Consider the following 72,089-nt stretch of genomic DNA (forward strand, 5'->3'; position numbering starts at 1 on the left):
GTATTAATTTAAACACATGAAGCATGGTTGAAAGAACCAGTTCGCAGACTTGAATTAATGTAGCCCACACGCCGAGCTTTAAGCCCAGACGTACAGAGATAGATGAGGGTTTGGGTAGTGCGTGAAGAGCTCAGAAGGAGATTATCTGCCAGTCACATTCGACTGATTTCAGACTGAACTGTTAATGTTTTACACTCAGTTTAGTTGTTATGAAGAGTGAAATTAGCCCCAACATTTTTTAACAGAGCTGTAAGATGATTTCTGATGTAAATTTGAGCTTCTTAACATAAGTGTATAGATGTTGACTCCATTTAGCTCTTATGATGCCTGACAGAGAGCACCCACCTGCCATTCAAAGATGCCATACTTTTAATTATGCATATTCAAGCCCTCACACAATTTAAACAGGTGAGTTAAAAATTTACACAACAAAGCAACATTTTTATACCAGACTTTAAATGTGATTATTTCTGCTCTGTGCGGTTCAGACAGGTTATGGCAGTACACTTGGTTTTGGCGATTCTGTGTTCAGTTTCATTACAAACAAACATGTGTAACATAGTATTGTGGTGTATGTGAATAACAAATCCCAATGCAAAGAAAATAGCACTCAGTGAAAAAGCGCTGCTCTTGTGTAAGATGTGTGTTCAGAACGAGCAGGATCACAGGAGCCGCTTTAAAGCAGGCACAACTTTACCTGGATGATCGTCTTTCTCTGCAGTGCAAACTGTTGCCTGTTGTGATCAAAGGCATCATTTGTGCCAATAATTGAGGAGCTCTTATGCGTATGCACAGTGAGTGTCCAGATTCCTCTGTTAGGTTATTTGGTGGCTTTCTGCACAGTAAAGGTCTTTGAAAGCAGAATTGCCCAATCATCAGCTCCCAGGATGCTGTTCAAGAGGCTGTTTCAAGTGCTCACAGTCTTTTTACTCATGCAGTGTTTGCCAGCGTGTGTATATACTTTTACCCTGTTTCACATTCATATAGTCTTCAGCATGGCCCAGTTGAACCACCTGACCAAATGTCAGTCATTTTCAAGCATCTACTTCCAGCAAGTGTCTCAGAGTTGTTTATATTCAGCTCCTTACTGCCAGTTTTCATTTAGCAAGCCAGCTTCAATGAAATTAGACTAGCAGCATAGGCTTTAAACTCTTGACCTTGCAATCATATGCTGTATATAAAATTGTTGTTTCTACATTAATGTTTCTGCCTCAGAGGGATATCAGATAATGCAAGCAAGCCTGGTTAGCCACAAACTTGATTAGTGTGACCCAGTGGTGATCAGTGCGGACAAGCAAGGCAAGCACTGCTTGTCCAATCAAATCTAAACATCAATGAAAATCAAATGAAGGCGATCCATCTCACCTCACAGGGTGATAAGAGCCATAAGCTTTTCTTATTGGCTGCTATTGCATCCACACTTCAAACTACCGTCTTGTGTCTGCAGTTTGCTATTGTATCAGGAAGCAGCCTCTGATTTCACTGAAATATGGAGCTTCTCTTGATTGCGTTGACACATCCTGAGAGGCTTTATCTGACTGTCACAAATGTATTGTGAATAAAGATCTTGTCTTTGATTAATGGGAGACTTGCATGCTAGACAGGCTACTACTGGCTCTGCCTTCACTGCTCTGAATCAGTTATTCTATTCAATTTTATTTATATAGCGCCAAATCACAACAACAGTCGCATCAAGGTGTTTCATATTGTAAGGTCGACCCTACAATAACACATACAGAGAAAAACCCAACAATCATATGACCCCCTATGAGCAGCACTTTGGCGACAGTGGGAAGGAAAAACTCCCTTTTAACAGGAAGAAACCTCCAGCAGAACCAGGCTCAGGGAGGGGCGGGGCCATCTGCTGTGATTGGTTGGGGTGAGAGAAGGAAGACAGGATAAAGACATGCTGTGGAAGAGAGACAGAGGTTAATAACAGATATGATTCAATACAGAGAGGTCTGTTAACACATAGTGAGTGAAGAAGAAACACCCAGTGCATCATGGGAATCCCCGGCAGCCTACATCTATTGCAGCATAACTAAGGGAGGATTCAGGGTCACCTGGTCCAGCCCTAACTATATGCTTTAGCAAAAGGTTTGAAACCTAATCTTGAAAGTAGAGACAGTGTCTGTCAAAGCAGACAGCAGTACGAGTAAGCTGCTGTAGGAGTTTGGCAAAGAGAAATGTGGCAAAGTCAAGAGACTCTAAGTACAGCTCGGTAAAGAGACTGAGCTGGATAAGCAGCAGACTGAGATAGAAATATGCTAACGAGCAGTGTTGGGTAAGTTACTTTAAAAAAGTAATTAATTACTAATTACTTAATCAATATTGTATTTAAAGTACTTATCTAATTACTGTGTCTGAAAAGTAACTTAATTACTCAATAAGTAATTTAACTAAATACTTCTTAAAATCCCTATAAACCTTGAGTGGACAAACAATAGAAATTAAATTCTTTAAATAATAAATATTTTTTTTAAAGACGGAGCCTCTACAGCAGCAGCAGCATCTCTTCCACAGTGTCGCCTGCAATCATTCTTTAAGCTCACCTTCAGACGCTTTCTGTGCTGCTGAAGTAAAATCAGGTTTTGCTGCTTAGCAGGAGTTGCTGCGGTGATATCCATGGATGATGAACAAGGATCACTCAGAAGTGTTCGTCTATGCTCTGTGTCAGGCGCTTCAGTAGATTACTCCTGCTATTAACAGCAGCCGATAGTTTTTACATATTACTGTAACGTTCTTGTCTGCTTGTTTCAGAAAAGTGAAGAGACGGGAACATGTCCATGTCATAAAACAGCCACTCGCTTCAGCCGAGTCCGACGACTGTGCAGCAAACTGTCGCGCAGCTGCACTACAGCGATGTTAAAGAGCAGAGTTTACTTTTACGTTTAGAAGATAAATGATTGAAATTAAATAATGACATTCAGCGAGTTTAATTATTTTACAATGTAACACAAGGACATTGTAAGTAACTGTAATTAAAATACCTAAAACTGAACAGTAATCAGTTACTCTACTTTTTCAGTGGAAAAGTAATTTAATTACAGCAACGCGTTATTTAGTAACGCGTTAAACTCAACACTGCTAACGAGTGAAGAGAGCATGCTGAGAAGATGGAAGATGTACTCTGAGAAGCTGATGAATGAAGAAAATGAGAGAGGAAAGATGGAGGAAATGAGGACAACTATGAAGAGTGTAAAGAAGGCCGCTGGTCCATATCTCCATACCTGTGGAGATAAGGAGATATCTAAGAGTGAGGGCAGTGGACTGTTGACCTGAATGTTTAACACATTTATTAAAAGTGAGAAGAGAAGTGTACTGGTTCCAGTTTTTAAGAACAAGGGTGATGTGCAGAGCTGCAGTAACTACAGGGGGATAAAACCATGTGATGAGTCATAGTTATGCTGTGGGAAAGGTGACGATTAGTGAGCATCAGTACAGAGGAGGCCAGAAGAAACTGTTTCTCTATGGATCCAGAGAAATGCGTTTGTGCCGAGAGTGGTACTGCATTGAGTCAGGAGTGGCGGCGAAGCATGCGACGGTGGTGCAGAACATGTTTGAGAACAGTGAGAGGTGAGGTTCATGACCTGACCCTGACAATCCAGGACTGTCACACAAGAGAAGGTGAAATGGAAACATAATAACTCAGTTTTAAAAAAAAGACCACATCAAAAGAAAAATTAACAAGAGTGAAATTAAAGCAAACACAGCAAAGCTTCAAGTGTGGTACTGGTGAAATTAAACCAAACACTCTTTCAGATGAACTGGAAAGCAAAGCTTCAACTCATCTGTTTTGTACTGATGATTTTTATATCTGTCATAAAGGTGCTGTGCTCAGTGGTGTCATCTTCTCTGCGCCCTCAAGGGACCATAAGTGGTGCTTTACACTTTAATCTTTTCGAATATCCCAGACAAGATATACTGCGACGAGGTCTTCTTTGTGCTTGATAGCACAGTGATGAATATTTCCTGTAGTTTAAGCAAAGAATTGAGTCGCACATTTTTCAGATCAGTTCCAGTTCAATTCTTAAAGCTTCGTGATTTTGAGGAATGAGCTGCAAAGCTCCATTTCTCTTTGTGTCTGAGTTTCTTAAGAGTCAAAGAACCTTTGATCCCTGAACAGCAGACAGGCTCTAAGTACTCCCACACAAAGGCGCTGTAGAGACATGGCTGCTTTAAAACAGAACCTATACGAGAAGGACGACTTCTGAGGGGCAGCTATGTTTGCAAGGACTAAGTTTAGAAGCTGCAGATTTACAAGTGCAGACAGCTGCAGGCTGAATAATATCAGCCATAGGATTAGTTGAAGGGGATATATCCTAGTCATTCCTGCTCCATATTATTATTATTCTAATACTAGAGTAGCTTTGCATGATTTACTGTTAAAAGTCGCTGTTATTTCACTTTTACTGGGCTTTGGTGCAGCCCTGCAGTTTATCCTTTGGCTGAAATAAGCTGATTAATCATGGTTATTGACATATGTACTACTACTGACAATAGTAGCATTCAAATCTACAGAGGAGGGAAAAGAAGGATAAACGCTCAATTTTTTGTATTTATTTATTATTTCTCCCGATAAATTGAAGCTACAGCAACATAAATGAAGGACTTCTTAAGGTCATGTGACCCAGCCCTATCAGTCTCATGTCTCCAGTGTCCTGAACCCAAGCTGAACATAACATAACAACATAGTTGTGGCTAACATTGAGTTTCAAGGCTCATGTCAAACTCAAACTGTAGTAAATGTTATATAAAAACAGTCAAACATCAGAGGACCCAAATGCAGAGCACAGGCAAGTTAAACAATGAAAAGCAAACTGTTATTGGGTGACCAAAGAATACAATGTACAGAAAATTCAAAGAGTAAAATGAGCAAAAGAAGCCCTTTAACTGAGAGGTTTGTGGGTCCAGATTGTCTGGACCCACAAACCAGACAATCTGACAAAGACAAAGACTGGACTACGTATACACATTAGAGTGTGACTGAGAGGCAGCTGAAACTACAGTGCTTAACAACCAACTTTCATAAAAACAAAAAAACATTATTTTAGAAATCCTTCAAAATCTGTTTAAAACTGAAAAGCAAAAACTAAACCTTAAAGTGAGACATGAGAAAACGAACCTTCACAGTAACACAGAAGCTAAACAAAATCATCACAAAACGCACAGGAAGAAGACAAACTGAAGGACATCCCGGGTACCATGTTGTTGTTGGTTTATCAATTTTTAGCTGAATACAAGTTTCATTTCATTCCTAACTGCAGGAATGTCTTAAAGACATAAAGACCTTGATGGCCACTAACTTTCTGCTTCTTAACTCAGATCAAACTGAGGTCATTGTACTCGGCGCTAAAAAGCTTGATTATATATCATCTTTATTTTCTCATCGTAGATGATCTGTTTATATTATTTGTAGAATTTGTAAATGAGCAGCCAAAATGGTTTTCACATAAGCAGCAAAACGGTTTCTCCCCACAACATGCCTTCATAGGTATATCTAAGCCATATGCTTACCATGTAGACACCTGCTAATGGTTAAGCTTACCTTGTAATTTCTCAAATGTATGTTTTTTGATATGTCCCTTCAGATTTTCCACAACATGACTGTAAGGACGAGGATGGGTTCACAAATCAGCAGGTCTGTAACCAGGAGAAGAACTCCAGTCTACACCAGGAGGATCCGTCACAGATTAAAGAGGAACAGCTGGAACTCCGTACCACTGAAATGGAAAAAACGGTTGTTCTAAAGCAGGAGACTGAAACTTTTGCTGCTCGTGAAGAAAGTGACCACAGTGAACCAGAACCAAGCAGTGACCAGCTCCATTCTCACAAATCTCCTGACACAGATCAGGATGAAATCAAGGATGGTAACTCGCACAGAAATGAGTTGGAGCAAATCGTATCAGGCCTGAGTGTTCAAAATTCCGAGACAGCACATTTATGTAGCACCTGTGGGAAAAGATTTTTTTGGAAGTCAAACTTGACTAGACACATGCGAATTCACACAGGTGAGAAACCATATTCTTGTAGCACCTGTGGGAAAAGATTTCCTACGACGGGTCCGTTGAAGATACACATGCGAATTCACACAGGTGATAAGCCACATTGTTGTTGCACCTGTGGGAAAAGATTTACTCAGAGGGGTCAGTTGAAGATACACATGCGAATTCACACAGGTGAGAAGCCACATTCTTGTAGCACCTGTGGGAAAAGATTTGCTCAGAAGAGTAATTTGAAGACTCACATGCGAATTCACACAGGTGAGAAGCCACATTCTTTTAGCACCTCTGGAAAAGATTCAGGCAGAAGGAAACTTGAAATAACACATGCCAGTTCACAAAAGTGAGAAACCACACTGTTGCAGCACCTGTGTGAAACATTTTAGTTCTCCACTACAGTTGCAAATGCAATTAGGAAAACATGCTACATGCTAAGTTTCATTCTTAGAAAATGGTGATGGTAGAACACATAAACAGTGTTTGGGTCATTGAAAACTGAAAATTTAAAAAGGCTTTCGGAAGCTCAGTTTCTGTTTTGACACATGGACAAGACAGTTTGTCTTGCACCATAAAATGTGTGCACCTTTATCACCTTTTTCTGACATCATTGTTTTATAGTTTATAGGCTTTGTCTTTGCTGAAGTTTCTTCATTTTCTTTGGCATGGCCTTGACAGTGCTTGAGATATTTTTAGTGGCCTGATGTAAAAAGAACTATTTCTCCAAAACACACTTGGTAATATCTGTTGAAAAAACAACTACACGTGTGAGGTAGCCTTTATTGAAATCAGTTTTTTCTCCGAAGTTCACAGTTTGAAGGTGTTTGACGCAGAAGACGGTTGATTAACTTTGCACTGTTTGCTAACTTGTACACTGCCTGAACTCCTATTGGGATTTTTTTTTGGTGGTGGTTTTTTTTTTTTTTTTTTTCTTTAAATGAAATTTATACACTGGATTGACCTCATTGTTTTATTGTTTATGGGCTTTGTCTTTACTGAAGTTTCTTCATTTTCTTTGGAATGGCCTCAACAGTGCTTGAGATATTTTTGGGTCTTGATATAAAGGAACTATTTCTCAGAATCACACTTGGAAATATCAGTTTAAAAAAACTACCCATGTAGTAGTTGGATTGACATTAATGGGAAGTGCTTTTCAGATGGAAAGGGAATATTTTAGGGAATGACAATGTTGACAAGTTGATCCATGTTCCCGTATTGTTTGTGATCCATATTTTAAGCTCATTTATTATTTATATTTATAACATAACTTATGGACTAATGTGTCATTTTAACAGTGTTGTGTTCCATTTTGACATTAAACAAATCCAGTTTAAGATTGTAGATAATTCAGTTTAAAGATAAAATATTTATAATTATATAATAAAGGAGGAGGAGCTGGTGACTCATCTCCCATAAAGGAGCTCAGAAGTTCCCCGGGAGTCTTCATCTTTATTTATCTTTGTTTGCTTTTAGCCTCCATGTGCTCATGTCGAACATACTAGAGAGCTTTTTTTTTTTTTTTTTTATCTTATATGTTCAATAAAAACTGTTGGCATCAAACTTTACATGTCCTGTAAATTTTGTGTTTTGGTTTAAATTGTGTTCCAAAACCCTGAATCAACATCTTTCCAGCCTGTAGAAATTCTGAAAAGCTTTTAAAGTATGCGACTGCACAGTCCTGCTGCTCTTTGAAAAACTAACAGTACTTCCAAATGAGCTGTTAAACAGGGCTTTGTGTGATCTGCCTTTTGGTGAAGCAACTGGCCAGGAAGATTCAACACATTCAAGGGGCTTAATCATACTAAGTTCATTGATTCTCGTCCTCACTTTCCAGGTGCTCAACCGTACTCCATCAATGTCTTTTGAAGTTGTGTGTTTCAGAACAAAAGTGGAGCACATAATAGCAAACACTGAACACACAACTCCCCTGTCTGCTAAGAGCATGTCTTCCTTTTTTATACCACCATCAGTGACATGAAAAAAGATTATTCAAACAAATCTGCAATGGTATTTTCAGATTAACTTAGCCAATTAAACATTACAGTGGATTTAATTAATGCGGTCAACAATTCCTTAGGAGGTACCCAACATGAATTTAAAATAGCATGCAATTTGAGAACACACCCCTCCCTTTCGGAGCTACCGTAACACCAATTTGTATCAAAATCTTTATTAACTTCTTTATTAACCTATTAGGACCTGGCGTCCACATCACATCACATTTTGGGTGTCTAGACCAAAATACAAAACTTTGCTCTTCAAGGGCCTGATATCCACTTCCAAGCACTGTTCTATCAAAAGGCCCAGGATCCTCCAACAGCCACCAGGCCCAGTATCCTCCAGCAGGCACCAACAACTGAGCAGCGTTTTTGGTGAGTCGAAATTAACTACTACTTCAGAAATGGGGCCTAAGAGAACACCAACAGCTGAGGAAATTGAGGACATTAAAAAGTCACTGGACTTTTTAACTGAAGAAACATCAGCTATCAAATTACAACAGAAATATATCCTCGACATTGTCAGGGAGATGAGGTCACTTTGCAATCAGAATGCAGAGAAGGAGAAATGGATTGTCTATCTGGAGAGCAGGGTCACGGACCTGGAGCAATACACGAGAATGAATGATGTGATCATCATAGGGCTAAACATAAAACCTCATATGCTCGGGCCGTGACTGCTGACAGCAAAGAAGAGCATGGAGAACTGGATGTTAGCTCTGCAGAGCAACAGGTGGCTGTTTTTTTGCAGTCAAAAGGGATCGACCTGGACTCTAATAACATTGAGGCATGCCACCTTCTGCCCAGGAGAAACGTTAGTGATAGACCAGCTGTCATCATAAGATTTGTAAACCGGAAACACTGGGATGCACTGCTGAAGCAAGGGAGAAAACTAAAGGGATTGAGCGACTACATGAATGACCATCTAACCAAATACAACGCTGAGATAGCTAAGAAAGCACGGCACCTAAAGAAACCTAAATTCAAAATACCTGGACTCCAAACTGTAAAATATTTATTAAACTCAACGGAACTGGTCATTGAACACATCCAGGATCTGGAAAAATATTAACAAGCCACATGGGCCACAAATGCAAGGAGCTGAAGAGATCTACACTCATCAAACCATGAAGGTAACAACAGAAACTAAAGCACAACATATGAAATTATAGCACAATCGACTAATTTAACATCTGGGAATTATATATAGATTAATTATATAATATACTATTATAATATATAATTATATATAGATTATATATTATATATATATAATTATATATAGAACACCAGGTTCTAACATTGAAATATTTAAGGAGTGGGTAGATAAAACATTTATTAATACAAATCAAAAAGGTATGTTCATTTGTGGGGATTTCAACATAGACCTATTAATTCCAAACAAGCATAGTATGACAGATGAGTTTATTAATACAATGTATAGCATGGTCCAGTGATCACTAAGCCCAGCAGGATTACAGTACAGTCGGCAACCTTAATAGACAATATATTTACTTATGAAATAGAAAACATATCTATAAGCGGTCTCTTAATTAATGAGATTAGTGATCATCTACCTGTTCTTGCAGTGTATGACAGCAATAACAGGAAGGTCAAACAGGAAAATACAACAAAATACAAATGAGTGAGAACAGAGGAGTCCATAAATGCATTTAAAAGTGGTTTGCTTAAGCAAGAATGGGAGATGCTGTATAAGGAAAAAAATATTGATAAAGCGATGTGCCAGGACTTTGCTGTTCTCGCTGGTTCAGATATTTGAAGTTTACACAGCTACATTCTCGCCTGAAAATATGTTAAAAGTTTATTTTACGACCCAGAAAGAGTAATAAGAGTAATATTAAAACTAAGTAGCTGCAGTAGTAGTAGCCATTGTTGCAAACTGGAATTGGCTGGGCCAATCTGGGATATGGTTTTTCAATTTTGTTGTCTGGGTGGAAAATCGGAAGAATCGGAGAATGGTGGCTCAGGGAGATTTTTGGGAGGGGCACTGAAATTCGGGATTCTCCTGGAAAAATCGGGCATGTGGCATGTATGCACAAAAGGATTACAAAATGCATGTAAAAAGAAAAATATCTTAAATAGAGAATTTATAAAGAACAGAAGTATAGAAGCTGAAAATAAATACAAAAAATATAAAAATAAATTAACTAGTGTTTTGAGGTCATGTAAAAAGGAATATCATGAGAAATTATTAAATATGAATAAAAATAACATTAAAGGGATTTGGAAAACATTAAATGCCATCATTAAAAATGGTTCTAGGCAGTTAAATTATCCTTTGTATTTCACTAATAATGATAGAAATATTAGTAACATGAGTGATGTGGTTAATGAGTTCAATAAATTCTTTGTAAGTGTTGGGCTGATAGAATTCCTGATACAAGAAATTGTGCAGAGAAAGAAACTAAACTCATTCAACGTAATCCTCATTCAATGTTTTTAACGGCGGTAGAAGAAAAGAAAATCATTGATATTGTCGGGAAATCACAAACAAAAAATTCTACAGACTTTGATGACATTGATATGGAAATCATTAAGAAAGTTATCGATGGCATCTCCAAACCCTTAACACACATTTGCAATTTGTCTCTACAAACTGGTCAATTCCCAACACAAGTAAAAACAGCGAAAGTAATACCACTGTTTAAAAATGGAGAAAGACACCAATTCACAAATTACAGGCCTGTTTCTCTACTTTCACAATTTTCAAAAATACTGGAAAAAGTTTTCATTAATAGACTTGGCAAATTTATAGATAAATATAAAATAATAATGGACAGTCAGTATGGTTTCAGACCAAACAGGTCAACATCCATGGCATTAATGGAACTTATTGAAAATATCACCAATAATATAGACAATACACAGTTGATGTTTTCATTGACCTAAAAAAAAGCTTTTGACATAATTAATCATGAAATATTACTTGATAAACTGGAGTACTGTGGCATTAGAGGAGTGGTGCTAGAGTGAGTCAGGAGTTATTTGAGAGACAGGCAACAGTTTGTGAAGCTTGGTGAATATCAATCAGAGTGCCTGGACATTGTTTGTGGAGTTCCACAGAGATCAGTATTGGGACCAAAACTGTTTATCCTGTACATCAATGATATATGTAAAACATCTGATATATTACAGTTTATTTTATTTGCAGATGATACAAATATTTTTTGTGCTGGAGAGAATTCACAGCAGCTTTTGGAAATTGTCACACCAGAAATGATTAAACTGAAAACATGGTTTGACAGAAACAAGTTATCACTAAATTTGAATAAAACTACATTTATATTATTTGGACATTGTAAAAAAGATGCTGGAGCAAAATTGTTGATAAATTATGTTGAAGTAGAGCAAGTTTCTTATACAAAATTTCTGGATTTGATAATAGACAACAAAATCTGCTGGAAACCTCACATAAAGCATATACAAGCTAAACTGTCAAGAAACAACTCTGTACTGAGTAAAGCTAAACATTTTTTGCATTTTTCCAAAACTCCGGGTACTTTACTGTTCACTCATACTGCCATATTTGTAATACTGTGTGGAAATCCGGGGAAATACATACAAAACTTCACTTCAACCGTTATGTAAAATTCAGAAAAAAGCTACCAGGACGATTACTAAAGCAGGATTTAGAGATCACACTAACATTATGTTCTTGAAATTAAAAATTCTGAAGTTTATGGATCTTGAAAGACCAATGAAAATCAAACCTTTTTCAGAGTTATCAAACATTATTACATTTATCAGTTATTTATTTGTAAAAAAATGTTTGGAATCGTGTATGATTTTCATTCCACTTCTCACGTGTACACCACTTTGTATTGGTCTTTCACGTGGAATTCCAATAAAACTGATTCATGTTTGTGGCTGTAATGTGACAAAATGTGGAAAAGTTCAAGGGGGCCGAATACTTTTGCAAGCCACTGTATGTCCACTGTGAGCGACCATTTTGCACAGAGGCGGTGGCTTACGACACCAACTGTCGGCCATCTATAATCCAGTTTTTCCCAGACGCCTTAACGCCATCTGACCTCAAGAAATCATATGATAGGGTAGGGCTAGGTAAATCTGGGTCTCTCCACCATTTGACTCTACAACTGAATAAGCTTCTCAGGGGAGAGGTGAAACGTCTTCAAGCAACTTAAGAACAACTTAAGAAGTCCAGACCAGTGGCGGAGCGGGGGGGTGGCTTACTGTGCTTAAGCCCAGGTTGTTTTTTCAGAAGCCCGGGGTCTTTTGGAGTGTAATTTTTTCATAGTTAGATGCCTTGCTGACAACTGTATAAAACAAAAACTACACACAATACTCGAAGCACATAGTGCACACTGTGGGAATTTACGACTGTGCATAAATCCCCCCTAATATTGGTATGATCCGAGCTCAGACACTAAGCGATTCTTGTACTGATATACAAGAATGGACATAAGGGGCTTCTTTCAAAGAAAAAACTCTGGTAGTATTTTATATATTATGCTTTGTATGTTGTTCAGTATATTTCTGTGCAAAACAAGAGGAACTTGAATACACAGCAGTATATTCACAGTTTAAACCAGATATTTATATACACTTTATGGAAAACACAAGAACATTTTTTTACTGTACAACATCAATTTAGAGTAAACTTGTTTTGTTTTGGTTAAATAAATATTGAAATATATTTTGAATTAGTTAAATGTCAGAATAAAGAGAGACAGAGCTGTCTATTTTTTATCACTTTCATCAAATTTAGGAGTACATGTACACTAAGTTTATTGTTAATTAATAAGAAAACTGCAGACGATTCCATTCTGAGCTGAAGAAGCTTCTGATAGGTTAGTAGAGTCCATGTGAGTAAATTGGTGGCACAGCTGTGGATGCATATAAGGCAAAACACAGAGCCTGTTTCTTTAACATGGGAAAATCAAAAGATGTCAACCAAAACACCTGGAAAAGAAATGTGGAGCTCCATAAGTGTGGCTCAATTTTGAATACAATTTGGTGCCATTTGCAATTAAGAAATACAGATAGTTTCTCTCTTTACTCTTAAAGTTAACAAATATGTTTTTTATATTTATCAATCTAAAAAAAATAAACATTTAGTCTGATTTGATGTTACAATTAAAAAAGTGTTTTTATCTGAAGAGTTTGTAACTATCTGGTTTCAACTGTATATTTGATGATTGTCAGCACAGAGAGGGAGAGAGAGGAACAGAGAGGAGAATGAGGACAGAACAGAGATGGAACAAGAGCAGGTGAGACACACATGTTAGTCAAATGGTTGTTTACCAAAAGTATCACCGTGTCATAGGTACTCATGTATCTCCCCATATGGAAAAGAAATAGTAAAAACTTATATGATTTACTCATGAAAGTGGCCACTTTCTCATTACTTTCATATATTGTTTTAGTAAGAATCCAAAACATACAAGTTTCATTATATAATTCTTCAAGGGATCTTATATCTGTTTTCACTCTTGTATGCTTTTCATACAAGTTTCATACAAAACAGATACAAACTTTATAAGATTTATATATATCTTTTCCATATGTGTCGTACCTAGTGTTTCTTTTTAGGTTTGTTATTTTTCAAATTCTATCTTTATTAAGTTATGCAGGCTTGTTTGCACAACAAGGCTAAATAATTATATAAACTTTTCTCAATCTAAACAGTGTACTTTGGTAGAATTAAAAAATAAGTGTAGTGCAGGTCTATGATGATTTTTAGTGCTACTACCATCTAGTTCTGATTCTTGCTCTGTCTTGGTTAAGTCCTCAGTAGTCCTGATTTTGAACTCTTGTAGTCCTGTTTTAATTCCGGATCAGTTCTGGGTCTGGTTGAATTGGGGTTTAGTCCCTGTGTCTTGATACAGCCCTGATTTTGTTCTGCCTCGCTGCTTAATTAAAAAACTAGTTTAAGGTGTCTGCATATGTGATATATTTTTTTCCTATATGAAGTCATTCTTTTTTGAACAAAACTCAAAACAGAGCCTATTAATCTTTCAGTCATTTCTACCCCCCCCCCCCAAAAAAAAAAAAAAAAAATCCTACATGCATACTACCCTTTAGGGCTAAGCCCCGGGTGTTTCAAATGTCTGGCTCCGCCTCTGGTCCAGACGCTTTTCTTTCCAAGCTTCTTAGACCATAAAAACGCAACTTTCAATTTTAGACAGTGGACTTCTTTTGCCTGAGTACAAAATATTATCTCAGTGCAGCAGTGGCTTGTGGATTTTTAATTGTGGGATGTTTGATTTGTCAAACTAAATGAATTTTCACTACACAGCTGATATTATCAGAAGGGAAGAGAAAGGCGACCACAATTAAAACAACAGCCTCATCCTAATTGTCCGTGATCATAAATTTCTCTGTGCTCTAAATGTCTGTAGTATATTTATATTAATGTATTTGTATATTTTTATTTTATTCCACTTCATGGACGTACCAGATAAATTAGGAGACCTGGTGAGGGCAGTATTACGCCTTTGATATCTCCAGTCTACCGTAAATTCAGTAGAAAAAGAAGAGCGGCAACGGCGCCACTGAGAGATCCCGTCGCGATCCCGAGTTAAGTTTGAAGATGGTGTTTTGGCGGCATCGGTTTTCGTTGCAATAATGTCTTCAGTTCAGCATCTGAGAGAGTTTATCAAGGAGAGATTAACTTCTGCTGCAGAAGAAATCTTCTCAGAGTTTGAAAAAACGATCGTCCGGTATGAGGAAGAGATCCGTCAGCTAAAACTGCTTAATATCAGACCCGGGATAAAGTCACACAATGCAGGTGTGTAAATTTGTAGAGGTGTGGGGGTTGCGGGATTATCGTGTGATTCACGTGGGCATGATCTAAACCATTGATCTAAACTTGTAATACACCCCAGTAAAGTGTATGCAGTTATATCTGTGCAGTGTTGAGAAGGTTACTTTTAAAATGTTTTCCACTAAAGATTACATGGGTCAAATGTAGTTTATAACGTATTCCGTTAAGTTACTCAATGTGAATAACGTATTCTAAATACTTTGGTCCGGATTATTTGGTATATTTTCATGCTTTTTAGGTAGGTAATTAGGTAAGGCTGCAGTTTTTGCAGCGATCTCGTATAGAAAATAATTTCTGTATCAGTAATAGGTTTTCTTTCTGTTTGCTTTTAGAACTGCACATGATTATTTGCAGCTAGCAGGTTGTAATGCAGCCTTCAGTAATAGTAGTGAGTCACACAGCAATAGTACATCGAAGATTCCGAAGTGGGACATAACCTAGATAGCTACAACAACTAAAACAAGGTAGTTGTAGTAGGCTAATGTTAGGGCTGTGCAAAATGACGAAATATATCAGATGAAATGAAAACATCTATTGTTTAAAATTATATACTGTTGTTTGTTTTGTGGTGTCACAAAATACCTTCTTAACAGCATACAACAACATTTTTTCATTGATTTCATCTTCACTGGCTATCAATAAAGATGAGGCAGAACCTGGTAGCTCCAAAAAGAAGGACCAGTCAAAACAAATTGAGGATGTTAATCCTAAAAATTACACCGGTATTACCGTGAACGGTATGATATAGCCCAGCCCTAGCTGGGCCATATCATACTGTTCACGGTAATACCGGTATAGTGTTAGGCAACGATAAGAAAATGAAATATGGCGATAGAATATTGGTAAAACGCGCATGCGCAGTGCCTTTGTTTTCATACGCACATGACGGAAAAAGCATTTCAACGACGGAGAATGAGAAGGGTGAAGGTAGGGCTGTGCGATATGACCAAAATCTCAAATCCCAATATAAGAATTCTATCGTCCCGATAACGATATAAGTCACAAAATTGTAACATTTTCTGTAAATTCTGTGAATCTCGGGCAGCTCGTCTTGCGGGAAGTGTTTCCAGCTGCGCGTCATGTAGCTGGAATCGAGTGTTTTAACTGATGCATGAAACTATACATTTTTAGACATAAGTTGTAACAGCCGCCTTTTCTTTGTGAGTATTTATTACACGGCGTGCTGCGGGGAAAAGCCTGTTCTAACGTTTGAGTCTAAGGTTTATTTTTTAGCACCTGGCGTCTTTTTTGTACTTCTCATCCGTAAATAATCTGCTCTTTTACGTGATTCAGTTTATTTTTAAAAGTCTCAACAGGATCTTGAGCTTTATTGTGAAAGGTTTGTGTGGAACATAAACAAGCGGACACGCCGTCGTTGTTGCTAACCATAACGCATAAAAACAGGCGCTTGTCCGTCCGTAGTGTGGTTATATTAAATATAAGAGAAACAGAGAACTTTAAGAAATTAATATAGCCACTACAGTGACCATCAAAACGATGAAAAAATATTGCCGTAAACAGTTTATTTTGCGACACCACGAAACAAACAATAGCGTAAAATGAAATGATAGGCGTTTTTATATCGTCATCCGATATATATCATTATATTGAACAGCCCTAGGCGAAAGCGGATCGTTGAATGAAACGGATGAACCAGAATTGGATTGTAAAAATGCTGCAACTTCAGTGGTGTGGAACTGTTTAGTTTTCGTCCGTCAGATACAAAACAAAGCACTATATTTGGTAGCGCATGCTAGCGGGCAGTCGTTATTACCGTGTTTTTTGGAAAATACGGCACACTTAAAATCGATCCTTTGATTTTTCTGAAAATCGACAGTGCCCCTTATAATCCCGTGTGCCTTATGTATGAATTCTGGTTGTGTTTACTGACCTCGAAGCAATTTTATGTACACGGCGCTCGAAAATCTGTCAAATGTTTTAGTACGGCTTTGCTAAGCTACGAACCCGCACCGCTTGATGGATTGTCGGAGCAATGTGGCTATCGTAGGCAGGAGCCTCGCGGAGTGATACGTACTGTGCTTCAACATAATATTACCGTATTGTGTGTGTGTATAAGCTCTTTTTAAGTTTTGTGGATATTATACATGGTTATGCTGAGGATATGTCGGCCAATTTCCACCGGAAATGCCTTTTGGTTAAACTGTCAGCAAGGAATTTGCATTTGCACTGTTAAATTTTTATATAACTTTAATGCACATAAAAACACAGCTGATTGTTTAAGTGAAAATACATTGATGGATTTTTTTGGGGGTTTTTTGCACTAATAAAGTTGTGGAGTTAATAAAGTAAAATAAAGTATTCTGTCTAGTGTCAATTATATTGTCAGTTACATCGTTATCGCAAATTTTCAAATGTATATCGTGATAAGTATTTTTGGTCATATCGCCCTGCTCTATAGCATATCTTACTTGCCATTGTAAAATACTTTAAGCTTTCATGTCATCATATTCAGATAATGCTGCTGTTCATTTGTTTGTTTGTTTATTCACATTGTGTGATGATCACTGGCAGTCAAATCTAGGAATTAGACCCCAGACAGCTGTAAGGTTATCAGCATCACCCAGTGAACAAATGACTATGAGTGAATGTTTCTGTGGCAACATCTGCAAGAATGCAAGAGCCCGTGAAACCATAAGCTAAATTCTCAATAGGTGACCCCTTTTCATCCTTCTTGATCTTTCTTATCATCACATTAGTCACTATTTTCTTGTCTCTTTGTTGAACACGAAGGTCTGGATGATCAGCAGGTCTGTGACCAGGAGAGGAGTCTCAACCAGGAGGACCCAGAGCCTCCAAAGATTAAAGAGGAACAGGAGGAAACCCGCAGCAGTGAGGAAGGAGAGCAGCTTGAACTGAAGCAGGAGGATGAAGGGATTAATGTCTGGACCGGAGAACAGCTGGATTTGTTGTGGAAACCTGGAGTAAAGCTGACCAGAATAGGTATGTAGAAGTGTAATATACAGATTTCATAATATAGAAATGAATATGACTCATAACAAAATGTCACAAAGACACATGGCGTGCATTACCACCTGGGATACTGCCTCACTGAAGACATGTTTTCTGTTAGCATAGTAAAATAAAAACTGGGTTTCAAATCTTCTGTTGTTTAATAAAAACTAATATTTCCACCAGATCTAAGTCATGTTAGCCCAGAACTGTACACAGTATGTAGAAAAACGTTGAGACAATGAAAACTGTGGATTATTGGCCACAAGGACCAAGTTGGAGTAGCGAGCTGTACGCCTCATAAATGATGACTTTCTGCATGTAAACAGAATTCTTCTCTGTTCACTGCATGAGAGAGAATATTTAAATATCGCTCACATATCTGAGAGACCTGCTCACAGTGTAACTTTTTTCTTGTGTGTTGTGTCCACCAAGACCTCCCACAGCAACGTGATTGTAAGGAAAACTGTAGCCAGGAGAGGAACTCCAGTCTGGACCAGCAGGACACAGATCCTCCACAGATTAAAGATGAACAAGAGGAAATCTCCACCAATCAGGAAGGAGAGCAGCTTTCACTGAAGCAGGAAACCAAGGGCATCATCATCTGGACCGGGCAGGAGCTGGGCATCATGTGGAACCCTGAAGTAAAGTTGCACAGAATAGGTATGCAAAACTTGGATAAGATAAATAGATTGTTTTGTATTAAGAAATCTAACTCATGTTGGATCCTAATCAGACCTCCGATATCCTTATAGAGGCACATGAAGAATTTAAAGACCGACTGCAATAAGGAAACTGACGTAATATTTTAAGAGACAAAGTGTCTACCCCTCCCAGTGTCGCCCGTGTCAGGACTGTCTTATGTTGAAAATAATTGAGTACAAGAGAGAGGAAGACACCCTACAATGAGTTGAAACATCAGCTTGTTATTTGTTCCTCCATATTCATATTTGTCATTCATATTGTCACTTTGTTTGTCCTTCCAAATTGCAGTCGTCACTCCTTCGCCTGTGCTGCGCCCCTGCACCTGCAGGCACACTTACAGTGAATATCAAATTTAATAACAGGAAATTAACTAGGCATGTAATACTTTTCTTTCTTTTTTTGGCCACATTTTTCAAGTGACCTATATTTGACAACAGCATGTAAAAAAAAAAAAAAAAAAAAACAAACAAAAAAAAGAACTTTAAATTATGCTTTTGGTTTGCCATCTCAATGTTTTCAGTAGCACCGATATGGCCACCCATATGAAAAATTCTGGAGCCGCCCCTGTACATTATGACTGATTACATCCACTAAACCTTTTGTGGATAACATAATAATCCCCATTAGGACTGAACGATCAATTTAAAAATAAAATCTATAGATTTGAAACTAAGCTTTTATCAAACCACACAACACTATGATAGGTGTGTCCTTGTGCATTGTTTTTCTGGGTCTTTCTTTCTTCTTCTGTCCCTTTGGATTCCAGCACAAGGCCTGTGTAGTGATGTTATTGGTGGACTTCCTGATTGTGTGGCCAATCCAGCACCACTTTCTCTCAGAACTGGTATTGCTGTTTGTTTCTGGTTTGTACTTGTCCACAGTTTGTAATCCTCTCTGGCCACTGGATACGGAGGATTTGTTTTAAGCAGCTGCTGATGAATGTCTGCAAAATACAGAGCGCTGTCTTTGCTTCATGTTTACGAGCTATAGAGAAGTATAGGTGTGACCCTGATTTTAAAAATGCTCAGCTTGGTGGAATTTCTGACCTTGAGTTTCAAACATTTTTTAAAATGATGTTGTTTCTTTTTTTCTTTATTTTTTTAACACTAAATTTACTAACCCAAGGTGTTATTCACCCCTGCTGAGATTTTCAAAGGTCGTCAGCTCGATTCTCCTGCTTTTGTTGTGCAAACCACCCATTATCTTTGAGGCCTGGCACATTTGCATTTGTTTACTCAGAGTAGCTCAGATCCAAGGCAGGCCAAACCTCTGTGTTACAACCTTCAGAAAAAAAATTCTGTCCTTCAGTTCCAGGTTGGTTCATCTCTTCATCTTTCTGCCTTTTGTCTTAGGTTACTCTCCCACACAGTCTGTTTGTCTCATAGTCTGTTTGCAGCATTCAGCAATGGAGTTCCTTGACTCTCAGCACAGATCTTCCATTGTTCCATTGTGACTGTGTATGTGAGGGAGTGGCATTGCATGACTACAGCACAGTGCTGTGTAGGGATGGGTATCGTTTAGGTTTTATCCGATACCGGTGCCAAACCGGTACTTTTGAAACGGTGCCGGTGCTTAAACGGTGCTCAAACCGGTGCTTAAAGAATGGAGAACACAAAATTGGTCCAAAAACCTCTCATGTTTAGCTGTTTTTTTGTAAAAAGAAAACAATGTTAGCCTTTTCTGCAGCTATGGGGCATATATGGTATCACTCTTGGCTGGAAGCAGTGCTTAAACAATGGAAAAAACACAAACTTTGTCCAAAAACCTCTCATGTTTAACTGTTTTCCACTTTTTCTTTGGTCATTTTAACCTTTTTGGCCAGGGTGAAGGGAGTATCTGCCATCAAACAAGAAGACAGCCGCATGTAACTACAACGGTGTTTGCTAGTTCACCTTACATGCATTAATGTAATAACGTGGTTAGCCTACTCAACGTAAATTACAAACGCACAACATTAAGCTACTCACGCAGAGAAGAACGGCTGCTGCTGCCATCATCCGTCATCATTTCTGCTACACTGGCAGGGCTCCGGGTCCGATAACAGGCACCACACGCGTAGTAGATGTGCTCGGTGTGAGGTCTTGCAGCAAGCTATCAAATACGGCGCATTTCTCGGCTTTAAAAAAAAACCGCTATGCGTCGCCAGGTGTTTCATCGGATTTGAGGTGTTACCTCCTTTGACAGTATCACAGTATCACCTTAAAGCACTTGTTGCAGGCTGCTGAGTTTGCATATTTTGCTGTGAAGTACAGCCAGACTTTTGACCGCTTCGCCTTGGGCATTTTTAATCTGTAGCTCTGCTCTAAAAGAACGTATGCACCTGGCCCCGCCTACTTATGGAGGACCACAAGAGCCACGCGCATCGAAATAAAAAATCCTGTGCTTAATTAATGAATTGTAGAATAAAATCTGCATTTGTAAATTCATTTTTGAATTCCAATTTAATAAACTGATTTTTAAAATGCTTTTTAAGTCTTCATTTCAAAAAACATTTTCGAATTGCACTTTAATAAACTTCATTTCAAAAAACATTTTCGAATTGCACTTTAATAAACTTCATTTCAAAAACCTTTTTCGAATTGCACTTTAATAAACTTCATTTCAAAAACCTTTTTCGAATTGCACTTTAATAAACTTCATTTCAAAAAACATTTTCGAATTGCACTTTAATAAACTTCATTTCAAAAACCTTTTTCGAATTGCACTTTAATAAACTTCATTTCAAAAACCTTTTTCGAATTGCACTTTAATAAACTGCATTTCAAAAACCTTTTTCGAATTGCACTTTAATAAACTTCATTTCAAAAACCTTTTTCGAATTGCACTTTAATAAACTGAATTTCAAAAACCTTTTTCGAATTGCACTTTAATAAACTGCATTTCAAAAACCTTTTTCGAATTGCACTTTAATAAACTGCATTTCAAAAATCTTTTTTGAATTGCACTTTAATAAACTGCATTTCAAAATCCATTTCCCTTTCCTGTTCGCTCAGGGATTAACATGTGGATTAGCATTTGGATTAGCAGTTGGATTAACAACTTCATTTTAAAAATCCTGCTGCTATTCAAATGAGCCACACCGTGGGATGTAAGGAGCTCTCTGATTGGTTGGTCAGACACAGGCTGTCTGCCAGCCTGGATGTTTCTAGCTCATAGCTTCGCCCTGCTAAGAAGCCTGTGTGCTTGTACAAAGGCCGTTCGGCCTCGGAATTTACACTCGGCTCGACACGGATATGTGAAGAATGAAGGGACCCTGCAGCGAAAGGGCTCAACCTCTGGCTGAGTGCCTGTTTACAAAGTCTGACCACCTGTGAAGGTAACGTGCTAATGTGGCTAACGCTAGCATCACCACGTAGCCCCGTTATTTTAAGGTCATTTTAGCTTATGAAAGTTTTACGTCGCAGCTGTACGAGCTAGCTACGTGTTTTGTAAGCTGCTGTGCTCTTCACAAATAAAGCTGGAAGCAGCTCAAACTATTAGAACCAGCACTGAGGCCTGTTACATTTATACAGTGTTAGAGCAACGGCTGCAGCCTATAGCCTTTAAACTAGCGATTAAAATGCTGACAGTAAACTCGTCAGTCCAGATGTTACCACATTACTTTGTGATACTTGTGAGTTAAAACAACTGAAACAGGCTGATTAAAATAACAGCTTTCAGTTCTCTCATTCAGCATATAAAGACTGGAGATCACACTACTGATTTCAGCTCATTTAATATGTGAGTGCACAGATTCATTCTCAACTGGACATAAACGATGATCAAAGGTTGTTTAAATGATGAAGTCATCAAACCCCAGCCTGTAACACAGTGCGCTGAATCTTAGCTTTGAATGTCCAGTATATTCTAATCAGTGCAATCTAAGCATTCACTGAACCTACAGTATCTACACCTGTGTGGCAAATGTGTGGTAAAGCTACAGATAATGAAATTTAATTATTAATACAATATACGTCATGAGAAACGAAAGCTGAAATTGATTCAGTTTAGTACTTTTCTCTGTATGCTCTGTGATCATAAAGGCCTTAAATTCTGTGATATATACTGTAAATGATTTTCACAGAGGTCTTAAAGTACTTAAATCACTGCTGATAGTCTGGTTGTTTATATTTTCACATTTTTGTGTCTGTAGGGCTGTTTGATGACAATTTGGACTCCTCTGGGAGATGAGGACACACCCACACCTGTTCCATACTGCAGCCATTGATGGTGTTACAGCTCTGAGTCAGCTTTGGGCCATCAGACGCACACACTGGAAAACCAGCACCTGGACTTCATGCAGGAGAGACAGCCTCAGTGATTTAGGTTCATAAGCAAGTTCAAACATTTCTGGCCTATTATCACTTAGATTTCTTAATCTTAAAAGTGAATGCATTTAAAGCAGGAACTGCACACCTAGCCATCAGAGGTGTGGCAGCATGAGTACTGTAAAGTTTTGTAGGGTCCTTGTTAAAAATTCCACAAGCACCACACATTTGTCATATAAAGTTCCATTTTTTACAGTACAATGTTGAAATTATAAACTATATATTCTAGTTGTCCACTTGTCAGTAATTTTTGAGTAAATGGATGTCAGTGATAAATCAGTGGTGATTCACCTGCAAATGTTTTTAACAAACTTTGTTTTTTGTAGAATTCATCAGCAGCTGTGGAGAGATGCATTTGAATATCTTCTGGTTCCACTTCTCCTTACCTGGAAGCTGAGCATTGCTCATTTCTGACAAGGACATACACCTCAGCGCTTATCATGGGTGTTACATCCTTCGTGCAGCAATTCCAGAGAAAACAAGAGAGCAACGACCACTCATTAAGACCAGCCAGAAATCTGTCCCTTTCTGGCAGCTGTGGAAACTTCCAATAAGAAAGTTTGCATTCTTAGAACAATGCTGGATCATGTGTGATGTGTCATCATATGAGGATATTACATTTTGACCTAATTCTGCTCAATCTGTTTTGATCGTTGATCCAGTATTTCAGCTTTGTGTTGTGCTGCAAGTTTAAAACCCATTGTCCTCAAGAGCACAGCATCTAACAACTCTCCTTGAAAAAGTCGATTGACTTTAACTGGACACAATGGTTTCCAGTGGGAGATATTTTCATCACTCATCCGTGACACTGGAGAAGTCACCTGAGTGAGTGATAAAACAATTTTCCATGGAAAATCCAGAGGGACTAAACTTTGTTGTTTCTTTGGGCTCTATTTCAGCTCTAGCAGCATCTCTCAGAAGAAAACTGTTTTCCCAATAATCAGATGAAAAGATTGAACCAGGTGGTATTCTCTGGAGTTTAAGACCAAGACTGAACTCAAACAGTGAATTGACATTAGACTGGAATTCATAAGATGAATAGAAATACTGCTGAAGCTGAATGATTCATTCATATATGATTTTTTTTTTCTCCAATTCACCAGGTCTGTATAGTTCAGTATGACTGTGGTACATGATACAAAAGAATAAATACAGAAGAATAAAAACTTTGTGAATAACTTTACTCTTCTTAAAAATAACTAATAAAACAAGTAAAAGTACAAATGTGTACAAGTTAGAGACTTCCTCACTAAGATTTTAATTGTGTGTTAAAGAGAAAGAGATTAGGAGGTAAAATAGACGATGCAGAGTCCATCATCACTGAGGCCGTCTCTCCTGCATGAAGTCCAGGTGCTGGTTTTCCAGTGTGTGCGTCTGATGGCCCAAAGCTGACTCAGAGCTGTAACACCATCAATGGCTGCAGTATGGAACAGGTGTGGGTGTGTCCTCATCTCCCAGAGGAGTCCAAATTGTCATCAAACAGCCCTACAGACACAAAAATGTGAAAATATAAACAACCAGACTATCAGCAGTGATTTAAGTACTTTAAGACCTCTGTGAAAATCATTTACAGTATATATCACAGAATTTAAGGCCTTTATGATCACAGAGCATACAGAGAAAAGTACTAAACTGAATCAATTTCAGCTTTCGTTTCTCATGACGTATATTGTATTAATAATTACATTTCATTATCTGTAGCTTTACCACACATTTGCCACACAGGTGTAGATACTGTAGGTTCAGTGAATGCTTAGATTGCACTGATTAGAATATACTGGACATTCAAAGCTAAGATTCAGCGCACTGTGTTAGAGGCTGGGATTTGATGAATTCATCATATATACAACCTTTGATCATCGTTTATGTCCAGTTGAATGAATCTGTGCACTCACATATTAAATGAGCTGAAATCAGTAGTGTGATCTCCAGTCTTTATATGCTGAATGAGAGAACTGAAAGCTGTTATTTTAATCAGCCTGTCTCAGTTGTTTTAACTCACAAGTATCACAAAGTAATGTGGTAACATCTGGACTGACGAGTTTACTGTCAGCATTTTAATCGCTAGTTTAAAGGCTATAGGCTGCAGCCGTTGCTCTAACACTGTATAAATGTAACAGGCCTCAGTGCTGGTTCTAATAGTTTGAGCTGCTTCCAGCTTTATTTGTGAAGAGCACAGCAGCTTACAAAACACGTAGCTAGCTCGTACAGCTGCGACGTAAAACTTTCATAAGCTAAGATGACCTTAAAATAACGGGGCTACGTGCGGTGATGCTAGCGTTAGCCACGTTAGCACGTTACCTTCACAGGTGGTCAGACTTTGTAAACAGGCACTCAGCCAGAGGTTGAGCTCTCCCTTTCGCTGCAGGGTCCCTTCATTCTTCACATATCCGTGTCGAGCCGAGTGTAAATCCCGAGGCCAAACGGCCTTTGTACAAGCACACAGGCTTCTTAGCAGGGCGAAGCTATGAGCTAGAAACATCCAGGCTGGCAGACAGCCTGTGTCTGACCAACCAATCAGAGAGCTCCTTACATCCCACGGTGTGGCTCATTTGAATAGCAGCAGGTTTTTTAAAATGAAGTTGTTAATCCAACTGCTAATCCAAATGCTAATCCACATGTTAATCCCTGAGCGAACAGGAAAGGGAAATGGATTTTGAAATGCAGTTTATTAAAGTGCAATTCGAAAAAGGTTTTTGAAATGCAGTTTATTAAAGTGCAATTCAAAAAAGATTTTTGAAATGCAGTTTATTAAAGTGCAATTCGAAAAAGGTTTTTAAAATGCAGTTTATTAAAGTGCAATTCGAAAAAGGTTTTTGAAATGCAGTTTATTAAAGTGCAATTCGAAAAAGTTTTTGAAATGAAGTTTATTAAAGTGCAATTCGAAAAAAGTTTTTGAAATGCAGTTTATTAAAGTGCAATTCGAAAAAGGTTTTTGAAATGAAGTTTATTAAAGTGCAATTCGAAAATGTTTTTTGAAATGAAGTTTATTAAAGTGCAATTCGAAAATGTTTTTTGAAATGAAGACTTAAAAAGCATTTTAAAAATCAGTTTATTAAATGGGAATTCAAAAATGAATTTACAAATGCAGATTTTATTCTACAATTCATTAATTAAGCACAGGATTTTTTATTTCGATGCGCGTGGCTCTTGTGGTCCTCCATACCTACTATCCTCGGAAATGTAAAATGATTGGCTAGAATGTAAAGTGTATCACAGCTCAGAAAAAAAAAAAAGCACCGAAATAAAGCACCGAAATGTGCGCTGCTTTTCGGTCTGGTTACTACCGTTTATGTCAGAACCGGTGCCATCATGGCACCGGACACCGGTACCCATCCCTAGTGCTGTGCATAAAAGCAGACCGACCCAGGCGGGAGAATTATTTCTTCGCATTTCTGACAACGCACATCAGGATGGCCTCTGTATCACTGCCTCACAGGAAGAACCTCTGCACGCAACAGGCTTTGGTCTTGCTTCAGGAAATGGATGAAGCAGACTCTGATGGAGGAGAGGTTTCATTTGTCCAGCAGGCCACTAATACCTCCTCAGAAGAATCTGAAAAGGAGGCGGAACAAGAACCCAACATGCCTCCATGGAAGAGGCACCGTGGTACTGGGAAGCCCTGTCTGAGCCACACGGCAAAAGACGGCACTGTGTGGGTTGAAGAGGACATTGGTATGCCCAGTGCAGTAGCAAATCGCTCTTGCTTCACTGTGCAAGCTGGACCCACAGAGTCTGCTAAGGTCTGTCATTGCCATAGTACGTATGATATTTATATAAAGCCATTTAAAGTGAGGTTCATGTAAATTTACCAATCTCTATTTGTTTATCTTTCGACAGCGTAAAATGACAAGTGTGCTCCAAAGCTTCCTTTAGATGTGGGAATGCAGCAGACCATCAGAGAGTGTACGGTCCATCAAGCCCACAGAACAGAGCCGGACTGGAATTTGTCAATTCAGGAACTGATGGCATTTCAATTCTGTTTGTAAGAGAAATCATGCGTCCCGTTGGTGCCATTGTGGATTGCTGGTCAGAAAGATTTCTGGTGCTATCAAAGAGACAATGCCCCGAGATAGATTCATTTCAATTATGCAACACCTTTTATTTGATGACAAGGACACGCGGGCAGAACGGGTGAAAACAGACAAATTTGCAGCGATCTCCGACATCTGGACACGCTTCAACGAGGACTGTGCTAAGAGTTTCACTCCAGGAGAACACATGACCATAGATGAACAGCTGTTCCCTACCGTGGTTCATTGTCCATCCACACAGTATATCGCAACCGAGCCAGACAAATTTGGGAGCAAGTTCTGGATGGCCACGGATTTGGAGACCAAACATGTCTCCAATGCATCTCCTTACTTGGGAAAGGACCCCAGTCATCAGAAGGGAGAGAGGCTGGCAGAGAACGTGGTCATGAAACTGATGGAGCCATTTTTGGATGATGGGAGAAATGTCAGAACTGAGTTTTTTTACTTCCCCGTGACTGTCGCACAGACTGCTGCAGCGCAAAATAACGTTAACTGGGCACGGTGAATAAAGTCTGGTGCGAACTTCCTCAACTTGCAAAAGACACTGCACAGCAAGAAGTATTCTTCACTTCAGTGCTTGGAAGTGGCAGTGTCTGCTTGACAATTTATGCACCTAAAAAAAAAAAACACAAGACTGTGTGTTCAAGTTCAAGGCACCAAGACATGACGATCAGTGACGACAGAAAGAGGAAACCCAACATGATAACTGACTATACCCACATGAAGGTATGTGAATGTGTGTATAATTTTACACCAGTGCTGCAATGTTTTCTCATGTGTGCTACAGGCCTATAGGAAAAAAAGCACATATTTTATTTTATTTTATTTATTTATTTCAAACATGTAAACAATATACAGGTACATTTAGAAAAGAAAATAAGAGAGAAAAAAATACTATACGAAAATCAATACATTTCAATATTGCTACCATTCTGATTCATTTACATGTTGAAAGGGAGTGGGAAGAAGTAAACACTTATTTGCCTTTGCCATAAATTATCAGTTAATATTTAGCTTCCTTATTGATATAATTTGTAATAAAAATAGTGTACAGATTTTTGATATACTATATCCTATACCAGGGGTCTGCAACCTTTAACACCCAAAGAGCCACGTGGACCCGGTTTCCAAGCAAAAGAAAACACTGGGAGCCGCAAATACTTTTTGACATCTAAAATGAAGATAACACTGTATATATTGTTTTTTTACCCTCATGCTTTGTGTGAACAATGTGTTTTTCTTATGAAGTGCTACAGAGAAAATTACATTTTATTTATGTAAATAAGAAAGAAATATAACAAAAGGAAAGACACCCAGCTGAACTAAAATGATCCATGTAGCAAACAAAAACTGTTGTGAGCCGCTACCCTTATATCGTCTTTGGGCTTTTGGAGCCTTGACCTGACTTTTAAAAAACAATTGGAAAAAAAGCACTATGCTGCTAAAAAAAGAAAAATACGCAGAATTTTGCAAATATCTAAATATGTATTTTACCTGGTTAATGTGTGTGGCGGGGCGTGGTCTGCAGTGCTGCTGCAGGGGAGGCGGACGCACCTAATCGGCACCCGCAATCATGCCTCTCCGCCTTAAAGTCTGTGCTCTCTCTGCTGTTGTGTTGTCGGGCTGTGAGCTGAAAAGCTACAGCCGGCTGTATGCGTACAGCAACCGTGTGTGAAAAGTGGTCAATAAAGAGGTGCTGAAAAGCAGCGGGTCTGCCGTGGTATGTTTACAATGAGACTTCTGCTCCTGAACCTCTGCGCACAGCATCTGCAAATCGGGGCTGTATGAAGTCACTTTCATCTTTACGCAGGACTGTAAGCTGTCGTCTGTGAGGCGTGAGCGGTGTTTGTTTTTAACATAGTTCATGGTGGAGAATAGTTGCTGACATAATGAGGATCCGAAGATCCATAATTGGCCTATCTGGGGTTGAAAGTCTTGATAAATGCACAGCGTTTCAGCGGGTAAACCGGCTTCTGCGAGTGTGACGCTTATTTTGAGCGATGAACAATAATAAAATATAATATTATTTTTATATATTTTCAATATCACAATAATCTTCCAATTTAGAACTACAAGTTAAAAAAAAATAACTAAACACCAATAAAATACACTTCAGCTAAATACTTCTAATTTATTTACCCAAACCACGCGGAGCTGCATTATAAGGACTAAAGAGCCGCAGGTTGCCGACCCCTGTCCTATACTATCACACCATGATTTCTTTGTTTTTTTTGTTTTTTTTTAAATAGGCAGATTCACATAATTTCAATATTTTCCCTTTCTTTATAGTTCGAGAAGATCATATTTTCATAACTCTTTTTTTTAAACTGTTTTATGTTTGGACATTGCTTTAATTCCATATTCAGACTGTTCCACAGTTTCACTACATGAACAGAAACACAAAAGCTCTTTCTTGTAGTATGTACCTTCCCTGTTTTGAAGTTACAAAAACCCCTTAAATTATAACTTCCTTCTTTCAAGCAAACATACTCTGAATATTACCTGGCAGTTCTTTATTTTTTGCTTTGCTTAATTTTCACTGACTCTTCAACACCATTTACAGTGGGGCAAAAAAGTATTTAGTCAGCCACCGATTGTGCAAGTTCCCCCACTTAAAATGATGACAGAGGTCAGTAATTTGCACCAGAGGTACACTTCAACTGTGAGAGACAGAATGTGAAAAAAAAATCCATGAATTCACATGGTAGGATTTGTAAAGAATTTATTCGTAAATCAGGGTGGAAAATAAGTATTTGGTCAATAACAAAAATATAACTCAATACTTTGTAACATAACCTTTGTTGGCAATAACAGAGGTCAAACGTTTACTATAGGTCTTTACCAGGTTTGCACACACAGTAGCTGGTATTTTGGCCCATTCCTCCATGCAGATCTTCTCAAGAGCAGTGATGTTTTGGGGCTGTCGCCGAGCAACACAGACTTTCAACTCCCGCCACAGATTTTCTATGGGGTTGAGGTCTGGAGACTGGCTAGGCCACTCCAGGACTTTCAAATGCTTCTTACGGAGCCACTCCTTTGTTGCCCGGGCGGTGTGTTTTGGATCATTGTCATGTTGGAAGACCCAGCCTCGTTTCATCTTCAAAGTTCTCACTGATGGAAGGAGGTTTTGGCTCAAAATCTCACGATACTTGGCCCCATTCATTCTGTCCTTAACACGGATCAGTCGTCCTGTCCCCCTGGCAGAAAAACAGCCCCATAGCATGATGTTTCCACCCCCATGCTTCACAGTAGGTATGGTGTTCTTGGGATGCAACTCAGTATTCTTCTTCCTCCAAACACGACGAGTTGAGTTTATACCAAAAAGTTCTACTTTGGTTTCATCTGACCACATGACATTCTCCCAATCCTCTGCTGTATCATCCATGTGCTCTCTGGCAAACTTCAGACGGGCCTGGACATGCACTGGCTTCAGCAGCGGAACACGTCTGGCACTGCGGGATTTGATTCCCTGCCGTTGTAGTGTGTTACTGATGGTGACCTTTGTTACTTTGGTCCCAGCTCTCTGCAGGTCATTCACCAGGTCCCCCCGTGTGGTTCTGGGATCTTTGCTCACCGTTCTCATGATCATTTTGACCCCACGGGATGAGATCTTGCGTGGAGCCCCAGATCGAGGGAGATTATCAGTGGTCTTGTATGTCTTCCATTTTCTGATGATTGCTCCCACAGTTGATTTTTTCACACCAAGCTGCTTGCCTATTGTAGATTCACTCTTCCCAGTCTGGTGCAGGTCTACAATTCTTTTCCTGGTGTCCTTCGAAAGCTCTTTGGTCTTGGCCATGGCGGAGTTTGGAGTCTGACTGGTTGAGGCTGTGGACAGGTGTCTTTTATACAGATGATGAGGTCAAACAGGTGCCATTCATACAGGTAACGAGTGGGGGACAGAAAAGCTTCTTACAGAAGACGTTACAGGTCTGTGAGAGCCAGGGATTTTCCTTGTTTGAGGTGACCAAATACTTATTTTCCACCCTGATTTACGAATAAATTCTTTACAAATCCTACCATGTGAATTCATGGATTTTTTTTTCACATTCTGTCTCTCACAGTTGAAGTGTACCTCTGGTGCAAATTACTGACCTCTGTCATCATTTTAAGTGGGGGAACTTGCACAATCGGTAGCTGACTAAATACTTTTTTGCCCCACTGTATATATATATATATATATATATTTGTGTTTACACTCACTCTTTCAAATAGATGCAAGTAAAACACACAGGAAAATAAATAAAGTCAAAGACTAGCAGTCCTTTTGCTCTATTTTCACCTGTAAAGCAGGAGTTGGGTAGGCGGAGGTTTACCCTGGTGCAGGTGTGCAGCAGCGGTCAGTGGAAGAATCCGCGAGTTTCTCTGTGAGTTTCCCATTACGTCGTAGCTACTCGGTGCTTGCTTGGAAGTTTAGGGGTTTTTTTCGCTGTAAAAAGAAGTTTTCTTCCCACGCACAACGGACACTAATGTTTTTGTCAGTAAGTAAGGTCAGTACTTCCACGCTTTAAACGCTGCACGCTCATACTCTCTCTGCACTCGATATATGATCCATTGTTGATCTGCACACAGCTGTTGTCACGAACGTCGCACTCGCTTACGTCACTGTCATGAGACATTCTCGCAAAAAAAAAATCACGGTTTTAGTAACGCAGTAACGCAGCGTTCCTACGGGAAAGTAACGGTAATCTAATTACCGTTTTTGCAATAGTAATCCCTTACTTTACTCGTTACTTGAAAAAAGTAATCGGATTACAGTAACGCATTACAAGTAACGCGTTACCGCCCATCTCTGCTAGCGACTGACTCTCCTTTGGATCCAGCCTCAGGCAGCCACGAGAAGAACTGTGGGGTTGTCTTATTGTTGCTGCTCAAGTGCATTATCACTTTTTATCACTTTGGTATGACTGCTCATCTGTCTTCATGTAAAAAAATCATAGTTTGTACTGCAAACACTTTTTTGACATAATTAAGTTGGATGACAAAGACTTGCGTGCACCTATCCAGCACCAATCCCCTCCAGTTATTCACTAATTTGTTCTTTGCTACATGCACATGCTCTCTAAAATCTGCTCACCTGTTTTGCAAAGCTCAAGCTGCACAACACCATCGTGTAGATCTGCTCATGTAAAACTTTAGAGGTAGATTAAGCAGACAGTTTGTCACATTGCAACTTGGATAACCTCTATTTAAATCAAGTGGAAAGTCTACTACTTCATTCACAAATGGGTGTGAGTTAATGAAGGGCTTTTTGGACTAGCGAGGGTGTGTTTTTGTGTCTATATCAGAGGATGTCAAGTGAAAGATGATGAAAAACGTGAAAATGGCAGCAAGTGTGGGAAGACGCGAGAGCTCAGTGGACACGACGCAAAGAAAAACAGTTATTAACTTCTTTTTTTGTCTGAAAATAAACGGTCCCATTAGCTGTGATGATGCAGGTCATTAAAACACCTCCAGCCTCCACCTGCCTTCAGAAGCACAGGACTCACATCATTACGTTCACATCCCATCTCACAGCTCTCATTCATATCATCCCACCACTTAATGGCATCACACGCCTAATATAACTGAAAGGTGGAAGGTTAATGCACAATAGTTTAGTGTGCACTCTTCATTATTCTAATGACTTTTAGTTTGCTTTGCAGTGCCCTCCAGAATCAGCAGTCACTTGGGGTAAAAATTAGGAAAATAAGCAATAAAATTACCCACAAAGAAGTCAGAAAAGTTGCATATTTAATCTGACTCTAGCTTCATTAATATTACTAAGAAATATCTCAGTTTAATGGTGAAATTGACACCACTTTTATTTGCATGGAGCACAACTAATTTCATATGATTCTCTGTAATTTGCAGCCATGTTCAGCTCATAATATTGGTTTTTAAAAAGTAATTTTTCATTTCAGGAAGCCTTAAAAGTGAAAAATGGCATGTAATAAAACTGCAGACTAGTTTAATGTTGATCCATAATAGTTATAGTTTTAACAGGAATTCATTAATAGCTTATGAACAGTATAATTGCTGCTGCTGCTCATATTTCAGTGTTTATGTGAATGTATTCCAACAAGAAATGCTACAAAATAAAAACTCTCAAATGGTACTTGTGCATCAGATAAATGGGAATAAATGGGGTCACTGGTTTGGGGACCAACAGGGATCAGCAGGTGATCTATTATGGTGTTTTTTTTTCCTGAAGCCAAACTCCAAAAACAAAACAAGTGGAAGTTGTAGTGGAGATGGAGTAGAGAGGAAAGGGCTGCATATAAAAAGTAAGGTGTGAGAGCTTTACAGAGGATTGTGCATTTTAAAATCCATGTTGGAATCTGCCAGTAACCTGCCTCAGTACCACAAGCTCCTGTCAGGCATCCCCACTCTCCAAAATTGGGTACCAAGCCCCAAAAACAACTTGTTACGGTCGATGCCGGTGTGTTGTGGACCCAAAAGCACAGGAGGGAAAACTGAATCAAACAAAAAATGAGCCGTTACTGTGGCCAATGAAACACATGAAAATAAGTAATAACAGTTTAAGAATTAAACTTCACCCTAAACAAGATCCACATGCTGACGGGGTATAGCTCTACCATTTTGGAAACGATTAATAACTGCAGTTACTGAAGACTCCCCCAAATGGCATGTGTGTGAGGGATATTGTAGATATATGTTACCATGAGCGATAATAGCCACTAAAAGTGGAAATATCATTATATCCACCAGCAGCCCAGATTATAGGATTGACAAAGAAAAAAAAGGTTAAGGGGGAAAACAGCTCATTTACTATCCATCCATCCGTTTTCTTCCACTTATCCAAATTAGGGTCACAGGAGCTTATCCCAGCTGTCATGGGGCAACAGGTGAGGTACACACTGGACAGGTCAGCAGTCTGTCACAGGACTAACACACAGAGAGAGAGAGAAGCATTCACACTGATTTTCACACCTAATTTAGAATCACCATTTCAACTAACAAGCATGTCTGGACTGTGGGAGGAACCCAGAGCACCTGAAGAGAAGAACCACACAGACACAGGGAGCTCATGTGGATCTTCTTCAGGTGAGGCAACAGTGGTCACGACTGCACCGCTGTTACATCCCCACATATATGTATATAATGATATATAAGCAGCAACTTTTTCACCATCTCCCAGATAGACAGGACCTGTCTAACCTGTCAAACTAAACATTTGACAGAACACATTTGTGCCAGTTTTCCTTAAGTGTATATGGTAAGTCTGCACATTTTCCACTACACTGCGCAGCTGTGATGGCCGAGTGGTTAAGGCGTTGGACTTGAAATCCAATAGGGTCTCCCTGCGCAGGTTCAAACCCTGCTCACAGCAGCTCAATGATACCATGTGGTACTCAAATATAACAACGGTTTTTGCAAAATAACAGAGAGACTGGATGTGCTGGTGATTTTGACCCTCAGTCTTAAAGCAGCTAATTGTCTGCACAGTCTAATGGCCTTCGCTCTGAAGGTGATAAAGTCTGCGTGTGAGGAAGGAGGTGGCAGCTGACACTACAGTTGGAAATCCACACAGCAGAATTTTTTGTGCGGTCAGTTTTAATTAAGCTGTGTAAGTTTCAGATCACATAAAATTACCAGGTTTGGGTTAGAAAGCTTAATTTCTTTATGCATGCAAAGAAATTAAGCTTTTTAAGTTAAGCCTTCTTCAGTCTCAGCTGACTGCAGGTTTCTCAACCTTATAAACAGCACATTTGCATAATGACTGAAACGAGGCCACTGAATGAACAATGGGCTGTGAGGTCCGTTGTTTGTGAGGTGACCGAAGAAGTCGCTGGGATGTGTGTTGAAACATTTCTGAAAACACTACGTGCAGATTAACAGAATCACATTTTTGGGAAAAGCTTCATTCCTGTGGTTGGTTTCTTGATAATATTGTCCCATACAACCAGCAGTGACAAGGACAGAAGCAAAAATAAAAACAGCCGAAAATCCTTCAGGAGGAAGAATGCACCCGTTGTTACTTTGATTTGCACAAAAGCTCGTGAAACCGATGGTTAGAGTGGTTTTTGCTTCCTGTGCACATGGATATGCCTGAAGTTTAACTGACTCTGTGATATACTGCGATGGTCAAGTGTTCCCTTCATTTTTTGTGAGCAGTGTAGTGCAGGAGACATGTTCTAAGTTTTCTCTTATTTGTTTCTTTATTTAATTGTAACCAACCATATATTTTTAAGGTGCAAGAGTTTAGAATAGTGTGGCTGCTTCTATGACTGCAGTGCTACACTAGCAGCATTAAAGTCGCCTCTGTGTGATAAGGATTAGAAAAGTCTGTAAAGTTTGGTAAGTCTTACTCAAGTAAATTACAGTTTTCTCATATTCCATCACTTTAAAAGATTTTTTACGGTGGCCCTGAGAGGCCAAACGGACTGCAACTTAAGAAAACACCAGCAATAAGAAAAACGCTGCAAAAGCACACAAAACACAACGGAAATAGGAAAAAAGAAAACAGAAATCCGATTATTAAGTGATGACTTTTGTGTTGTTAACATGTTTAATGTTTTGTATTTTCTTCTATTTAATCTCAAAAAGCTCCTAAAACAGTCAGTGATCACTGTTGACCTCCCTCGGCTTTTATTACCGCTAATCATTTATTTAAGCTCAGTTTTTAAAACCTTAGGATGTAACTACAGCCCAGCCCATGCAGCAGTGTATGAATGACTAACCTCGTATTGTGGATGGATTATCTCAGTTGTTCTCCTGGCTGAAGTTTGGTCCTTTTACAGCATCCTGCCATGCGATTACATTTGTTCCTGACCACCGAGAACACTCACGTTAACTTTTATCGAGAGGAAAAAAAGTTAGCTTGTTTATATTATGCTAACATAGCTGTGTCGCTAGCGGTCAGGTAGCACATCATTATATACCAGCTAGCCAAACTTCAGTAACCCTACAAACGTCACTGCTGTTTAGTTTTCTGTCTTCATTTATGTTGGAAGTGATAACAGAGCCGTACATTTTAATTTGTTTCCAAAACCCCACAGTCAGGACATGCTATATTGTATTTAGATAGAAGCTAGCGAGCTAACTTCCTGCTAACTTCTAACTCCGTTAAATGTCATAAATTCCGTTTTCATGGATGCCTGGATGTTAAACTCAGTTGTTACACCTGGTAGAGCAGAACGCTGATCATTTTATTAAAGATGAAAGACTTTAGACAGTGTTTTAACTCTCAGTAATGCCACAGTGATCGTTTGATATATGGACCTGCAGCGGAGTTTAGGCCCAGACACGGCTAGTGACGTCAGACTGAACGATCGGATAGGAAAAAACTGATTTTCAAAAGCACTAGGGAAGTGTTTCTGGGGAGACAATAACTCGACGGACCAGTTGCAGGAACCAAAATATGCTAAGATTTGCGCTGGGAGACACTTAGAAGAAGTGGAGGATCTATCGGTTTTGTGAGGAAACAAAAGATGTGTTAGCCTAACTATTTGCCTAAAGATCTGTCATCAGTGTTATATGAATCATGATAAAACACGCCTACCATGTTTTGGGTGCCTTCAACTGGTCCGTCGGGTTATTGTCTGCCCGGAAACACTTCCCTTGTGTTTTTTCCCATTTCCGTTGTGTTTTGTGTGATTTTGCATCAATTTTCTTATTGTTGGCGTTTTCTTAAGTTGCAGTCCATTTGTCCTCTAAGGGCCACCGTAATTTTTTATCACCTTTTTCTTACTAGTTTCTTTATTTTCAAATCATCTTGAAAAAAGTAAGTGATTTCCAGGAAATGTTACTTTCAATATACCCTTATAAGTAAGAAAGCTTGCCGTAATCTTATTCATTTTTACATAGTAATATAATTAATTTGGGAAAACTGTCGTAGGGTAGAGGCTGGGTAAAACCTGGACACACGTGGGCAGCCTGTCAGTCGATCACACTTTGAGCCACTCGCCAATGCCTTTGGAAAAGATTTTGTGCTCAGTTTAAAATCTCTGTGACTGGGTTAATAATACAAAGCTGTTCATTGAGTTTAAAGCCCATGATGCTTCTTGTGTGAAAGCCTCCATCCTTATCACAGACACCTTTCAATTACCCCGGCTGGCTCTGAGCCACCTTTCTGTTTGTTTTCATTCAGTGGGAACTCTAATGGCGTTCATGGCTTCCTGCAGCAGATTTTCGCTATCACCGTATATGTGTTTACCTCAGTCCATTTAATTTCTTCTGCAGTTCAGGGCGAATATAAAACTAAGCATCAGAATCATTCAGAATCACAACACTGACTCGCTTCACAAACACAAAATGTCAGAGGACACATTGTATATTTCCATTTAGATGAAAATTTATATAAGATGAAAATGACCTCAAGTCTTTTTCATTGTGTTTTTCAGGATGCAGCAGCACGCCGTCAACCTTCATAAGCCCCATAAAACACTGGGATACTGAAGCATCATCAGCTGAGGATGCAGACAGTTCAAGTAAATGCCGTCCCTCCTCTTACTGCACACAACTTGCTCTACATCCATTATTTCAATGTGCTACATATCTAACATTTGAAGTGCAGACAGTTTATGTGGCTATTTTACAAACACATGTTGTATCAGCCTACATCACACTCTCAGCCATGTTAGCAGCATGCTGGCTTCATGGACTGCAGCATAAGCCTGTCAGTCAGTGATATAAATGCATTGCTCCAAATTTCTCTTTATGAAATGTTCTGATATTAAAATGTTTGCAGACTTTGTTGGATGGATGAATCATTCTGTTGCCCTGACTTTTTAGCACAAATGCTCATCCAAAGTAGACCAGTGCAACCATTATCTACAGCCACAGGAATCCCAGTGACTCTTTTCCTGCCAAAAAATAATTGTGTGCCTCAGCAGCCATTACTGTGAGTGCTACAAATATACTACGATTAGTATGAATTATAATAATTTAAAGGGGCCTACTATGCCCATTGCCACATCTCCATTTCCTTTGTCTCTAATAGAATAGCTTTGAATTAACAATAGAAATTAATAATTATTTGTACTTTCTCGCTGGCCCCTCAGTTCATCTTCTGTCTAAGCTGGTTTTATGTTGATTGGCTGCCCCTCATAACCACAAGATTTGAACAGCAGATAGGAGAGAGTTGAGAGCTGTGTTTCCAGAGATGCCTGTAGAAATATACGCTCTCATGTTGGCATCATGAAGAACCATGAGTAACATAATGTCTGAATCTCAGTGTGTAGTCTGAAGCCTGAGCTCACTGGGACGTCTGTATGTATGCCGGGTTTATTATTTAAAAACTTTGGCCAATGGGACAATATGTGTGAGACTGCCACTTCAACCTCATCCTCTGCCTACTGGCAAGAATTTAGTTGGTTCGATTTTTCATGATGCCAAAACAACAAATAGGTGGAAGTTCCTTTTGCTGGACGAGCTGTGGGGAAATTGCTGCAAACCATACCCACATATTCTGGTCGTGTCGAAAACTTTCTACATTTTGGGAAGATGCTATATCAAAGATAGAACAGACTATAGGCTTTAAATCAAAACAACGGTCCGTCATAACATTTTATTTAGGAGACTTACCCAAAGAATTGACAAGCAATGACAAATATCTCCTGAAGATTCTTACTGCTGCTGCAAAAAAAAGCAATTACTTGTAAGTGGCTCTGTACTGACCCCCTGTTCTGGACGACTGGTTGAGGGTTGTTGAGGAGAGTCTTAAAATGGTAAAACTTACCTTTTTGTTAAGGTTGCAAGCTAATACTTATACTAGAACAGGGCGATATGACCAAAAATATTTATCACGATATACATTCGAAAATTTGCGATAACGATATAGCTGACGATATAATTGACACTAGACAAAATACTTTACAACTCCTCAACTTTATTAGTGCAAAAAAAAAGTTATATAAAAAATTAACAGTGCAAATGCAAATTCCTTGCTGACAGTTTAACCAAAAGGCATTTCCACAGGAAATTGGCCGTTGTCCTCAGCATAATGAAATATGGTATCTAAGCAGATTCTTACTCTGGATGGCATTACCTTGGCCTCCAGTAACACTGTGAGGAACCTTGGAGTCATTTTTGACCAGGACATGTCCTTCAACGCACATATTAAACAAATATGTAAGACTGCGTTCTTCCATTTGTGCAACATCTGTAAAATTAGAAATATCCTGTCTCAGAGTGACGCTGAAAAACTAGTTCATGCATTTATTACTTCCAGGCTGGACGACTGCAATTCATTATTATCAGGATGTCCAAAAAACTCACTGAAAAGCCTTCAGCTAATCCAAAATGCTGCAGCAAGAGTCCTGACAGGGACTAGAAAGAGAGAGCAGATTTCTCCTGTTTTGGCTTCCTGTTAAATCCAGAATTGAATTCAAAATCCTGCTCCTCACATACAAGGTCTTAAATAATCAGGCCCCATCTTATCTTAATGACCTTGTAGTACCATATCACCCTATTAGAGCACTTCGCTCCCACTCTGCAGGCCTACTTGTTGTTCCTAGAGTATTTAAAAGTAGAATGGGAGGCAGAGCCTTCAGTTTTCGGGCCCCTCTTCTGTGGAACCAGCTTCCAGTTTGGATTCAGGAGACAGACACTATCTCTACTTTTAAGATTAGGCTTCAAACTTTCCTTTTTGCTAAAGCATATAGTTAGGGCTGGACCAGGTGACCCTGAATCCTCCCTTAGTTATGCTGCAATAGATGTAGGCTGCCGGGGGATTCCCATGATGCATTGAGTTTTTCCTTTCCAGTCACCTTTCTCACTCACTATGTGTTAACAGACCTCTCTGTATTGAATCATATCTGTTATTAACCTCTGTCTCTCTTCCACAGCATGTCTTTATCCTGTCTTCCTTCTCTCACCCCAACCAATCACAGCAGATGGCCCCGCCCCTCCCTAAGCCTGGTTCTGCTGGAGGTTTCTTCCTGTTAAAAGGGAGTTTTTCCTTCCCACTGTCGCCAAAGTGCTGCTCATAGGGGGTCATATGATTGTTGGGTTTTTCTCTGTATCTATGAAGCGCCTTGAGGCGACTTTTGTTGTGATTTGGCGCTATATAAATAAAATTGAAATTGAATTGAATTGAATTGAATTGAATTGAATTTTAAGAGCTGGACTCAGCTGCTGTGATGACTTTTACAGGAATCACACTAACTGTTACCACGTGCTTCGCTGTGTCCAAATCTCAGCTCCGTTCATTTAAACATGTCAGGCTGGGGAGCTGTCCAGTGCTGAAACGCACTCCTTACTGTAAACAGTGCAAACAGCAACTCTGCTTCTGTGCATCTCATAAGCCTGAAGCCATGAAATCTGGAAAACATTGTAGCTACAGTGACTGTCACGCTGACTGAACGACAGCAGCAAAGAAACGAACTGCAACCCCAGTGGCAGAGGAAACTACAAAAATCCTCAGGGCTCCTCTCCTCTGTGACCCCCCCCCCCCCAGCTCGTGCGCACGCACAAACACATCCAGTAAACAATTAAGCAAATACAAGTAATCTGCATTAAATTACAGGTAGTAATAAAATAAACTACTAACTCTTTTACGTCCGCACCTACACGGGTATTTTTGAACACGCAGCTGTTTCGTCCACGTAAACGGCGTTTCAAATCACCGAAAACTGAGATTTTTAAAACTCGTTTTTTGCGTTTACATGTGGACGAGGAATACAGAGTTCATCATGCAGCGTCAAAGGTATGTGCTTTTTTTCACGTCACGCTGTGGCCACGTTATTGTTTACATGAGAGGAATTGCAGAATGACAGATTATCTTCGGTTTTTACAGGCTAACATACACACACAGTTACTGTCCCTCCATTTACAAAGGCAGAGGCGTCACCGTGTGATTATTTTACGTGTAGTTGTTTTTTTTCCTGTGTAATAATGTTCAACATTGATATCAATACATTTTTCAAAAATGTCTTTCTGTGCAAAATAGGTTTAAAAACATAAACAGCTGTGGGATCCTGTTTGTCTGTGATTTGAACCGAGGGAACAAATCGCTGCAGGATCAGTCTGATGTTATTTGTATCTCACTGTAACTTTACTGTATAAAGAGCAAACATCTCCAACATGTCAGGAGCAGTTAGTCATTACAACAAGTGTTTGTGAACTAAAAATCAAGAATGTGGGATCCTGTTTGTCTGTGATTTGAAGAGCCCAACGAAGGGAAACCAATCCTGCAGGGAGACCTACCTCTGCACCTGTGCAGGTGAAGCCAAAGGGAAGATTTGCTTCATCATATTTTCTCGTCTTTGGCTCAGAATGAAGTTGGTTTGGAAACATATTCAGCGATGCTTCATCTCCTGCTTTGCGTTTGTGTGGGCGCCATGCTAGCAGTGTCAAACTTTTTTTTTTTTTCCCTTTTCATACCGCGCCCCCCCTGGGGCAATGGGGCCCCACACGTTGGGAAGGTCTGCCATGAAGTACACCTGCAGCTATTATCAGCTTATCTCTGCAGCACCAAACTTGAAAATGTCCTTTTTCTCCCTCCCATCCACAGACAGCAGATATTAGAACAGTCAGCTGTTATTAGCCTGTCACATGTGCCAACATGCTTAAACAACCTGAAATACTGTAATCATTGCTGCATGAAATCTTGCACCCTTCCTCCTAAACACACACTGACCAGGAGAACTTCTTCATTAATTATTTTCAGCTTAACTATTTTGAGGATTTAAAGTCTTTTATCTTTCAGACTGAAGAACGAAGCCTATAAGCAAAACATCTTTGCTCTGTAATTGTCTTCTTATCACAATCTGCTGTTAGAAGATAGCTGCTTACTATACTCTTCAAACACTAACTTATTGACAGGCTACATGAAAGACGTGTCGTTATCTGGAATTGGGGGTCTTATCTCCTCTGCTCTGCTGTAGTAGGTTTAACGGTTCAGGGCCTGATATTAGACCACTATTAAGGGCAAAGTGTGCGTGCCATAATGGCTAATCAGGGGCATCCCACGAAAATTCACAATTTCATAACCCCATGGATAGAAGAGCTTTAAGTATATATAGCTATGGAGCTATCTGAGCCATGGTGTTATTGTGTATACTGCAAATAAAAAAATCTGATGTTTGTCAGTGAAAAAATTATATTCTTCAGATTCTTCAAAATAGCTTATAGTCAGTAAACGCCTCAAAATCAGGAAGTTGGCCTCTCATATGATTGTATATCAGACTTTGCTAGTCTGATGTGGCACCACTGATCATCTGTAAAAACACCTCCCAAATGTAGTTTACAACAGCTCATTATTTTTGTAAAACAGTTGGTCACAATATGTTTTTCTAATCTTTAAACATACAGAACAAAAGCTGTTACCTCAAAACAGGATTGTTGATCTTACAGGTGAGAGCAGAGAGTGCTGATTATGGCAGAAATCGCAGGGCTAGCTTGAAAAGAAGGTGAGTTGCAAAGCCGCTTGCAGAGGCAGCAAAACTCCAGGCAGCTGAAGAAGCTGAGATCAGATCGATGAGATTTGCAGAAGGATGTGCAGAAGGGTATCAGCCAAAATCAGCTGATGTCTGGGACTGAGCTCAGTGTCACACTAAGGTTATGCTCAGCTAGGGAACAGTTTTCAGTAAGTCGTTAAAAAAAGGCACACTTTCATTTACTAATTAGCATTAATGCTATACAGTTGGCCACGTTTAAGCCACATAAGAGTGATTAGAGATCCAATGAACATGTTTATCAGACGTTTAACAGACATTTCAACGAATATTTAACAATATTCTTCCTATCTGCTGTCCAGAGATGTGAATCTTCTCCACGAGAGGCCAGATAGCTGCACAAAGACTGTATACCAAAGGTGGGCATAGCCATTAGCATTACCAGCTAATTTTTAGTCCCATTCCGAAGCCTCAGCTTGAGTATTTGTTGCCGTCTTGTTCTGTGAAACAATTAAAAATCACAAGAAATCTGCTTTTAAAAGGATGTGACATCAGCAGCAAGGGGCAGACTGACCATTCAAATACACAAGTGCACATTCATGGTTGAATGATTTCTAGGGGTGGGGGAAAAAATGGATACTGTGTAGCATGGTGATATTTTGTTTCTAATAATGTATGGATACAGGGACAGCAGAAATCGATACTTTGTTACAAAAAGGTTTTTGTGCTCTGACTTCAGAGCATGTTGATCCTTTTTCTGAGCAACAATCCTGACATTCCTTCACTGTCCAAATGTGACAGTTTACTTATTTTAATTTAAGACATGTTTTATTTTAATTAAGTTTAAAACTTTTTTATTTAATGTAAAATTATATTTTGTTTTAATTTACTTTCAAATTCTTCAGTTGCTGAAGGGGCTGCATAGTTTTCATAAACTGCATAGTTCAGAATAGCTATAATTGTACCAGATGGTTGATTCAGTTAAGTTGGACTAGACTGTAATACAAACCGTTCAGTTTGTCAACAATCAAACTGAAATGAGAGAAAGACTGAGTGTGAGACTTTGATATTAGAGAAAATGAATATTGATAAAGTTTACCTTTATGTACAGAATCTGAATATCCCAAAATATTTTTAAAAATTGCAATAATATCGTATCGTGGGATGTATGGTGATTCCCACCTCTAACATATTAGGGGTGCAACGATACACAAAATTCACGGTTCGGTTCGATACTTTGGTGTCACGGTTCGATATTTTTTCTATACAAAAAAATGTTCATGCCTTTTTAATTTGTTATTTATTAGCGTATAGTATAGCTTTTATTTTGGAAAGAGCCATTTCTCTATAATAAACTCTCTTTTCCAAAGATGAGTGATTCCTCAATCAGATAGATTCATTTTTTTTATTACTTTGTTGTTTCAGCAACATTAAATTTAAAAACTGTACTTTTGAGTTAAAATATATATTTATAATTTTAATACATTTTTTTTGTATCGAAAAAATATCGAACCGTGACACCAAAGTATCGAACCGCACCGAACCGTGAATTTTGTGTATCGTTGCACCCTATTTTAAGAAAATTTTGACATCACAGTTGTTGTTTCAAGACAAACTGCCACGGTACCCTCTGAGCTAGTGAAATTGTACTTTAGAATCAGTTTTAGTAACGAGGAACGATTTACAGTGTGGTGATAAATATGAGGACGACGGAAACATGGTGCAGAAAGCTGCATCTAGTGAGACTGAAAAACACAAAAACATGGAAGAGGGAATTTATGCAAAATGAAATGGTTGGTAATGGACAGATGCAAGGTTATTAATGGTTAGACTCTGGTGCAATAAAGAGGATGTATGTTGTATCACGGCTTATCAGTCTGTTTCATTAAGTCATCTCCCTTTTTATAGAGGGTACAGCAGCAGTGGCAGTTTGTCTTGAAACAACAACTGTTATCTGCATATTTTGTCTTTCTTCTTGAAATGATCAATACATTTTTTTCTTTATGTTGCCCTAATAGTCGTTTGTATACAGGTTGTGTTGTTTTCTAATGAAAGCTACAGTCACTTCATTTCAATAAAAAGCTCAAAAAAACAATACATAGATTTTTCTGTGTTACTATTGGCGTCATTAACTATAGATTGTGTTGCACAAATGTTAGCAAATCATTTTGTACACTTGATTATATATGCTTTCAATAACTGAGAGGTTCCTACCTGTTACACGCAATCTTGTCACTGTGCTCTTTGTAAATACCAACATTTGCACTCACACATTAGTAAATCTGGCCCACAATCTACTACAAGGGTAGCATGATTGCTTCTTGTGAACAAAAGCCATGAAACATTATTATTAGTTAATTTCCCAGTGCCTTCTGTCAGGGCACATGCCCCTGTTAGTACATAATGTTTTATTGTTAGTGGGGATAAAAATATGCTGCTCTGATTTAGTGCTGTATCTTGAAATAGTCTACAGCACAAACATCAAATCAGAAACTGTCCTTCACTGTCAGCACTGGTGAAAGTATAGATGAAACTAGGTAATAAGCAACAACAATGTCTGAATAAAAGCTACAAAAAGCTACAATTAACTAGATTGAGAATTCCGAGTGGAAACTCAGGAAATTCTAGAAACATTCAGATTGTCAACCACTTCACTAACTCCTGAAGAATTCTCGATGGGTTTATGTTCAATTACAGCTATGCAACATTCCTGCTTACTGCATCTCAAAAGAAACCATACCCAGTAGTTTGGACTTGAGATAATGGTGCAGGGACGGAGATAATAGAGAGAAGCAGCCACATTCTGGTGTGGACAAAAGCCACTCCAGCAGACTTTGAACAGAGATGTATTGGATAAAAGAGGGTGACACACTACAGCTGTAAATATTCATTTATAATCGTTTGAGTTGACCACATTTTGTGCTGTTAAATTTTAGATTATTTCATAGTAAAAACTGATGTTAGATGTCAGAGCTGGAAAAATAGTGTAAGAGGACTGGTTAAATCATTAGTATTGTCACATTTGGTTGTCATCTATATCTGAGGAAGAAAACCAGAGCCTGAGGACGCTGTGTACATTAACATAATTAAACATATATATGCTTGTAAAAGCTGAGTTATGTGTTTAAATACTGAACGTGTTTATAAATGTTACATTGATAGCAGTGGATGAGTACAGTACATGTGTAGCTTCACAGTATATGAGACCAGTCCAGTTCATGAATTATTTTCCCAGGAGGAAAAAAACTTTTGTCTTGCTAATAGAAAACTGACAACTGCCGTTTAATTGGCTCATCTTCAGTTCTTTTACATCAACTTCACACAAATCTTTTACAGTAAGGAAATACAGCCACTGACATGAAATTATATCTACTATGTGCACTGACTCATCTCTTTAATATTATGTGTACGTTCCAGTGCGTCTGTGAACTGTGCATCTCAACAATGAACTGCAGGATTACAGCAACTCTACGTGCATGTTGTTGAGATTCCCTTATTATTATCCAGTTGGCTAAAATCCAACAAACTTGAATTAAAAGTATTTAATTTAAATGTTAGTTTCAAACTACAGAAACTCTAAAACGTGATGATAAGTCATGTCTCGCTACATATTAAGCAGGGGAAACATTTCACATCTAACATCAGCTCTTGTAAACATAATGACAATCTGCACGTAATATCTCAGTGCACCTGCTACCATATGATGTTCATTTGTTGTGGCATATGGTCTGCTTCGGATAGAATTAGCACCACATTTGCATCTAATTTACAAAGAACTTCCTGTGTTTGTAGTGAGCCAGCTCTGCTACCTGAGAGGATTACAATCAATATCGCACGAAGAGGTTTCTGTTAAAAGCAAAGATGTATAAATTAGTGTGCAGTGCACCAAATCCACAGACGTGTGCCAATGTCTTCATTCAAGCATACTGGTCTGACACAAAGAGTTCTTTATAGTTTTCTAACCCGGTTCATTGTTAACTGCATATACATATCCAATCATGTAAGCCCAATCAAGATACTGACAATCCATCAGGAACACAACAAACAAAATTCAACGACAAAATGCTCTGACAGCAAAAAAGAGAAAAGATGACGTGATGTCTCTGAGTGTAATCCAGGTTTTCCATTAGAGTTAAAAAGATGATAAATCATCAAGGGGATAAATATGATGTGTTTATTACTTTCACCGTCTCATGATGCTGTCGGTCTAAACTTGTCTGTCGGTGAAAATAGTTGTGATGTTTAGATTCTTCACTGAGCTGTCTTATATGACTGGTACAAAGTGATTTAATTGGCTGCTGATGAGAAACTTTTTCACAGACTTGTAAAATAAAATAAATCAGAGTGGCTTTCTGAGATTAATACTGGCGTCAGTCTCTCCTTAAATATAAATCTGTAATTTGAGAAGTTTAACTCCAAAGATCATGTTCAGTGCAGCCACAGTTAAACCTGAGCACAGTTATGATGTATTTTGCTCTCATTTTCTTCCACAAAACAGAAATATCTCTGATGCCCAGTGAATAAATGCAGAATCTTTGTACAAAACATTTTAGAGGATATTTTATGCTGCTCGGTGAATAGCTGTCTGTTGGCCATTGGATTCAGCACATTAAAGACTAGATTTCATGCAAACGAGCAGTTTGCGTCTGAACGTCTGAAGCCACAGTGGTGGATTGCTCCCTCTGTTGATGCCCAAAGCCAAAGCATTGAAATATCTTGGGATTATATATATAGGATCTTCGGTGATGGGAAGGTGGAGCATGATGATGAAGTGTCAGGAGGCATGAAGGTGTTGGGCTGGACTGTTGTGAGGAGAGGCTTTAGATTTACCAGTCAAGCGACCACCTTCCCTCATTGGCCTGAGCCTTAGAGATGGTTTGAGTCTTTCATGTTGAAAGGAGGCAGCTGCAGGGGTTTAGCCATCTAATCAGGATGCCCCCTGAGTGAGGTCTTCCAGGCACGTCCAACTGGGAGAAGGCCCCAGGGGAGAATTTTCTGGAGAGATTATGCGGCTCTTCTAGTACGGGATTGCCTCGGGATCCCCCAGGAGACACTAGAAAACATTGCAGGGGGAAATATCTGTGGGATACCTGAACCTGCTTCCACTGTTAACAGACTTTGGTTTTGGGGAAGAAATGGATATAAACAGACAAACGCCAAAGAAGGGATTCAGAAGAGATGATGATGGCCCTAATACACGTCCTCTCTTTCCCCTGTTGGTATTGATCTGTATATCACTGACTATGACTCAGTTTTACTCCTGCAGTTGTTTCTGGTCCGGCTGAATGAGCCGGAGAACAGTACAAAGGAAACAGAAAGTTCTCTCTCTTTTTTCCTTCCCCACTATTATTATTATTAGTGAGTAAAATAGTACCATTATCTTTACTTTTCCCCTCTGATTGATGCCAGAGGGAATAAAAGCATGAATGATGGTCCGAGTGGCACTAAAATGTAGAACGGATCTTTTCCTCACCATATTCCTCAGGTGGTAGTAGAGGGACTATGTTTATGTATTTCTAAAAAATAGGGTACAATCAAATCACACACGTTTCTGACAGCTGATCTTACATAAACTAGCAAATGGTCAAGGGATGATGCTTGGCTCCAGCTTATCTGGACCAGTGATAAGTATTTCTGCTTTTAGAGTTATTATTATTATTATTATTATTATTATTATTATTATTTATTTATTTTTTTTAAATAGCACAAATTAACCAGTTCGACAGTTTTGTTGAGTTCAGCCACTTTTTGGTTTGTGTTGTTTATTTATGGGTCCATAGTTCTGTTTTCAGCAGTTTCAGATTCGTTTGCCTTTATGTTCTGTACTGAGTGGTTTTTCCTTCTTTTTGCTGATTTTCTCCAACCTGTTGAGTCTTTGGTTTGGTGTCACCAGCATTATTAAGGGTCTTTTCACACCTGCTGTGATTTATATTGAACTCTGGTTCATTTCCCCCTTGGTGTTGTTCGTTTGTGCTTTTGCTGTGGACCAAAAACAACGGCACCATTAGAGGACGTGGCCTCAGCCCAGCTCCGAACAAACTGTGGTTCATTGATGGTGTGAACATGATCTGACCTAAATCTGACCCAACCACCAGATGTTTTGAGCAGGATACCTTCCTGGTAGCCACGGATGCTTTGCATTCTGGGATGTGGCAAAGGGCTCCTGATGCACAAAGCAAATTCTCCATGTTCTCCACATGTTTGTCCACAACCCAGCACCTGCTCTCTGTGGCTTGTAATGAGACATTTTGTTGGAGCTCAGATTTGTCTCTGAGTGAAATGAACCCAAACCACAGGAAAAAGCTACAAGTTTACAAACCGAGCTGATCCAGACCAGAGCAAACACACTATTGGTGCAGAAATGCCCTTAAAGAGGTGCTTTTACACAGCGTTCTGCCCCTGATCAGATCAGCAAGTTGTTTTTCTCCACTTTCATACAAAAGTCAAATTTCCACTGAGATCATGAAGTGAAACAGACTGAAGCAGGTAACGTAGAAATCTGCTCCCTTCAGGTTATCCAAACACTCGTTTTACAATTCAAGCTGCTTGTTTAAGATTCCAATAATGTTTCACATCCCTGTTTATTCGAACTCACCAGGTTTATTGTGTCTTTGCAGAAGCCAGTTTACTGCTGCAGTTTGGATCTGAGTAACAGTTTGAAAAAACATCATTTCCATACATTGCTTTACCCTTACAATGCCTGTTCCAGTGGGGCAGAATTAGAATGAATTAGCATTTAATGCATCAGCTATAGGGATGTGAAGTCGTCCCAGTGCAGCCTGCAATGCCTGCAGCATGCCCAAGCACACTATTTGAACATTGCTTCATGCGGGGCACACAGGTTCATTCATGTAGAAGAAGAAGTTGACTTTAATTGCTGCTATTTTCCCCCCAGCAGTTACTTTAAGGCCTTAAGTTGACTTAATATGCATGCAGTATGCACGATTTGGAAATCAGACAGTAGCTGGTTTCTTAATTAACTTTCATCATTGTTCATCATTACATCCCAGACCCAAATATATGTTAATGATAGAACCATTCCTACATTTAGCATCTGTGAAGATCACTGCTGCTGACAAAAAGTCATGTTCATCAAAATCTTTGTCGCTTCTTTCAAAACAAAGATGTTAGAAATTCTGTCGTGAATTTTATTAATTACTTTACTTCTATATCAAACTGCTCTTCCTGCCTGGTGACAGCGACGTGGATTCAAACTCAAAGCAAACATGTTTTTCATTCAGTGTATTCTTGTCTCTGAGCAGAAAACTTAAACCTCTTTGTGCCAACACACACACACACACACACACACACACACACACACACACACACACACACACACACACACACACACACACACACACACACACACACAAGGAAATCATGTCACTCCAAGATTCAAAGTTAAATTGGTTATTGGAAAATGAGATTCATCTTTCTTTAGAAAATTTGATCTAACCAGCAACAAATGTATCCTGTTAACAGATCATGTGCATCCAAAGCCTGATCTGTCGTGTTCCTCTGTGCCCCCGAGCTCTGTTCTTATCAACAGGCTTCACTGTTGAGCGCATTTCTCTTATTTCGACTCAGTCCCACATACATTACACGCAACAAAACATCTAACAGCGGTGCCGACATGCCTCAAATGACTGTGAGAGCGTTTCAAGATGTCGGAATGTGAAGTATTTTTATTCCTCGACGCTGCAGTAATAATAACCGCAGGTCATGAAGCGTGTTCCCAAATAGCCTCTCAGAAGATTTAACACTGATGGGAAAAACTGTGTTTGGAAATTTGGAAACGGTACTCTGACATCGACATCGTGGATGTTGTCAAACAATATCAGCAGCATACAACTACGCCCATAGTGATGTCATGGCCAGCTGATCACAGATGTTATAGAAACGTCAGAGAGAAGATTATCAGCTGTAAATGATGCTCAGTGACTGATATCACCACAGCTACAATCAGGTGATCAGCTGAGTTGCATTGTGGTGTGAATAAGGAACGGTGGGACCAAAGATCATAATCAAGAGCCATTTTATTGATCTAACATCACACCACAACACACACACACCCTGAGTCCCCGTGTTTTAACTAGGCGGGCGTGATTAAGGATGCCGTGCAGGTGCGTCCGCCCTCCCTGCACGGCATCGCAGACCACGCCCCACCACATGCATAAAAAGAAATCTCTGTACAGTTACTGAAGGTAGAAACTGAAAACAAAACCATGTGTGCACAGGACAGTAAACTGATTTATTTGTCCTGCAAAGACTGACTTGCTTTTAGAGTTACGTTCAAGAGGACATTAGAGGAACTGCAGCACTACAGAGTTTCATTTGTTTGTGAGTTACAGAGGTTGATGCACCAAACATGACAGGAGCAGGTGGAACGTTTTTAGCGATGCCCACAAAATAAAGAAAGAAAGAAAAAAGCTGCGATGTAAAAATCAACCAAGAAGTACTGAAGGAAATTCACATTTTGCCCTTGAAAAGAGTGGGAAGTTTTAAATTAGAGGTACACTGCCAACTGCTCTTGCTTAATAGTAGGAAACTCTGCCTGCAGGTAAGCGTTTTTGGACTGGAACAGCAGTCAAAAGAGCGGACCGGGTTCCACAAAAAGCTCGTTTTGCAGTGAAATGAAGTCTGGTGATACTCTACCCACTGGACAGCAGCCCCCCCTCAGCAGTGCTTCTTCACAGTCTGCAAAGAGATACCTTATCTGAGCCATTAGAGTAATTAAACATTAACCAGGTCACTGTTGTGTGCTGTCTGCAGCAGAAGAGGCTGGAAAGGGTCCCTCTGTAAACTCGAGAGAAAGAGAAAATTAATCATTCACGTAAATTCTGATTGTTACCAGCCTGCCAGGTTAAGATGTAGCAGAGTGGCACAGAAATGTGACAACAGTGACGGCCAATAATAATCAGGGGGTGACAAGTATGAAAAAGCTGTGTCTAAGTCCCAGTTATTTCTGCAGCCGGCAGTATCAGGACACATCAGCCCCTGATTATCAAGGCTCTGATCTCTTCAAATTAGCACCTAAGAGTCGCCGTGGGCTGTGGGCTCACAGCACAATGGAGCATTTGCTGACTTCTGTCAGGGAATGATGTCCTGTTGTTTTTCTCAGCCCGCTTACTCACTGATTGCTGCGAGGTTCAGCGTCGGCTCGTGTTAGCGGGAAGTCACTTCTACAGTAAAACACACTGTTGACTCACTCATTGAGCTGGGAGTTTGTGTCCAGTGCACAAAAACAATGAATCTTATCTTTAAATGGAAAAACTGCCTGTGAAACACCAATGACAGCCAGCGCTTTGGTCAAGACAGAAATGTGCTTTTACCAGGTGATTCTGATGAGACTGAACCGGGAATAATGAGATAAAGTGTTGGTGTAATTGTTGCCAGAGAAAAGTGTAACATGCCCATAAAAGGGAATACAATATCGATAAAGAAAAAGATCTATGAGCTCAGAAATTGTTTGCTTCACATGCTCATGAACACACGCTTTGTCATTGAATCACTGCTGCCCAGAGGGATTCAGGCTAAACACTGTCTGCAGCGCTCTTATTCTCTTGAATGGAATCAGTCCTCAGGGGAAGCATCTCCCCACCAAGCATCAACCTCTGGGGCTTATGACAGCAAAGTGAAATGGCCGGGTGAGGCTGGCTCCAAATTATGCATTTCCATGTTGCATAACGTCCTCATCTATACTGAATTTGTGTTGTTCAAATGTTGCATGACAATACTGGGGAGTTTTGTGCAGGACAAACAGGTTCGCTTGCATTAATGAGGTGAATTCACAGTAAAGCTCTGTGTTAGACTGGTGCACAGTGGCTGTGGTGCTCATGGTCAGATTTAGGTTGAGATGAGTTTGTATTTAATGATGCTTAGATTAGTTCCAGCTTCTATTCTCTACAACGTAGGCTTCATAAAACTGTTATTTTCTAAATCCTCTTGTGCTGTCTGTGTCCTACATAATAAATCATCTGGTGATAATCACAGTTTAGATTGGAACAGTATTTGTATTCTCGTGCATTAATATTATTTTATCATTATATTAATATGGCACAAGACTCAGTTACCTTTGTGCAAAAAGGGTTAGTAGAATTTTTCTTCAAGTAGCTACTTCTTTACTCTGAGTACATTTCAGAGTCTGTACTTTTTGATTGATTGGTAATTTTATTTCAACATGTGAACAATATACAAGTACATTTAGAAAAGAAAATAAGAAAGAAAAAAAATACTGTACAAATTACATACAAAAAAAATTATTAATTTACATGTTGAAAGGGAAGAAGTAAACACTTATTTAATCCCACCCCTTTGCCATAAATTATCAGTTAATATTTAGTCAGCTTCCTTACTGATATAATTTGTAATAAAAATAGTGAACAGATTTCTGATATACTATAATATCACATCATGATTTTTTATTTATTTATTTATTTTTAAATAGAGACATTCACTTAATTTAAATATTTTCCTTTTCTTTATAGTTCGAGAAGATCATATATTTCATTTTTATTTGAGTAAAAAAGTTGCTTCCATACTTTTACTGGAGTATTTTTAATCCAAGTATCTGTACCAGTAAAGAAAGTCTGTACTGTTGTCACCTCGACTCTGCAGGAGAGGATTTCTCACTAACTCATCCATCTCCATAGAGCGACTGACAGGTGGATGCAGACACAGGGACGGTTCCTGCTGAGGGTCTGACGGGTTTCACCGCAGCTAATTGGAATCACTGAACTCGACCTCGTTGTGATGCTGGTCCCTCTTCAAACATTTTGGTTGCAATTCTCTGACAAATAACACGACTTAATACAGCTTACCTTAAACCCGTCACCTTTGCCTAAGCTGCTGAACCACAGTTTAATGTGTCTGGTCTGCAGGTTTTGAAAAATATGACCAGACGCCCTGTGTCCTGCCTGTGTCTGATGTTCAGCTCTCTCTACCCACCACAACGTTTTGCAACACAGAAGGATCAGCTGCTTCTGAGAAATGGTTTGGAGACCAAAGAGCTGCAGTCTGACGCCGACAAGGTTGAACCCTGGGTTTCCCTGTCAGGAGGACACCTTACTTCGTGGACCACATTCCCATGCTAGCAAAATGTTTTTTGAAACCCAACAGCCAGGACACAAACGATTGTTTGGGTTCTTTAATCGAATTTATACAATTAGTATTCAGAAAAAATACAGATTTCAAAATAATGTTTTGCTGCCAGTTCTCACAAATATACAAACAGCGCTTCACACGGTTACCCAGCATCCACCACAGTTTGTATTATCGAAACTTTCCAGTGCCAGTGTTGGGGAGTAACAGAATACATGTACCGCCGTTACGTATTTAAAATACAAAATATGAGTAACTGTATTCCGTTACAGTTACCGTTTAAAAAGGTGGTATTTAGAATACAGTTACTTTGTTGAAATAAATGGATTACACAGCGGTACTTCCCTGTTTCATATTGTGGCGGGTCAGGACTGTTTGGGTTTTGTTTGACAGCTACGTTCTGTTGTTCCAGGCGGCAGTGTTACGGTTGCCATGGTTACAGGGTGACGCTCTCTCTCTGCGTGTTTCCTGGGTGAGAGAGGCCTTGTTGTTGTTGTTGTGCTAAGCTAACAGGCAGAATGCTACAGGTATAGCTCTAAAGAATGTAGCATCATGGGCAGTGTAGTCCGTGCTGCAGGGAGAATGGACTGCCATACACGTTATGTGTCTGTGAGCGAGGGAGGGAGAAAAAGGAAAAGTACGAGCTGTCATCGAGCAGAAACGGGAGCTGGAAGCATGTAAATATAATAATAACCACTGCAGCCAAGAAGAGAGCCTGACGAGCCCAGCTGTAAGTAAGCTATTAAGACTCGACTGTACACCGTGTTCGTGTTTTCCTCTGAAACAATAAGTTCTGTTGGAGCAGCCTTTCAACGCCTCTCTCTGTCTCTGCTAGCAAAGTTGACCCAGACAACAAAGTAAAGCTAGTTTTCGGCTACGAGCCCGACACAGAACCCACCGTATTAGCCAGAGGTCCCTTTACTACGGTTCGGAGCCGCGGACCTTCAGTAACAGTAATAAATCACAGCAATAGTACATTCATGTAGTTGTAAACAGCATGATAATATATTAAGTAATCCAAAGTATTCAGAATACGTTACTCTCATTGAGTAACGTAACGGAATACGTTACAGAATACATTTTGGGGCATGTAATCTGTAATCTGTACTGGAATACATTTTAAAAGTAACCTTCCCAACACTGTCCAGTGCTTGTCATGTACAAAGACGATGTGCTATTTGGTGTGAAGCCCTTAATTAAACAAAACAGGAAATGCTAAGAGTGATGTAGTTTCTTCTGCCGTTCAGTATCAATCTGGAAGACTGAGGAAATGGATTAGACGGCTTCCAAGGTGCGAACAATCAGGCTGGCCTCCTTCATAAGTGATGGTTGGTCCAGCGTTCCTGTCCAAGCCCATATTCTCTAAAACATCCATCCTTGTTAACCGAGCTAACCCAATGTTCTTCATGCAGTATTGGCTTATAGTTCCTCTCACACAAAAGGCAAACATGAACATAAAGCAGACTCTGTTTAAAGTGTGATTAGTCAAACAGATCAGTTTAATATTAATAGAGTTTCTTAGAAAAAGCTGCTTCCCACCTCCTCCTTTCTGCTGAGGCACATTCAGTGACAGCTGCAGTGACAGCCCCACACTGATGCTGTTCTAGCGATTTACAAATTAGAGTCCCAATTATATCCATTTCAATTAAATTCTTTCTTCACTTGTTTCAATGCAAACATAATAAAGCCTCTGATTATCAGAGTCAGCCCAAAAACACCTCAGACAAACGAGCCACAGTGATTCGGTTAGCAGCCCGGACTGTCATGACCACGGCGTTAGTAAAAGGGCGTCCGGCGTCATGTTAGCACGAGCGTAGTTTCAATAATAAACAAAGACAGAAAGGTGTGCTGACTGGAAATGATCTTTTTAGCGAGGCCAGTCGTTGAGTCCGCGGGTCGGATGTTTAAAATACCTGACTTCATTCTCTTCACCTTTCCTGGTTGTTGAGCGTTTGTTCAACGGGCCAACAGCAGGTCAGAGGATGATGATGATGTAGGGCAGCAGCGTGCATGTTTGTGCACTGGTGGACTACAGCAGGGGTCTTTCAGTGCTGTGGTAAACTATGACATATAGCACTGCAACCCAAACGTTAGCATTAACATAGTAAATGGACCGGTGCTTACAGAGCACATCTGAGCTTTCAAAGCACTTTTTCCTACAAGCCTCAGTCACACAGTCATGCAGCTTTTACGCTGAGCCTCAGCAGCTTGTCTAACATTCACACTCAGATGGATCCTCACCCAAGGAGAAGCTGCGGGTTGACCTGGTCTACTTCCTGATCCACAGCTACCACAGCTTCAAGTGTTCATTTTCATTGCATATAGATCCATGACAAATTGTTCCTTATCAGGAAATGGACATCGAACAGAAATCCCTCAGTACAGCGTCGGCCAAACAAACCAAACAAACCCAGCAGTGCCACGTTTCCTGTGCTGTTATCAATGGTTTTTAATTTCATGTTCCACTTCCTCTGTGAAGTTGGGTTTTGCCCACTTTATGACTCCCTCAGGCCAATTACCCCACAGCAGCAGCTACTGTCAGCAGCTTGTTTGACCCTCTGTCAGAGAGAGTGAGCGAACACAGGGAGCTAAATGGTGAGAGGCAAGACGGACCAATATAAACTATGAAACCATATGTTCTACCAAATAAAGAGTGTGTACATATGGATACATATGGATATATCACACTCACTGATTTATGCACACAGCAATGGAAGCATCAGATCAGGACGTGGGATTCAGCACCTTGGACAGGAGATCAGGAACAAGCCACTGACCTGCTCTACATCCTGAGGCACAGCTGCTGTTATTAACAAAGCAATAACCAGTTGCCTCTCCAGGAAGTTCTTTATCACCTGGACAGATTTCAGCCCCACCATCCTGTGCTGCAGCTGGGGAGGGTAGAGCCTGCTCCACATCTCAGCTGAGCTTGCTGTGGGTGCTGTGAGTCCCTCCAGCTCGCACTGGATCTCCAGAGATGTATCGTTTATTACCAAAATGTTTTTAATGTAACTCTGGAAGTATAACATATAGGCGAATGAAGTTCAGCTGTATGTGAACATAATTGTTAAGAGACATGATGGAGGTGCAGAGTAAGAGTAAACAAATCCTAAACTTTGGATTTAAGACAGTTTGCTCGTACCCACGTAAGAGCAAAGTTTAGCTCATGGTTCTCAAAATGAAACTTAAAACTGCAGGTTTCTTCTGCAGGTTTTAATTCTCAAACAAAATGAGTCACTTCCTAAAACAGCTGCTCGCTCCGGCAGCAGACATCACACCAGCGACAGAGAACGAGATAATCAACAGTGACTGTTTGTAGCCGTGGATTAATCCACGTTTGTTGCTCTGGGGAGTTTCCCAACAGTGGGACACTTTATGTGGGACTGAGTCAAAATAAAGTCGTTTCTGTTGATAATGAGGATCCTGACACCCCGTAAAACACTGAGACTCACTGATATGCAGCAGAGCCCTGTGGCACAGAGGCATGGATGTTTAAGTGAGACGTGCCAGTCAAAACATCTCAAATCGGAGTCTTTGGGAGGATTAAAAAACTGGAAAACTGGTGTTACAAGTGAAAATTAAAGAAAAAGGGTTTTTAAAACAGTATTTTAGGTTAAAGTTAGGAAAACATGGTTGAATGTGTTTTCTTCTTCTTCTCTCTTGTTAGTGTCTGATAGAGATCACCAGTTCCTCATTAGCTCGTGTAATTAGCCTGTGTCCATCCATCGGTCTTTGCCAGGTAATTAGTGCTCTTACTTTAGTGTTTTGGTGCTAACCTGCCTCATGGAGTTCTTCTTGTTATGGTTAAAGTTCCTAATTTTTCACCTGTTTTTCTTTATCCTTTGTCATACTGGGTCCTCCACAGTCTAATCACACAAAAACACTTCTTAAAAAGCTAGTCAAGTTAAAACCATACTGCCTCTAAAATGCATTCATCAAACTTGTACATAAAATTGCACGAAGTAGTAATTTCCAAATCTTTATTTTTTGTTTTTGTAACAATTTTGACATCATTAACTTTAAATGAACTGTTGGAGTCAAATGCAAATTGCAGATAAGTGAAGCTTAGTTCATAGTTTTATTCACTGACTCAGAATAAGAGGAAGTGTGCTCTGCAGGCTGGGCTGCAGGCAGTCAGAGCCTGAGGTGGTGTGGAGTGAGTGAGCAGACGGCAGTGGGGGTAAATACAAGGAACATAAGTGTGTCTAATGTGATACAACTCTGACTAATGTAACGTCCTAATGTTAGTTAGTGAAAGTCGTTTAGTACAGGTGCAGGTGATTAATCATGTGAAATAAGCGTGTCAGAGATGAACCAGCAGGTACGGGTGGCCCTCAGTGGACACCACAGTCCTGAGGACAGAGCACTGAAGGCATGTGTAATTAAAGACATTTAGAAAGGCTGCAGACAGGAGCATCTTTGGTCACATGTCCTCTGAACAGGACAGCTGTGCTGATTGCATAAAGCAGTGTTAAATATTCTCACTCTGAAACCAGAACATTCTTAAACGGCCCTGAAAAAGAAACGAGACTCTGCTTAGTGTCAGTCATGAGCTCCTCTGTGGAACAAATGTCACCGTATAACTGGGTCAGGTGTGGAGTGTGTGTTTGAAGGAACATTTTAATGCCTGAAAGATCCCACGCACACACACACGCACGCACGCACGCACGCACGCACTCACGCGCACGCACACACACACACACACACACACACACACTCACACGCACACACACGCACACACACACGCACGCACACACGCACACACACGCACACACACACTCACACGCACACACACGCACACACACACACACACACACACGCACACACACGCACACACACACTCACACGCACACACACTCACACGCACGCACGCACACACAAGCTTGATTGTTGCAAACGTGCCTCTGTGGTTATGAAAACAAAGTAATAAAACCACTGAAATCCTGCAGACATTATTTTGGTTTCAAATACTTTATCGCAAACATGGACATAAAGTCCTTATATCCTACTTCAATGTCACAGTACGATTTATTATGTCTTGCATTAATACGTATTATTTCATGACCCTTTATGGGTCAGACACTAGTCAATAGTACTACATGAAGGAAATATGTTACAGGCTTTTTTGACCCGTCCCTCCTTTTTCTATCACACTGCTTTAATCTTTCTTTATCAGACAGACAGGTGGGGTAGATGGATGTATTTGCAGCCTGATTCCTCCAGCACGTTTGTATACTACACCCTGTGTAAAGACTGTGTCTGTATATGGACGTGAGCTATGAAGACAAGCATATATTTAAAGTATAATAGCATTGTAATTTTGGGCATTTTGCTGAAGCTGCTGACTTCTGTGAGGCATCCTTTGATTTGATGCACCATGGGAAGCAATGCTGGACACTGACAATTAGTGCTTCTGCATGAAAGAGCAACAGAATAAAAATAAGGAGGCACAAGGGTGCCGTGACTGCAGAACTGTTCATCAGGAGACTGTGTTTGTGTCCAATCTGCAAACTTTGTCTTTTGCATTGGGTTTGAGCACCAAAACTGCTTTGTTAGGTTTATCAGTCAGGATTAGGGTTCAAATTTTGCCATTCACATTTTTATTTATGTCTAAATGTCACACCAGGGGGAGCCGGCCACGTGTCCACGCGTAAGTAGTCGGGAGTGAGACTGGATTCATCACTGCTGGTTCCTTCAATAGTAGATGTCAAGTCGAGTTAATGGAGACGAGGTCAGCGATCTATAATCCACCATCACTTTACCGTCTGCTTTGAATTGAAAACAGCTCAAAAGGTAATTAGTCTGGATGACATATTGACGAGGTGTAAACTGTAAATGTCCTTGATCGCATCGCTGGAGTTGAATATCCATCAATAGCATCATGCTGTTGGTGCTGCAGACAAAAAAAGAAATAAATAACCCGATGAACTCTCACTCAGTGTGCTCGACTACTCCTGTGTGAAGGATGGGATGAGGCTCCTGTTTAAGAGAGATTTAAACTTTAAGCCCCTCTGTCTGTAGCCACAGGGAAATGTGAGGTTACTGCTGAGGATCGATGAGTGCTCTGCCTCAGTCGGGGCACAGAGGGAATATCAACCACCAAGTCCAATTTGCTGTACAAAGGCTTTGTTACAGGAGGATACTGCAGACTCTGTCATCAGTCCTGCTTTCAGCGTTCGCCGCTGGACCGAGTGTGGTGAGAGAGAGAGCGACGTTTTTATTCCAGTATCCTTCTGTCTACAGACAGCATTAATCCAGCTCTCACTGCCACTGTGATTCAGCGAAAGTAACAAATAGTCACACAAGACAATTACTTCAGTAACATTTATGAAAACAAACAAAGAGCAGCAATGAAACGGTTTCAGTAATGCAGCGAGTGGATGAGTCAGTGCTGTAAAACGAGCGGATGGATGTGGTTAAACAGACAAATTCTTCAGCGCTTCTGTTTTTACGATAAACCAGAGCATCATTTGTTAAACATTAGATAATAAACAGTCCAGCAGTTCACAATGAGACAACTGAAGCAGATCAATATACAATCACAGGTGCAGTTTCCACAGGTGAACTCATTAAAATCTGCTCGTTTCCGTCTGAGACCCACTTTGTAACACGGTGTTCAGAAAGCTGCGTTTTAAACAAAGACGATCATCACAAAGTAAAAGTAGATGATCGCATTATTTACAGCAGACGCTCCTTTTGGACGTCGCCTTTCTCGTTTGGATTATCTTTAATTAATTTGACTACAGACACACTGAAACTGAAGATTATATGCAGTAGTTAAAGTAGATGTTGTGTGCCGACAACATTTCATTTAAACACTCTGACTTAATATATTCTTCATTTTTAAATTGCAGCCATGGAAATGAACGACTCTCACAGGGGTTTCCATGTTTGTGCAGCTGCTCTCATCCTCACAGTAAGAAGGCTGGGGTAACATATTAAAGTCATCTACGACAGACTCATGTCATCACCCATCTACACATTATTAGGCAGTATAGTGTAAATGCAGTCACCTTCTCTGTGTGGTTCTTCAGACTCCCTTTGAATCGGCTTTTACAGCTTTTCTTGACCTCCTGACATTTTCCATCAGGGTCAAGAAAATGTGATGTGAGAAAGACCTGAGAGGAAATGAATCCTGACTCTGACCTCAGCTAGAGGGAAGCCACAGCTTTTACCCAGGCTGAGCTGCATTAGTGTTGGACACGCCCCTATCAGCCCTCTCCAACACTGGATCAACTGACTACAAGGAAGTGGGCGGGGCATCACATTGCCCTTTTTTGGCCCCACTTATTATCACATATGGGCGTGGCTCCTGTGATGTTGTGCACTGGTTCCTCAAGTAATGTTTGAAGCATTGCTGCTCTGACACAGGATTGGATGAGCGAAGTTCGGATACTCTGGTGTGTAATTTTCATTAGAAAACCACTTAGTATGAACACAATCTTCAAAATGGTCTTAATGGTTATTCAGTATGAGTGACTGAGCCCATAAAAGTGTCCACAGAGGTCAAGTCAAAAGCTTTTTTCCCTTTATAGGACCAGAAGTCTGTAACCAGACGAATCACCCCTGGTGGATATAAGAATGCAGATCTGAGATACTTATGCATCACCGTCACTTTTCAGACAGAAGCTACGTCCATCTCTTTTACTATCTCTGCTTTTGCCACAAATCGTTATTTTATTTCTAAATTGTCTTCCAAAGAGAAAAGAAATGACGGACACGTCTTGTGGATCTGAAGCCGACCTGGAAGTGCCTCAAAAACATTTTGTTTTTAACAGCCAGCAGGCTCATCACAACTTGTTAGTCAATGAGTGCGTAGCTGCAGAGGCTTGTCCACCTGGTCCTGACGATGCTCAGAGAAGGCTGACATTACCTCAACAACCACCTGGTGATGTTACAGCAGCAATGTCAATCTTTTGTGCTGTGGATCAGAACCATAATAAAAATGAGAGCATGAATATTACACAAAGTCGTTGCTGTCTAAGGCAGGTGCCACGAGCCTCTGACTGTCTGCAGCTCAGCTGAAATGTGTGTGACAGCTGATTCTTTCAATTATCTCTGAGAATTAACAAGATGCAACAAGACTCGCTGACAATGGCAGGTTTGGTTACGAGGAAGGAGAGTTTCCATTATTGATAATGCAAATTTAAAAATTAACTGACACTTGTTGCTCATGTCAATAAATCATGTGGCTTGTGATTAACACTCCGGTGTGTGTACGTTTCAAATTCCTCTTTTCTGTCTTTGTGATATCGTCAGTGTTGGGAAGGTTACTTTTAAAATGTATCCCATTACAGATTACAGATTACATGCCCCAAAATGTATTCTGTAACGTATTCCGTTACGTTACTCAATGAGAGTAACGTATTCTGAATACTTTGGATTACTTAATATATTATCATGCTGTTTACAACTACATGAATGTACTATTGCTGTGATTTATTACTGTTACTGAAGGTCCGCGGCTCCGAACCGTAGTAAAGGGACCTCTGGCTAATACGTCGGGTTCGTGTCGGCTCGTAGCTGAAAACTAGCTTTACTTTGTTGTCTGGGTCAACTTTGCTAGCAGAGACAGAGAGAGGCGTTGAAAGGCTGCTCCAACAGAACTTATTGTTTTTGAGGAAAACACGAACACTGTGTACAGTCGAGTCTTAATAGCTTACTTACAGCTGGGCTCGTCAGGCTCTCTTCTTGGCTGCAGTGGTTATTATTATATTTACATGCTTCCAGCTCCCGTTTCTGCTCGATGACAGCTCGTACTTTTCCTTTTTCTCCCTCCCTCGCTCACAGACACATAACGGGTATGTCAGTCCATTCTCCCTGCAGCACGGACTACACTGCCCATGATGCTACATTCTTTAGAGCTATACCTGTAGCATTCTGCCTGTTAGCTTAGCACAAGAACAACAACAACAGGCGCTCTCTCACCCAGGAAACACAGAGAGAGAGAGCGTCACCCTGTAACCATGGCAACCGTAACGCTGCCTGGAACAACAGAACGTAGCTGTCAAACAAAACCCAAACAGTCCTGACCCGCCACAATATGAAACAGGGAAGTACCGCCGTGTAATCCATTTATTTCAACAAAGTAACTGTATTCTAAATACCACCTTTTTAAACGGTAACTGTAACGGAATACAGTTACTCATATTTTGTATTTTAAATACGTAACGGCGGTACATGTACTCTGTTACTCCCCAACACTGGATATCGTGCTTTGAAAGAGAGAGAGTGTGTTTTAAATGTCCACATTGTTGAAATGCTTTCAAAGCAATTATTATTATTATTATTACCATCTACAACACAAGATTGAGTAAAGTAAGACTAAAATACATGTGGCACAACATGTATTGTAGAAATATAACTTACTTAGTTTTAAGAGTTTTAATCATTGGTGTTTTCTTAAATTAGTTTTTAAATGTATAAATAGGATGGCCCCAGAGTGTCTCAATAGACACATTCAGAGACAAGACAGTAATCGTGTTACTAGGAGTAAGGTGAACGGCAACTGCAAGATATTATATCGCAGATCTACATTCGGTCAGTCAGCTTTTTCTATAAAGGCCTGACGTCTGTGGAACTTCCAACCGATATCAACTGATTACAGACATTAGATCGTTTACATTGAAGGTTAAAGGGAAACCAAAGTTGTCATTTTATCTGATGATTTTAAATTTTAAATTATTGTCTATCAATTGTAATTGTATTTATGATGTAATTTGGTTTTATGGAAATGTATGTTTTATTGTAATATGTATTTATTAGATTGTAAGCCCAACAAGGGACAATTGTTGAAAATTAGCAGTAGCTATAAACGTGCGGTACATCAGTCTCATGTCTTGCACTTGAACTGTGTTTAACTGCACTGTCCCTTTTAAATAAATAAATTCAAAATTCAAACACAGGAAAAAGCTTCTTCATAAATAAATACATTTAAAAAATCTTTATCTCGTGTTGTCCTGTCATTCATTGCCAATTTCAAAAGATTTGGATGCAGAATGGAATAATTTGCACATTTGAAAACCCCAAATTTTATTCACAGTTCTGTGTTCACAGCAGAACGTAGAAAACATCAAATGTAAGATGGGCTTGAATGTGTTCAGTCTCTGCTGTGAGTCTTTCTCGTGATGGACAAAAATGCTCCTGTAGCGCTGAGTTGATGGATGCAACTTTTCATTTCTGCAAAACTGATTTAAACTGCCTGGAGAATGAACATTCATCTGTAACTCGAGCTCATTCCACATATTTATATTTGCTGAATTTACTCGTTGTTTTCACACAATTTAAATATACTTTTTTTTAAACTGCAGATTTCCCCTTAATTTAAAAGCCGTCCACCTCACGCTCAGACGATCCTGCTACAAAACTCTTGAAAATACAAACTTCAGCTTCAGATCAATCAGACTTCTTCCAGTAAAGTGTCAGTTTGTGCAGGATTTTCCTTGAAGATGTGCTGCCAGTGTTTCGCACTGCTGACTCACACTGTGGTTCAATCCCTGTTCAGCTTCGTGGTTGACACATAAGCTCCTGGTAACATGGATTTGGTAGGAAGTTGGCTGATTGGACAAAACTTCTTCCTTTCACAAGGCTATCTATCAAAATCTGTCCCTTTTACCCTTCACTGCGCCCAAATCAACACAATTACTGGCGCTAACTCCTAGAATTAGCTCTTAAAGTCACACATCAGTCTGTTTTTGGGAGGACTTTTGGATTGTGGTTAAAAAAGTATAAACTTTTAAGAGTGAAGAGAAATCATGTGAAGTTGTGACGCTGAGCATAAAGGCGACAAGTGTGAAAGGTAACAAAACCGGTGTGTGCAGAGTTAGAAAGAAGTGCAGCGTTTTGATGCTGTTGTTTTAACCATCACATCGCTGATGTGCTCAGACATGAAAGTGTGATCTTACACAAAGCTTCTCAAACTCTGTCTGCCATGCCCACGTTGCAGACGTGGGGGGGAAATAGGCTAACAACCCACATTTTTTTAAAGTACAAAATAAACTGGATTTTTGTGACATGAAGATCAGCACGACTGGTTTTATTTTCTCTGTATTTGTTTAAATGACAATAGTTTCCCTCTTTGATCAAAGATGTAAGGAGGTCGGGTTTCTCAGGGATCCTTATCTTTCTGCCACAGTCCTCGTCGTGTCCATTTACAACAGAGCCATGAAACACTCGACCTGCCTTTATTAGACGAAGAAATATAGTGAAAGAAAAGAATGACATGCACGAGGCCCAGCCTGCAACACTATTAACACTAATGCCAGTTTTACCTGTAGAGTGTGACACCTGCCAGTCAGGCCCCCACAAAGGAAGAGCGATTGTCACGATGCTGGTGTGGTAAGACCAGCCGTGTCTTCATACAAAGGACCTGAAAGCTGCTGGTCCTTCACCAGGTGTGACCCAGGTGCACCTCCTGGATTTTCAACTGTATGTTTGCAGGACTTTCACCTCCTTCCTGCTCGTGCTGTAATGTCTCAACACTGAATGTTTTATATTCACTGTTACAGAGACTAGTGTGTAGAATAAAGAGGCGGGTTCTTGGGTAGTCTTTCTTCACCTTGTATGAAACTGGCCAATCACAGTTGATGATAATTCTCTACGACTACACTGATGCTGGATTCTCTTCTTCTGTGCTGATCTGTGGGGAACCTCATTGCTCCAGGTGAGGCTCTGTCACGTTGTCACTTTATCTATTCGTCATGTTCTATATTCAGAACCTATAATATAATCATACCACAGTCATGCTGACAATAACCAACTATACTGATCCAGGCAGATCTATTTCCCTTCTTCACTGTAAGATTCAAAATCCTTCAGTTAGAACAAAATAAAAAATAAGGCTCGAATCTTTGCTGTGCAGCGAGGTTTCCATCACAGTCACGGCCCTTTGTCATATAAAATCTTAATCTTAAAAATGTGGACCACCACCATTTGTTTTGGACTAAACACTAGCATTTGTTTTTGGGGCAAAGAATTAACCGCCGAGCAGAATAAACGGCTCCAAAATGAAAGCTAAGCCAGTGCAGCAACGTTTCTGATGCTGCTCTGTTATCTCTCCCATCTAGATGTCCTTGTTAGATTTTCTAGCAAGCTAAAGTTTGTGTTCAAGAAATATTTTCTACCAACTTTTTATTGATTAAGATGAAACACACACAAAATAAAAAGCTTTAAGCCTGGACGCTGACCCCTGACCTCTTTTACATCCTCCTCTTGTCCTGTTGAGCTTCACCAGTTAAAAAGCAGCATTCCTAAGTTTATGTGGATAAACTGAATCAGAATCAGATGTGTTCATTTTATTTATATACGTCCATTTCACAACAGTCACCTCAAGGTGCTTTATATGTTAGAGACTTTACAATAACTAAAAAGAAATCCCAACAATCATATGAGCAAAAGATGATGCTTCAACTTCACCGTGTCACAAATGAATTACACTTGAAATGTAACAAACTGTTAGTGGCGTAAAGACATTTTACTCATATATTTTATTTAACATTAGTCTGTGTGCATGGAGAAGATACTCGATGTGCATCTGCTGATTTCTGATTTATTGATTAGCATTCAAATGTCTCAGTGAATACAGAATAAAGATCTACCACAAAGCATGAAAGCACGAGACAAGGCTAATCAAAAAGGTATTGGCTGAAGCATATATGCTTATTACGCCAACCCTTTTAACAAAAGGTCTTTTAGCATTCAGCTCATGTACACAGGGCTCGAAGCAAAGAGTAAAACAAAGCAAACAAACAAACAAACAACTTTCCAGCTTAGATAAGTAACTACATTAAATTAAACATCATTAACAAAATCAAAGCAAAACAAGAGTTTCAGTATTATTATTTTGCCCTTTTCATTCTTGCTGTTTGCTCACAGCGCAACCACGCGCTGACCATTTTAGTTAAAAGAGACAAACAAACAAACAAAAAGCACAAATGCATTGAATTCCTTCTTTGCAGCATCAGCCTGTCTGCGGTGCTCTGCTGTTGAACTGCAGCCATTTATGACCAGAGAGACGATGTCAGGGTTTCCACCCTGTGTGCTGGGTGTGTAGTGAAGATGTTATAGTAGTTATCAGCTTATGTTAGCAAAGATGATTAGATGCAGCTACAAACTATATGGAGTAGTGTGCAGATCACATATGCAGTATGACTGTATTTGAAGCTATTTTTACTTTTGTATGACACCTGATTTATATGGAATATGGCTGAAATAAACTAAAGCCTGAAATACTTAGTCATGTGTTTAATACTAATTTAACATGATGTAATTCACATATAAAACTATGAATTGTAATTTTAAATGGTTTAAAAGCAGAATAGCACATGTAGGCAAGTATGTTTCTCCTTTTATCAAGAAGCAAAGACAAAAGGAACAAAAAAGAAACAGGTGGTTGAATCATCGTCCCCACTAATGCCCAAACCAAATCCACGCCATTGGTGCAGACCACATATGCAGCAGTGCTAACTAAATTACTAAAACAAAACTTCTTGGCTAGCCTTTAACACACGACAGTCCACAATATTTGCCAAATCATTGCATTAATAACGACTTTAAGGCACAAACATAATGCTGTTCAGTTCAGTTAGAGGAGGAGAAGCCACCGAGAAGTTTCAAATATATTTGCATAATAAATAAATAAATTGCATAAAATAAATATTTGGCATGATTACATTTGGGTATCACTGGTGATTGGCCAAAGTTAAAAAGCTAAGTTGTACAAAATAAGTAAAAATATTCAAAATAAATGTTTGTACCGCAGTTTTTCGTCTCATCGTCGCTTTCAGTGCCAGAACTGTAGGAAATCCTTTTCTCTATAGATGGCACCTCTGCACTGTCACAGGCTGCAGCAGGTCGATGCTGTGGTGTTAATTACTGCCGGGATCTCCTCTGGAGCAGGTAGCTGATCGCTCATGGGCTCCGACGGGGGAGGTGTCGGGGGACCGCGTTTTCAGTGCGGGGATCGAACCACAGACACATCCGGGTGTTGTGTTTAAAGTGTGTGTAAACGACATTTCTATAGAAATAAATGTCTTTATGAGCGGGATGATTAATACGATTAACGAGGAGCCTGTCAGTGTGTAAATAAACTAGGACGTCTTTGACAGCCTCCACCCAGGAGGAATGTTACCGGAAACAGCCGAACACAGCCGACGCCTCCCGAGGGTGTGTGTGTGGACAAAGTGTTAGGGATGCTGCTCTTTCAGAGCGCGGCTACCGCGGACGGTCAGGGAGCAGACCGCTGGCTTACCGGGAACACGAACCGACGCTGAGGCGGCGGAAGCTCCACGCACGGCGGCAGCTGAGCGGAGGATTTACCTGACGCTCCTCACGGTGCATTTACGGACCTTTTTCTGATCCACCTCGGGGAATTAGACCAAGTGTTGTGGGACTGGAGGAATTCCAAGACTCTTTGCTAACTGTCTGTAATCTTGGGACCCCCGTGCATTCATTTCTTCAACATCTTCTCCGAAATGCAAACGTCCAGGAAACCCTAGAATATGGTGAGTTTAAAGGTCTTTTCCCCTTTTAAACTGCTTTTTCGTGGAAAGTGTCACAGATGGAAGAAATGCAGCGCTGTGTGGTGACAGCTGTTAGAGGAGCGTCCTGCAGAATGGACACACTGAAGACGAGAACGCATTTTGTATTCACACAAGTCCGTCAACTCTCACTCACACCTAACAATGCAGTCTGCACTGAGGGAACACAACAACACCCAAACTATATTTTTAAGACGCATATAGAAATGATCTTTAAATGAAACAACAAAGCATGTCTCCAAAACCTCAATTGAATCATTGAATGTAAATGTGAGAATTATATAAATGTATCATATGTCGTGCAGGTACAGTATGAATGATGAATACAGTCATCTTTTTTTTTACCATTTATTTGTAAATGATATGCGCATTATATATTATTTGTATATTATATATGCTTTTCTGGTAGATGATCATATTGCTGCTACAGTTGTGAAAGTGTTGCCCACATTTATGGGAATATTTGCGCTGTCACGAAGACTGTCACAGTAGTTTTCCCCCATGGTGCGCTGTTATTTTTGGAATCAGGGTTTTTTAATGCAGTTTGATGGGAGCATCTCTCCGCACAGGCACATAATGGCACAGTTGTTCTGCGCACTGAAAATCTTTGCGAGTCAGGGCACTGCTCCCTGTCCTTTTGTATAAGATGTCATTTCTGCAGCAAGCTGTGCAGCCCCCTCATTAATCGGTCATTAGTTAAGTTATTAGTTTCATTAATTGCAGACTCACAAGTCTGAGCTTTCCGTTTAGACTTTGTCTTGGTGACATTAATTAAAATGTACAGTTTAATGCGTTTTGCACGATTATGATAAATGCACGTGTGAGAATAGAGCGACCTGCGGACTTGTTACCGGAACATTTTAGTGTGAAACGGTTAAATGTGTCAAAGCATTACGTGAGTGGGCTTTCTGGAAATAATGCAGGCCTAGTTCGTGCACAAGTCTTTCAGTATTCTACTCTACGCGTAAATTCAGTCTCGGCTCTGTTGTGGCGTCTGTGTGGCAGCCCGCGTGTTCGCCTGCTTATCATCGCACGGCTTCACACTCAGCCGTCATTCTTCCGGCAGTTTCCTAAAACAAGAACAGCGAACTGTCCTGTTCGTGCTACTGATGCAAAAAATCAAATTCCCGCAAGGCTAAAAAAGGGTAAAAGAAGAGGGATGGGAGTGCGTGACTCGGTGTGACAGAGTGATAATTGGCTGTCAGCTCACCTGGATTTGACGGAGCTCTAATTAGGCTGGATGGAAAACAGAGAGCGAGCGAGGCGGGCGGAGTGAAGGAGTGCAACAGATGGAGGGAAAGGGGTGAGGACGGGGATGCTGGATAGCAGGTGGAGTCACAGAAGCAAGATGCAGAGAGAGAAGACGTGGAGGGAGCGTGTTCTTCGTGCGTGTGTCGCTCATAAATGCATCAGCTGAAAGCCAGCACTGTGAGTCTGCGTGTTTGTGTGTTGCTCCTCTCACCCTGGTGAAAGCAGCAGGAGGCTTGGCCCTGAATGCTGAATGCTTCACTGCTGCACGCACACGCATACACACGCACACGCATACACACGCACACGCCGGTGGCATTTATAGGATTTCTTAAATTGGGTGGCACAAGGGGGCCGAAGAACATCAGATTAGGAATGAATACAGTATAGAAAATTGGTTTAGAAAACATCATTTTCAGGCTAATACGCAGCTCTGTGCGCTTGTACGGACGCATTACATGAAAAGTGACATTGCCCAAAAGTTTAAATGTTGTTTCACAAAACAAGAAATTAGACTCTACATGAGTAAATGTCATGCAGCCACATGTACAAAAAGACTTGGCATTAAAATAAAGTCCTGAAACTAAACAAGCTTCCAAACTACGTTCAAACGGCGCACACACACACTGGTTGCACAGCAGCTGTGCAGCTTCTGGCTTCCTGGCAATTAATCAGCAGGTTTTTCTCCCGACATATCCTGACAAATAATAACCATCTAAAGCTGTTTCTGCATCAGACACCAATTAAAACATTCCCTCCATTCTATCATTCACATTTTCATATCTGATGTGTGACATTTTTGCGGCTACTTCTGTAGCTTTGAATGATTCCAGGACTTTGCTGTCAACTGTCACATGGCTGTTCCCTCAAAAAAGGTCAGATGAAAGCTTTTCACAGCACTGCAGGTTTTCAGTTTGCACTCTTCAGAATTGTTAATAATTACTCACTTAAACTACCTGGACCTCAAAAACTGGGTTTAAAAGGCTGAAAGTTTACACAGTGAAACAGCGTCACATTTCTTTGTGTTGATAGCAGATTAAGTTCAGGTCTGGAACCCAGAATTAGCTTTTCCATCAACCACATGAGCAACGTTACAAATAAACCAACATAAACACACACACACACACGTTTGTCATATTTGAATCTTTTTCATTAAGTTATTCACCAAAAATGTCAGATGTGATATTTTGCTGTGGAAAAGCGTAACTGCAGCATCGTCTCGCTTTAATAAAATGATTACTTAAGCGAATCATTTCTGAACAGCTGACGTCATCTTGATATTTTTCAGTTTGAGCCTTTACTCTGGTACTTAACAGAGTTGCTAAAAGGTTTTTCTTGTAGTTAACTAAAACTAACAAAACTTTTTAGGTGATTAAACAAGAAAAAACAAACAAACAAAAAAACCTGAAAACTAACTGAAATGTTACATTTATAAAACTCCCTGAAATAAAACAATAAATAGACATTACATTTCTTTAGATTTAGTTTTTGTAAATTTGGTCTAATTTGTCAACAGAGCCAGTCTGAGGAAGCTTCCCCTGACGAGCATCAAAACTAACAGTGAAAACTATTCAAAAATAAACTAAAGCTGAACATTTTATTTAATTATAAATAATTCAATCTAAGCTCTGGAAAACTGCCTTCTCTGGAAACGAGCTAAAACTAATCTGAATTACAAAGAAAAACCCTGAAGTCTATCCAACTTTGCTTCGGCCTTCATCAAACATGCCTGCTGTGAGGTCAGTCACTCTGTCCAGAGCACATTATTCTGAAAGGTCTTTGTATGTTCATGAGTTTTGGAAGCACCTTTGTTCTCTTTGGACCTCAAAGGATTTTTCTCTGAAATTCCATGAAAGTCAAATGTATGCGGTGCTTTTCTCAGAGTAGATGTATCTTCTTTGGCAGCTTCAGAGTCGCCTACAAAGGATGTGAAGACATTTTCGAGATCTTGCTGATTTCTTTTTGCATCAGTTTATCTGTCACAGGCAGAACCTCGTGGAACAAAGTGAGAGCTGCTTTGTACTTGCAGATTATTTCTTTCAGTGAATTTATTTTACAGTTTTAGGAGAGCCCTTTAGAGTGCCAACGATAGCCAAGTGGTCAAATGTTTAAATAAATTAACTCCCTGATGAATTTCTAATCACTGGTACCTGATAGGAGTTCAAGGTCGTTATAAGCGGGTTTTTTTAACCGTGTCATTTATTGGATCATAATAGCTTTAGCTGTTGATACTGTTCCACGGAGGGTCGAGTGCTTGTTCAAATATGTATGAAAGAGGCAACACTTTCAATTAAAACTTGTTGTTTTTCTGTCCTCGACCTTTAAATCCAACTCAAAGCTTTTTTCTGAATTAGATCTTCTACTAGTGGCAAAGAATGTTAGAAGCTCAGTTTATAATAGAAAAGGCAGCAGCCATGTCCTATGTTAATGGCTTTGTGGCTCTAACTACATCATCTCACCTCCTCTTCAGTCATAATTACTAAGACCATTAAAGAGTAGGCCTAAATAACTCTTAATGCTAATTCGTGACATGGTTGAGTAGAACTCTACATGAAGAAAAAAATATATATATACAGTTGAAAAGTGACATAAAAAGCCTTCAATGGAACATTAACTTACTTATGTAAAATAAATTAACTGCTTTTAAAATGTCAAATCACACTTTTTGAAAATAAGATTGATTGAAAACCAGGTTTTCATTAGATAAGATTAAATAACTTCACATACCAAAAAGCTGTGATTCTTTGTCTTGATCACAGCTCCATCTGAAGCTGCTGGCATTTCAGCTGAATGCAGGCTGGCTCCCCTCCATTTCTGCTCACACTCAGCCATCCTCTGCACATTGATAAATTGTGTGTAATTTCAGGGATGAACAAGTATGAAAACATATGGGTGGAAAGGGCTGTTTTGGCGTTCTGTATATACAGCTATTTTATCCAGGTTAGAGAGACAAGAGGACTAACCAGGGCCGTACTTTATAGCTCTATTTTTAATGATTTTAAACACTTTTTAAACAAATTCTATTCATCTATCTATCTGTGAT

At 39.6% G+C, this 72,089-nt stretch overlaps 3 protein-coding genes, 1 long non-coding RNA gene, 1 other non-coding gene and 1 pseudogene across 5 annotated transcripts; 5 read left to right on the top strand and 1 right to left on the bottom strand.

The window, feature by feature from the left end:
• Positions 1–3,484: 3,484 nt before the first annotated feature.
• LOC148102334 (uncharacterized) lies at positions 3,485–6,349 on the top strand. Its single transcript, XM_087842735.1, has 3 exons — positions 3,485–3,569; positions 5,592–6,011; positions 6,096–6,349. Exons 1-3 carry the CDS (start codon positions 3,485–3,487, stop codon positions 6,347–6,349), a joined length of 759 nt encoding a protein of 252 aa, XP_087698861.1.
• A 2,051-nt stretch (positions 6,350–8,400) lies between these two features.
• LOC148102335 (uncharacterized) lies at positions 8,401–9,068 on the top strand (annotated as a pseudogene).
• A 5,470-nt stretch (positions 9,069–14,538) lies between these two features.
• Positions 14,539–18,564, top strand: LOC102795938 (uncharacterized). The gene is made up of 4 exons (XM_087842737.1): positions 14,539–14,768; positions 17,556–17,765; positions 18,210–18,437; positions 18,530–18,564. Exons 1-4 carry the CDS (start codon positions 14,606–14,608, stop codon positions 18,562–18,564), a joined length of 636 nt encoding a protein of 211 aa, XP_087698863.1. The 5' UTR covers positions 14,539–14,605.
• Positions 18,565–23,950: 5,386 nt separating this feature from the next.
• LOC148102336 (uncharacterized) lies at positions 23,951–25,427 on the bottom strand. Its single transcript, XR_015719323.1, has 2 exons — positions 25,088–25,427; positions 23,951–24,271 (listed from the first exon to the last, which is right to left on the bottom strand). It is a non-coding gene; the product is annotated as an uncharacterized LOC148102336 (long non-coding RNA).
• Positions 25,428–26,199: 772 nt separating this feature from the next.
• On the top strand, positions 26,200–27,068 carry LOC148102337 (uncharacterized). Its single transcript, XM_087844577.1, has 2 exons — positions 26,200–26,529; positions 26,627–27,068. Exons 1-2 carry the CDS (start codon positions 26,200–26,202, stop codon positions 26,660–26,662), a joined length of 366 nt encoding a protein of 121 aa, XP_087700703.1. The 3' UTR covers positions 26,663–27,068.
• Positions 27,069–34,071: 7,003 nt separating this feature from the next.
• On the top strand, positions 34,072–34,153 carry trnas-uga (transfer RNA serine (anticodon UGA)). The gene has a single exon. It is a non-coding gene; the product is annotated as a tRNA-Ser (tRNA).
• The last annotated feature ends 37,936 nt before the right edge of the window (positions 34,154–72,089 follow it).

The sequence above is a fragment of the Neolamprologus brichardi genome, chromosome 7 (genome assembly GCF_056152115.1).
Source record: "Neolamprologus brichardi isolate AB-2024 chromosome 7, ASM5615211v1, whole genome shotgun sequence".
NCBI lineage: Eukaryota > Metazoa > Chordata > Actinopteri > Cichliformes > Cichlidae > Neolamprologus > Neolamprologus brichardi.

What these genes read in the sequence shown, in the direction of transcription:
- LOC148102334 (XM_087842735.1), top strand. Translation starts at nt 3,485, where the DNA reads ATGCGTTTGTGCCGAGAGTGGTACTGCATTGAGTCAGGAGTGGCGGCG. An exon ending in GCAGAACATGTTTGAGAACA is followed by an intron (nt 3,570 to 5,591) that starts GTGAGAGGTGAG and finishes ATGTCCCTTCAG; the next exon opens with ATTTTCCACAACATGACTGT. An exon ending in ACACATGCGAATTCACACAG is followed by an intron (nt 6,012 to 6,095) that starts GTGAGAAACCAT and finishes GAATTCACACAG; the next exon opens with GTGATAAGCCACATTGTTGT.
- LOC148102337 (XM_087844577.1), top strand. Translation starts at nt 26,200, where the DNA reads ATGGCCTCTGTATCACTGCCTCACAGGAAGAACCTCTGCACGCAACAG. An exon ending in GACCCACAGAGTCTGCTAAG is followed by an intron (nt 26,530 to 26,626) that starts GTCTGTCATTGC and finishes ATCTTTCGACAG; the next exon opens with CGTAAAATGACAAGTGTGCT.
- LOC102795938 (XM_087842737.1), top strand. Translation starts at nt 14,606, where the DNA reads ATGTCTTCAGTTCAGCATCTGAGAGAGTTTATCAAGGAGAGATTAACT. An exon ending in AGTAAAGCTGACCAGAATAG is followed by an intron (nt 17,766 to 18,209) that starts GTATGTAGAAGT and finishes GTGTCCACCAAG; the next exon opens with ACCTCCCACAGCAACGTGAT. An exon ending in AGTAAAGTTGCACAGAATAG is followed by an intron (nt 18,438 to 18,529) that starts GTATGCAAAACT and finishes ATATCCTTATAG; the next exon opens with AGGCACATGAAGAATTTAAA.